At 41.6% G+C, this 51,455-nt stretch overlaps 1 protein-coding gene across 1 annotated transcript; it reads right to left on the reverse strand.

Annotated features, from left to right (window-relative positions):
• Positions 1-1,064: 1,064 nt before the first annotated feature.
• Positions 1,065-48,495, reverse strand: gramd4a (GRAM domain containing 4a). The gene is given in 21 exon segments (XM_030720223.1): positions 1,065-1,865; positions 3,689-3,757; positions 3,897-3,987; positions 4,276-4,369; positions 4,512-4,617; positions 4,619-4,657; positions 7,421-7,575; positions 10,897-10,947; positions 10,950-11,005; positions 11,144-11,186; positions 11,264-11,345; positions 11,439-11,487; positions 12,013-12,104; positions 13,211-13,302; positions 13,631-13,656; positions 14,021-14,159; positions 16,313-16,374; positions 17,836-17,956; positions 33,201-33,321; positions 40,024-40,237; positions 48,174-48,495. Coding segments are annotated over 21 exon segments (1,866 nt in total). The 5' UTR covers positions 48,203-48,495; the 3' UTR covers positions 1,065-1,730.
• Between the last annotated feature and the right edge of the window lie 2,960 nt (positions 48,496-51,455).

Here is a 51,455-nt window from a genome sequence, read left to right on the forward strand (position 1 = left end):
GATCAGCGACTACTGGTCAAATTCAAGGTCTCCCTTTCAACAGTGTTTGTAAGATTTAGCGAAGAAGTGTGGAGCACCTACTCTATTGTCTCAAATACAAACATCTAAAGAGAAACTGACCTCCAGCCCTGTATCCCCATCTCCGTTTGTCTCGCTAAACACGTTCAGTGTCTGATTGTAGTTTGGCATTGTACATTTCTACATGTACAGTCGCGGTGCACGAGCAAAGACCAGCTTCGTTCCTGTGAACGGCGTCTGAAGATAAACACAGACCTTTATCTGTGCACTGACTACCAATTTAAAAAAAACATCAGAGCTCACTTAGATGATGAGGAACACATGGAAGAACACTCACTGTGGCATTACAGAAAGAAGCCTGACCAGCTGAGCACTTACACACGAACAGTCATCCAATCAGAAGATTTTAGAAGGTTTGGATTTATACTTTAAAGTCTCAGATATAGTGAGACTTTTATAGCTGACTGGCCTTTATGGGCCCTTGTGTGAAAAATGTGCCAACGGTTTGATTTTCCAGTGAAAGTACCTTCTACTTTTATGGTCAGTTTGAAGGTTGTCTGGTACAGTGTGGCAGACATCAATCTGCTATTAATACAAAGTGCCCAGACTGTTATTTATGCTGCACTGAGGCCAGCTGAATGTGACCCGCACTGTCTCGAGAAGTCGGACAAGAAGAGAAAGGTGACGGGAGCGCAGTGATTTCTAATACTGACCAGCATTTAAAGTCTGTGCACTGCAACAAAAATGTCAGCAGGGAGAAGACCGGAGACGGGACAAAAAAATCTGTAGAGAGTTTAAACATCATCTCTGAACGGCAGTCAGTGTTGTGCTCTCAGCTCTCAGCTTCAGGACTGCCAGTTACTCATCCAGGGAAAAAAAAAAAAAAAAGGCTGTTTGTTACAAAGACCAAAAGACATTTTTTCAAAATAAAAGGCATTTAAAAATGAAGTGTTCACCGCACTGTTTCACATACACACAAACACGGAAGTGGAACACAGCGTGTATTTTCTGAAAACTAACAGAAAGGCTCTGCGTTAGTCATCTTCACAGCTAAAATACAAAAAAAAAAAGCAGCCATGGATCAGTCACGCATGTACATGAAGCACCGGTCAGCCTGTTTGTAGATTTTTACATTAACAGTTGTTTTTGCGGTGGGTGATTTGTAAAAGCTCGCATGTGTGGCAGTTAGAGAACAGCTTTTTTGTTTTTTTAACGATATTCATTGTACATCCAGGTTGAGTGGTTTCTGAAGTCTTCCTACCATGGGTACAGAAAAACAGCACTTAAGACGCAATTTAAGACCTTAAGACACACACGCGGCACACATGCAAACACAGAAACAACTAAGTCAGGAAAGCGGGCAGCTAGTCAGTAGGTGGGAGAGGAGAACCGGCCCCCCCTCACCAGCCTTCTGCTGATTGATAAAACACCACACTGATCCTCCTCCTCTCTTAGTAAATTGTGTCCGTAATCCAACACCCACAAAAAATGTGTCATGTGGCTAAACACCAGCTGCACCCACATATTCCCTCTAACATGGCCTAAACAGAAAAATCCACCAAATGGAGCTGGCCAAGATCGTCGATGAGGAGGAGGAAGCTCGCACACGGTTGAAGAGTGCGGTGTTAGAGCGTGTCTTCCAGTTCAGCTGAAACTCTAGGAGGCTCTCTGCATCAGACTTTAGCCCCAGCGGAGGAAGTGCCGAAGGCTCTTTAGAGCTCTGCGCTGGCCGGGGGTTTGCTGGTGGTCACGATCTTCATGTACTGAGTGAAGATGGCCTCGAAAGCCTCGTCCCTGTGGATCATGGCACCGAACACCAGTTGGCTGGAGGAGACAGAGATGCTCGGCTGTTAATGCGCATCTACATTTGTAAAGAGCTGTTGCCAAGTTAAAGCAGCACAAGGCAAAAAACAAACTAAACTAAACAAGAGGCCTGCTGGCCTTAGAGCTCCACTGTTTTACTTGTGCAATATGTGTTATATTGGAATGGAAAGTTATTTGGCTGTAGGTCAATCATTGAGTTGATACCATTTATTTTCTTACAAATTTCAAAAATTAATTTAAAAAGAAAAAAAAAAAAGGAGTAGCCAAGGTTTTCAAACAGTGATGTTCGTGCAGGGTTGGGCAATTAATCTTCCCACAGAGCGCCAATAAGTTTATAAAGCAATAAAATTAATATTGAGCAGAACTGAGTTGACCTTAGTGGTGTAGCCCTTCCTCAGTCCCAGAGCCACTTGAAAAAAATGTGGCCACTTGGGAAAATTAGTGTGCAAGTAATCTCTATGAGCAATAACTCAGCCTTCAAAACTGCCACTAAACATTCTGTTTAAGAGTTTTTCTTGGGCTCTTTATGATGTCACAGAGTGTATGGAGTCCCTCCTACACTCTGTGACCCCAAATCTTTAGTTGTGAGAGCCAGCCAATCAGTAGGAAAGTTGGACTAAAAGCAGGGTGGCCAGGCGTGAAAGGGAGACGAGGTGTAAAATGGGGTGGTGAAGAGGCGGCGCCAAGCAGAGAAAGGAGAAGACGGACGGGGAACCGGGGGGGGGCGAGAGGGGAGGGAGGGGATAGAGAGAAAAGAGAAAGAGAAAAGACGTAGAGAGGAGAGAGAGAAAGAGAAAAGAGAGAGAGATATAGAGAGAAATAAATGAGAGTATATATAGAGAAAGATAAAGAGAGAGAGAGAGAGAAAGAGAAAAAGAGAGAGATATAGATAGTAAATATAAAATATATATATATAATAAATATAAAATATAAAATAGATAGATAATATATATATATAAATATAGATATAAATATATAAATAATAGATATAGATATTATATATATATATATATATATATATATATATATAGATATTATATATATATATATATATATATATTATATATAGTGCACTAATGGTACACTTAATTTGCTCCTTTTATCTGGAAAAATTGCACTAAATTTAGTACAACATGAGTACTGACAGCAACACAGTCTCACTGATGATTCACAGCAAACAGTTGGTCTTTTTATAACATAAAAATAATAATAAAACAACAACTACTAACTGGTATGCTCGTCACCCATTAACAACAATTTAATTACTAAACAAATAATAATAAACAGAGCAAAAAACAATAGGGCCTTCGCACAGTTCGTGCTCGGGCCCTAATGAACACAGTTACACATCTGGGTCCTCAGGTTTTAAAATTACACTGTGTTTCCACTTGGGGCCGCCAAAGTCCAACTTTCAGATCATCAAAATCTGTGTCCATCTTTGATACACATTGTATAATATTTACTCTTAACTACTCTTTTAGTCATAATCTCACAAACCTCTTCCTCTGCCATCTGTAGGACAAATTAGTGATGCTGCATCTCTGTTACCAGGTAACATACTTCATGGTTAACTAATCACTCATAAATTTGAATGAAATGTCTGCAGAAAACCCAAAGCAGTTGACATCTGTGAAATTTCCCAAATGATTACATCTGTCATTATTAAAAAATACTGACACTGCTTGAGTTGACTGAGAAGAAACACAACACAAACACAAACAACAACACAAACACAACACAAAAGATGTTGAACTGAACTTAAGTTGAAATAAATATTTCCACATTATCATTGTCATTTTCCACATAAAAGTCGAACTACAAACACAAGAAAATAAACAGCCTGTACCTTCTGAGTGGAAGGTGTGGCTATTGAGATGCCCATCCCACTTCCTGGTAGGACTGAGAGCACTTTGTACTGTGAAGGAGAAAACAGGAGGTTTTGGTTTAAATGCACACCACCATAATTGTACATTAAATAACTACAAATAAAACCATTTAAATATCCAGCCTACAAAAGTCTGAGGCATTCCTTAAGCGCATTAAAGAGTGATTACCTTTTGTATGTCAGTGATGTCCACCAGCTTGATGACTTTATTCTTCTTGGAGGAGCTCGATCTGGAGCTGGAGCTCTCAAAGCACAGATAACTGAGAGAGACGGAACTTAGTTAAAGGGGGAAACAAAGGCAACAAAACAGGCAAACTGATTGGATTTATTACAAAGTCTCATAAGTCGAGTTTTCTCAGGAGGAAGGCGTTCCTGCTCGATGCACTATAGACTGACGCAGATACAGAGAGGAAGAGAGACGAGGCTGAGTGCAACCTAAAACTACATCTTCTCTGGGCTAATGAATCCCTGCTCCTCCAGCTGTAAATGTGGGAGCAGAGATGTGATGAGATTATGCACCTCTACTGAGACAAAGATGTTCCACTTACTTCTCTGTGACGTAAAGCATCCCATTCCTAATGTAGTCTGTGGGCATCTTCCTGTCTCGGTTTATTAGGCAACACCTCCAGCCATTTTCACAGACTGCGAACACACAACATGCAAAACATTGTTTTCTTGTGATGAATAATCCTTATTCACAGATGATGCATGATTTCTGCTTGTGACCATCTCAAATGGGTTGCAGAATCTTTTTTTTTTTTAAGCTGTAGTAAGCTCCCCTCACCCGGCAGAGGGCGCTCCGACTCCGGCAGGTTGAAGATCTCATGGAAGGCTCCCTTTTTGGTGCTGTGAGAGCGACCCGTCTCCTCCTCTCTGTTCACCCACATGGGTGGTGGTGGTGAGGCTGCTCCGAGAAACCACTGGCTGAACCTAGAGAGGCGAAAAGGGGGGGTGCCACAAAGGGGGGGGAAAGGAAGAAAATAAGGAAGATGAGGGGATGTGGTGATGAGTGAAAACATGAAAAGGAGGACAGAGATAGAGAGAGTTACATTAAACTTAGCAGATCCATCTTTAAAGCTGTGGGATGCTGTAGGTCAGACAGATGCATAGAGACAAGAGGCCCGAACTTCAAACAGCTCCTCAACTTTTGAGATTGCATCATGTGCTTTGCTGCACGTGCGCTCTTTTAACAGCAGGCTCAGGTGTGTGACGTGCAAAGCAGAGAGTGAGGCCAATCATTCAGTCAGCATCCGGAACAGTACAGACCAAAAATACCTACAATATTCATTGTTTTCCTAAAAATGTTCACAGATTCCACTGCTATTTAACACTGTGCAGAAAAAATAAATAAGCGGGTGCTTGGTTATCACAGTATAACACAACGTCAGCTAACACTCAGGAATGTCAGTCTGTCCAGTTAGGAAGCATAGATTATTGTGAATCCACTTCCACCTGTTGGTCACTTTGATTTGCGCTGCTTTGGTGCAAATCAAAGTGACACAGGTGCACTGGAGAGGAGAGCAAGACAAAAAAAAAGGAACAGTTTTGCAAGTGGTGGCTCAGACCACTGTTCTCTCCCGATGGCCCATTTATGCCCGCCGCACGGGGTCGCCTCAGACACAAACAGCAATGTTGCACCTGCTCTGTTTATACCAGCGCTGAGGATGCAAATACTCATTTGCATTCTCATGAACAACGTTGCTACTCAGACCTCCACCTCCACATCAGTGCTGGTATAGGAGGAGAAGTAGTCAAAGGTGGAAGTAAAGAAATTGCAGAGGTTTTTTGATGTTGCAACATCTTCCTCTGCATGATGTGAGACTCTCTGAGCTTCTATGCCAATATGTCATTAAACGGCAGTAAAAAACCCACACAATTGTACAATCGTGTCTTCAACCCAGTTGCAGTGGAGCCTCTTTAAAAAAAAAAAAAAAGGGGGGGGGGGGGGGGGGGGGGGGGGGGGGGGGGTGGGTGGGGGGGGGGGGGCATTATCCCTCCTGACTGATTTAGCTCTAGTTTTACTTTTGATTGTGTCCTTGTCACTGCTGGTTGCATGAGAAGGTACCTGCAGCCCAGCCAGGTTGCACAGGTAGTCCAGCTCCTCCAGGACGTCATATCATATCTACAGTATGTCTCATCACAAGGAGGAGGAAGAGTAGCTACCAGGGGAATGGGCCTTACATGAGGAGAGCTGGAAATGTGCTTCATTGTGTGAGGAAGAGGAGGAGCACTGCCAGAGACCTACAATCAGCGGGCTTCTCATTTGTATGTGTCTGATCAAACTGTCAGCATCAGACTTCAAGAGGTGGCATGAGGTCGTGGCATCCTTAAGTGGGACCTGTGCTCACAGACCAGCACTGACTGGCAAATGTCAGTCGAGCAAGACAGCTGCATGGTGCTGTTCTGTGAGCAGTGGACCACTAAAGGACATTTGGACCTTATGCACCCCTCTTGGAGTCCATTTCTGATCAAACTGTCGCATGAGTACCTCAGAGGTCACTCTGTAGGGCTCTGGCAGTGCTCCTCCTCACACAGAAGGAGCAAATACTGGTCCTGCTGCTCAGTTCATGCCCTTCTACAGCCTTGTCCAGGTTTACTTGTGTAACAGCCCAACTCCGGCTGTCTCCTCCACACTCTTGAGATTGCTATCCCTGAAGTTTAGCTGACTTTATGTTGTACTGTGCTGATCAAGTGTTCTAAATTTTTGGAGTAGGTAGTGTTATTTTGCAGACCTGTTTACATGAAAGTTTACAATAAAACAGTTAAAGCCAGTAAACTGACCACTGTTATAACTTGAATAAAGGAAACAGGAAGATCTTAATGAACTAACATGAAACTACACTGGCCAGAATCTGCTCGATGTGCAAGAACTACTCAGTAAACACACCACGAATTTTTACAAGCATCTATGTTAGTGGATCAAAAATGTCGCAGGTCTTCAAACTCCAACATTTAAAAAAAAAAAAAAAAAAAAAAAAAAAAAACACTGTAGCCTTAAAGAGCAAAAAGGAAATCACAGACTATTGACATTTTGATCCACTGCTTTCACTGACAGCCACTCTCAAGGTGTGTCACACACGCACACACACGCGCACTGTGGTGAACTGGCAGCACACCCAGGCAGAGTAAAGGAACCAAAGGGAGACACACCAGAGACCTACCTTCTCAGTGCCAGAGAGCTGAGAGAGAGAAATGACAGAAGACACCGTGACTGAGGCCACAGCAAAACACACTCTCAAACATTCATGTCAGAGGGGAACTTTGTGGCACACACATAGAAACAACGAAGGGCTGAGCTGTGATGTATTACTGAGCAGAGGGGTGATATTTTATTCATCTTATTTTTAACTTTTTCCACACAGAGGCAGTCAGTGGGAGGCAGACTATAGTGAGTGGACCCCTGACAACATGAAAGACTGAAGCTGGACCTGCTGCTGATGGATGATCCCTCTAAGTACTCCGTATGGGTGTGTCTGTTTTTATTTTTTAACTGAATTCACTAATACTTTAGCAGGGGTAAAAGTTTTGGAATAGAACCGCAAGCCTCTGTAGGTATATAACCTGGTTTAACTTCAGGTCTTTTTGTTAGAAATCAGGATGGCCTAAAGAAAGAAGATTTTTAAGCACCCTGAGAGAGGAGGCAGCGAGGGGAGGTAGGAAAGGTGTGTGGGTTAGGGCTTCTGTTTGTCTTACCCGTCGGGACACAGTGGCGTTTGTCCTCTCTTTGAGCTGGGGGTCGGTGGGAAGGCTGTTCCACACGATGTAAGGTGTGTCGTATTTGTCCCGAAGCTTGGACAAGCTCTTAAACATGAAGTCTATGATGAAGAACTTGATGCCGGCATACACGCCTACAGAGGGGGAAAATCAGACAGACACATTCATTAAAAATAAATAAATTTTAACCTCTTCGTTAATCTTATGTACAGCACGATGAGCTGATTAAGCTGCCTCTACCGTTTTCCTAGTCCTCGAGTAATCTTACTTTGTAAGGCCATTCATGTTCAGTTTGAACCCTTCCATCAGATTATAATCTCACATTTATGTGGTTTATGTGCCTTCTGACTGACAAAGGAGTGCACTAATTACATGTAAGTGAACTCTTGGGATTTGATCTAGCCAATGAGCTCTTGCAGCTGATCTTGAAGGCATTTTTCACTGTTGTCACCATTGTGTCCATACTTCCACTATGGTATGTCTGCCAATCATGCATACACTATACTGCCAAAAGTATTCACGCAGCCATCCAAATCATTGAATTCAGGTGTTCCAATCACTTCCATGGCCACAGGTGTACAGTTGTGTTCAAAAATAATAGCAGTCCAACATGAGTAACCAGATCAATCAATCTTTTTGGTAGAAATCATATTACTACATGGCAAACAATTTACCAGTAGGTGTAGTAGAGTCATAGAAAACAACAGACCCAACATTCATGATATGCATGCTCCTGAGTCTGTGTAATTGAATAATTAATTGAAAGGGGTGTGTTCAAAATAAGAGCAGTGTAGAGTCCAATCAGTGAGGTCATTCATTCATTCTGTGAAAAAAAAACAGGCATCAATCAGGTGGCCCTTATTTAAGGATGAAGCCAACACATGTTGTACCTGCATTTCTCACTGAAAACCTGAGAAAAATGGGCCGTTCCAGACATTGTTCAAAAGAACACCGTTCTTTAAAATGTTGATTGAAAAGGAGAAAACAATAAAGTGCAGAAAACGATAGGCTGCTCGGCTAAAATGATCTCCAATGCTCTAAAATGGAAAGAGAGAAATGGACGAAAACGGAAGACTACCATTCAAATGGATGGAAGAATACCCAGGATGGCAAAGACTCAGCCAATGATCAGCTCCAGGGTGATCAGAGACAGTCAGATGTTACCTGTGAGTACTGTGACAATTAGAAGACACCTGTGTGAAGCTAATCTGCCGGCAAGAAGCCCCCATAAAGTCCCACTGTGATAAAAAGACATGTGCTGAAGAGGCTACATTTGCCAAAGAACACATCGACTGACCTGTAGAGAAATGTAGAAACATTTTGTGGACTGATGAAATTAAGATTGGGGCCCTTGGACCCAAAAAGAACAGACAGTTTGTCAGATGACCCCCCAAGCACTGAATTCAAGCCACAGTATGCTCTGAAGACAGTGAAGCATGGTGGTGCAAGGATCATGATATTCGAATGTTTCTCTTACTATGGTGTCGGGCCTATTTATTGCATACCAGGGATCATGGCTCAGTTTGCATATATCAAAATCCTTGAAGAGGTCATGTTGCCTTATGCTGAAGAGGAAATGCCCTTGAAATGGGTGTTTCAACAAGAAAAAACGACCACAACCACACCAGTAAGTGAGCAGCATCTTGGTTCCAGACCAACAAAGTGGTCAGCCCAATCCCCGGACCTTAATCCAATAGAAAACGTGCGGGGGGGTGACATCAAAAATGCTGTTACTGAGGCAAAACCAAGAAATGCAGAGGAACTGTGGAAAGTTGTCACATCATCCTGGGCTGGAATAGCTGTTCACAGGTACCGGAAGTTGGTCGACTCCATGCAACACAGTTGTGAAGCAGTTCCCAAAAACAGTGGTTATACAACTAAATATTAGTTTAGTGATTCACAGGAATGCTAATTCCTAAAAAATTTTCAGCTCATCAAGTGAATATTTGAATTTATAAAGAAAAATGCAGACACTGCTACTTTTTTGAACAGCCCAACATTCATTTTTCTTCATTTCCTGTTAAGTAATTGGAAAAATTATATATTTTTCTTCATGTTTTGATTTAGAATATAATGTGCAGTGTTCCCAGTGCCTGGAAATAAAAACAATTTAAGGATTCTGAGCTTTACTCGTGCTTTTAAATGCAACTGCTATTATTTTGAACACAACTGCATAAAACCAAACACCTAGATTTTTTTTTTTTTATATAAGCACCAAATTGTGACAACTCAAGGCCACATTACATTTTCAGGTGAACACCCTACAATAATTACAGAGAAAACCCAACAGTCAAAACAATCCCCATGAGCAAGCACTTGGCAACAGTTGAAGGAAAAACTCTTAACAGGAAGAAAACCTCCGGCTCAGGATAGGGGCAGACATCTGCAGCTGCATCCAAAGCCTTACATCACCAAGTGCAACGCAAAGCATTGGATGCCGTAGTGTAAAGGACGTCGCCACTGGACTCTGGAGCAGGGGAGATGTGTTCTCTGGCATGATGAAGCATGCTTCTTCGTCTGGATGAGTCTGGGTTTGGTGGTTTTAGTAATATAAATTATTAATATTAGAATTAGTAATATTAAAAAATAATAAATACAATCTGCAAAAAGTGAACCGCAATATAGCGAGGGGACCACTGTATTTTCTGAAATTTTTAAAAACAAAAATTGTTCAATATATGAGTAAATGAATTTCCAATTAAATAAAAGTTTAAAAATATTACAATGTGGGGATTTTCCTTTGGTTTGTCAGTGAAAACAAAAACCCCTGATGATGTCACTGCTGGTGTCACTTTCTGCCAACATGGCCAAGTCTGCACTTTTCCCACTTTTCTGTTCCATTTTCACAATGTAACAATGCAGTTAGCTAGCTGAAAACCTCCTCAATCTTTCTGCTGCCTCCCTTTAGGGTCACCACAGAGGATCATCTGCCTCCATCTCACCCCCATCCCTACCATCCCACCAACCGTCTGCATATCCTCATTCACTCATCCAAGAATTTTCTCTGAGGTCTTCCTCTTTTCCTCCTGTCTGGCAGCTACATTCACCATACTTTGTCCAGTATATTCTCTCTCTCTCCTTTGCACATGTCCAGCCTTGCCCCTCTAATTTTGCCTCCAAATGTGGTTTGCTAACCAATAAATTGATTTTGATGCTTCATTTCTTTAAAATAGAGAAATGAAGTGCCAATGAATGTATAGCTCAATGAAAATAGTTCAATGCCAACAGTTATCTATGCTCCAAGTATCTTCCAAGAAAATCTGAGTGCACACCGTTTGGAAGACGTCACACTTCCACAAGAAAAAAGTAGTAATTATGTATAAGATCTATATACCAACAGCCTGCAGCTTCCCCCACACAAGCTGAGGGACAATGGCTCCACAGATTCTGCATTTGTTTGTGACTGAGTTCATGTGTGGCAGCATGACCAAAGATGCTTTGTGTACATCTCTCACCAATCATGAAGCCCAACAGTTTGTACGGCAGGACGCAGGAGGAGATGAAGCCACCCACAGGCAGATGTAAAGTTTCCGGGTGCTCTCTGGCTGCACCCACATGAACAGACTGAATATAAAATGCATAGAAACACACACAGACAGACAGCAGGAGGAGGAGAAAGAATACAGGTCAGTACATAAGTTACATGCAGTGCTTACATACTTGATTCTCAAAGTGAAATAAAATCCATTCTATACAACTCACTTCTTTATCTTCTCTAAAACATCAGCCATCTTCCCAAAAGATTCTGTGAAGAGATTTTAAAGCACCTCAGCACCAAGAGCTTTCTTATTTTAAGCACGGCGATCTGATGGTTAGATTAACCTTGTTATACCTGCGCTTTTTGTGCAACATCAAGTACAAGCTGGAACTTCTCAGACACAGTCAAGTCTTCCTTTGGAGGCTCCTTTAAAGAAAAACAGAGGCTGTATGTTGATCTCCAATGGTGGAAACATTTCCTTCTGACACACAGAACAACAAGAAAAGGAAGGAATCTTACCATGGGTTCAGAGACCTCAGGCACAATGCTCCACTGGATCCTCCAACCTCTGAAAAACAGGAAGGTGATGTAAATAACTTACATTTTTATAAGGTCCTTGGATGAAACTCCGCCTACAAACTATTACTGGACCACTTCAATACTTGAGGTGTTCAAAATTTCTAGTTTGAGTTATAATTAAACACCAGCTTTAAAAGGATTGTGATTTCCAGCCTTAACAGTTGTGACTGAACTCAGATTCTGCCCCTGTTTATTATCATGTATTGGTCTTTTGTAGCAACAATTATAATATATAAATATGCACAAATGTGCGCATGTTTTAAAAATCTGCCCGTCATAACCAACATTCGCCGTGTGGCCAGAGGGCCACAGTGTGCATCTGTTTATTACCGGCACAGCTGTGGCCTCAATAGTTGATGTTAATGTGGTTTTATTTTGCACCATTAATCACTCTAAAGCTGTAAATCTGATTGTAGCCTTTTATAAACAATCAAGCTCAACAGTGATGCAACAACTCAGTTAAAAAATTGTCACAATGGTTGCTCCTTGTATGAATAAATTGCCGTTTTTTTACCTGGCAATGAGGTAATTTAAGGACAAGCGCAGGATAGCCAGGAACAGCAACATGGGAATGGCCCAGCCGTGCCAAGCAGCATTCATGTAAATCTGGATTCAAAAGGAAACACAAAACAATATAACATGGTTTATTGATCTTTGTGGCTGCATTTCACAGCCTATATGCATTAAATTCAGCTCTTTATAGGACTGAGGATGGATTATTTCAGTCAATAATGGTAATGAATTGTCAGAATTTGTATTCAGTGTGTTGTTTCATCCAAGCAGCAGCTTATCCGTGCTGACAAAACTCGTGTGTGGGTGCAGCAGGTTCAGATTATAGTTTTATCACAACTGTTCCTTTATAGTCCTTCATTGCCCATAAAAGTTACAAAGACAAATTGATGACAACATGGACATAAAGATGAATCAGGGGGGCTTATTCTGAACCTGAAGCGCACACATTTGGGTGATATATCAGCAGTGTTAGTTGCCTGTCGGCACTAAGCCAGCATCATCTCTGGATACAGAGATGTTCGCAGGGCCGTAATCAGTGGGTTGAGGATGATTTAGCATAACCACTGAGTGGACATTAATGAAGACCTGATTAGACCTGCAGTCACTGGCAGAATCACTGCAACGCATCCCAGTGAAGCAGACATGACTTTAATATTCATTAATTTCCCAGCCATGAGCTGTAAGACCAAATTAGGTCAGAGTAAAACGACAGATATCCAGAGACCAAAATTAATATTTGACTCCTCTTCCAGTCTGGTAGATTTTACAGGCCAAAAAATAAAATTAAAAAAATACCTTTTTGTGTAAACAAAGTTTTAGTACATTTCACGAGGATATGGTATACACCAAACACAACAGCTTGTCATGAATTTCCTTTCTCTCAATCACAACTGCCCTCTCCTGCAGTCTGACCCTATTGGCTCATTGGGACAGAGGGACAGAGACAGAAGATGGCAGAAGCAGCACAGCTCTTAATGACACCAAAGTCCTGCAGAGGCTACCAGAATAGATTGACAGGAAGGCAGGTCACCCTTAAAAGATTTGTATTTTGAATCCTGTTTGTATCACTGCCAAGTAATTTCATCAAACCTCAAGTTGGAGAATATCTAAGAGAAATTATTAGAAACCACACAGTTAAAACATTCATTGATATATCAGAGGTGTGTTGGACATTTTGAGTATTAAAAGCGGACACTCACAATGAAGGCAATAGCTGAGGTGTACACGGAGTGCCAATTAGATAAGGCGGAGAGGTTCCTTAAGAAGTTGGTGACAGGTCTGGCTCCTCGCTCTGAAACAACAAGGGCACAGGTATTCACTGAGCAAGTGACGCCAAAGACAGAGCAGCACCATCTCTGTTTATGTCTGTTTCATTAGTGTTTATTTCTGCAAAAGGAGAGTTGGTTTCCTTTGAGAAACAAACTTTTACTGTGAAATTACACAAGATTTTCCAATTCAACTACACGTCTTAATGTTTAAAGGGAAAATCATACACATTTTTACAGAATTACAGTATTTCATAAAGGCTGACAGCTAATAATCTAACACCCTCTGCTTCTGTTACTGATTTCGCACGTGTGTGTGTGTGTGTGTGTGTGTGTGTGTGTGTGTGTACTCACTGAGTCGCCTCATGTTTTCTGTCAGCCTGGATGGAAAACAAAAGAAAGTGAAGGTCAGAATACACGTAGATGCTCACGTAGATGCACACGCAAAGAAAAAGTGTGAGAGGAGGTGTTGGCACTTTGGCCTTCGTCAGTCTGGCATGACTCACTCTTCTTTACAGAGGAGAGAAAATAAATGAGAAAACTTTCTCAGTGCAAAATCAAACCTGAGTCAGTTATAGTGTAAGGTACACAAAACAGTGTTGGATTTTTTTTTTTTAATTAAAAACACACATTCAAGGTCTAAAATATGCTCATTTTCCCCTTCAAATACATGACTAAACATACCAATTTCTGCCCACTGGGACCAAACCTAAGACACATCTTCTTGGACCACATCTCACCCACCTTTTAGCACTTAGTGGTTCCTCAGCTTCCACTGTGCTTTCCTCCGGCTGGAAGCGGAAGTCTTCGATGTAGACCCCGAAGCGCTCGTACAGCCACTTCTGCAGCCGTGAACTCCAGACTTCCTTCTGCTGTTTCTCTGCTAAAGAAAAACACAACAACAACTTTGATCGGGACCTCGTTTTGTAGTCCTCTGCACCACCAATCACGCATTGTTAAAAGAAAATGATTCATATGTGGTGGTCTTATCAAGAACTGTTATTCCAGGCCTGTTTCCTGCAGCAGTAAGACCCCCATACAGAACAAAGCACGGATCACTAACAATAGATATGACAGCAATTAAGTCACGCAGTAAGAAATGAGGGAGCTGGTATTGAGGGGAGCGCAAGTGCAAGTTTTAGAGCAACATATGCTCACATCCAGATGATGTCAATCAGGGAAGATCTTGCATATTTCAGCAAGACAATGCTAAACCGTATGCTGCATCTATTGCAACAGCATGGCTTCAGAGTAAAAGAGTTCAAGTGCTGAATCAGCCTGCCTGCAGTCCTGACATTTCACCAGCTGAAAAACATTTGGAACATCATGAAACAAAATATGACAAAGATGACCCAGGACTGCTGGGACAACAATGGGACAACATTCCTCTCCCCAAAGTCCAGCACCAGGTGGACTGTTGTTAGAGGGAGAGGGGATGCTACACAATGATACTGGTTTAGAACTGGAGTTATAATACAGCCAACTGTTTATATGGAAACTTATCAGCACTGAGATCAGCTGATCTGCTGTGACCGCACCTAAGCTTAACTTTGTGGCCTGTACAAACTGCTACATATATTAATCTCATTTTGCTACTATTGCATGAATAAATACATAATAAAGATTCTTTGCACTTTGTGTAATGAGTCTCCATGTCCATGACTTGCTGTAAATAACCAATTGGGTTATCTAACCTCCCTTTCCTGCACACACTGAGACAGTTTGGTGGTAAATGTTGGCCAGTTCTTATCATATCATCTTGCCAGTCAAAAACAAAAAGGCTTTTCACAAGACAAACAGTCAACTGCTAATGCTGAAGTGCCCCTGAGCAAAGACTAGAACACTGAGCTGCTGTGGTGTTTCAGCTGAACACTAATTTATTGGGGTTGTACCCCCAGGTAATTAACAGCCTGAGTGCTCAGACATTTATTTCCATGAGAGGATGAATATAGTTAATAAAAAGTAATCTCATTTATGGTGAAGTGACAGTTTAAACAGACAAAAATGCCCTCCTTGTGCTTTATCTCAATTTGATACTGGATCAGTAAAGCTGCTCCCCACATGCGCATTCAGTTCAAAAGAGCACAGAGGTACAAACACTGATGTGTGCATGGGAGCACAACCACACTATCACACACACGTTGGTTATACTGTAGATGCTGGTGTGAAACTATAGTGAGGCAGATTCAATTGGATACAACAGTGATAAAATTTAGTAATACATGATTGGGAAGACAAGCTAAAATTGCTTTGATTGGCAAGCTACTGTCACAGCTCCATGCTCTACCACAGTAAACTGTGGATAAATTAAATGGGCCGTAGTGCTCACAGGCTGCACGTGTTATTAAGACGGGCCTCACTTTTAAGAAACCCGGATCTACATAAGCCAGTCTAACACATTCTTATGTCTGCCCTAGATGAAGTGATCTACAATCATAACCCATTTTCCAAAATTAGCCTCACTGTCTCACCCTCCCTTTCTCCAACATCTCACACGCACACCAACCGGCCGCTGGGTCACTGAAAGTCAAATATGACAGAAACTGTTCAGCCCCAAAATAAAAGAAAGCACAATTCAGAAATGCCATCTGACTGTGTTTTCAAAATATTTGAGCGAGGGAGAGACGAGCTCATTAGTGCAATAACACTCATTCTCGACACTGCCGATCTGGACTAACGATAGATAAATCAGCCCTGGTGCATTAATGTGCTTTGTTGCGTAGCTTACTTGCTCTTGATAGCACAAAGTGCACACAGGAAATCACAGAGTGTATTTCAGCTGTCACGCACACTACATGCTGCCTCGTGTCCTACAATAACCCACAAACCCTTTCCGACGCACTCTGTTCCCATCAAGCGCTCCGCAGCGCACATCCTACATCCTCACCTCCTCTGCACACGTGCACACACGCGTAACAGGGCCTATTGATTTACTCCCACACTCAGAAGATGTCAAAGACCTCCTTCCCCGCTCATTTCCTCTCCCCAGACACCAACTCACCCTCCTCCCCATTTCTCATCCACTTGGGGTCTTACCTGTTCCATTGTTTGAGGGCGACTGCTGTTTTCTGGGAGGTTGTGGTGGAGAATCCTCTAGCCTGAAAGTAAGAGACAGAAGAAAAAAAAAAGCAGGGGAATGATTTGTCATGCTCCAGTCTCACTTCTGCATTGTCAGAACCGTAGTCTCACGTCTTAGGAAGTACACATGCCAGCACATGGAAAGCTGCTGCACTGAATGGATCGCCACAAGAAGGTAGAAAGTCATACACAGAGCCAGACTAATGCAATTCATTCTGCCTGTTCATACAGCCAATAAGGTCACTGTTAAAATCTCACAGCAGATGCTTGACAAAATGATCAGTACCAACAAAAATGGAAAAGGGTGGAAGAGAAAAGGCTAAACCCAAAAATGTGCAAACACTCTCCTTTAACTTCACACATTAGGCTTCATACAACATGTTGATTCAGCTGTGCATACCCTGCAAAAATTGAATGCAGAGTCCATCAGCTGCACTTACATAAATCATATTGATAATGTGAGAAATCACTGAGTGACCCTCTAGAGAGCCGCTACCCTCAAATGACTGTATCCCTACAGCTGTCCTACATCATCTATTCTATAAATTCTCCCTGATCAGATGCTGCAGCAGTAGTTACAAATGGATTAAACAACATTTAGAGCAGACTGGTGTTGGCAAACTTGTTGCCCCTTTATCTATAAGGCTTTAATTGCATTCATATTTCTTGGTAATGGGCAAAAAATTCTAGCTTATGGCTGAATTGATCTTCTCCCTTAATACAAACAAAATAACAGCCACCAAGTTCAGGCTTCAGCGTGTTAATGCTTTGTTTTACAGTTTATTTCAATCTTATGTCAGTAAAGGAGGACTGTTTGCTGTCTGTTAGGCTCATGTATCTCTCCAGCTAGATACTTCTGACAAAGTATTAACTGCGGGAATCTTGCAGGTCACAGTACATACCTTCACCTCTTAGAAACTCAAACTACCTCAGATATTCTTGAGGCTATATTTTAGCAATCACACCACCAGTAAAACACCAGAACTTCCCATTGGCATTGAAGAAAACATCATCTACACACACACACACACACACACACACACACACACACACACACGTTTAAACGGTGTCCCAGTAGGTGCAGGTTTTTCCCGGACACCAGCATAGCATCTGTGTCACAGCGAGGAGATTCAGACAGGCACGTGACTCCTTTCTGTTTATTTCCTCTCCCTTTTTCCATCTCCCTAATAACACACACACACAACAGACACACATACAAACACACCTCCTTGTGGAATTTCCTGCCTACCAAGCTGCTGATGCTTCTATTTATAACACAAACCTTGGGCAGCACTGATACAGACACACACACACTGACCATCCATGTTGACCCATGGTAAACTCTGCTGAGCTGAACTGTTACAAACTGCAGTGTCAACCACTTCCCTTTCATTTCATGACTATTACTTCCCGCTTTTCATACATTAAGCCCTTCATTTCCTGTCATATACTTGACTCTGCTCCCCGTCTTCTTGTCTTACCTAGTTTTGAGCAAATCATTCATCTTCTGCTCCAGGTCTATCCTTTTGCTCCGCTCCTTCTCGAGCTCTTGCCGCAGGGAGTCTACACTGGTCTCTTCTCGCAGCTTCCTCAGTTCCTCCTCTGGAAAAACATAATATCAACACTGGCGGTCAGCAACTTGAATTCTGTTATGAAAATTTAAATTCATGTTCATTGTCACGTTCACAAAAAAAATAAAATAAATCTAACTGGGGGAGACTGTTGTGTTGAAGACACTTTGCCCAAAAAACAGGCTCTGCTTAATTGTGAATTTCTCATTTTCTCCCTCACATCTACATCTATAACCTTCACCTCTCCCCCTTTGCTTCCTCTTTGTCAATATCCTCTTGGCTTCAACTGGTTTCAGGTATCTGGGCTTTCAAAGCCTGGGGTGCAACATCAGCAGCGTCTGTCTCAGTCTACTGTCCCTGAATAAAGGGACACATGAATATTGGAGAACAGACGGCAGGAAAAGTGTGTACACGTGCAGAAGCACCAATCAATCAATACCCGCCTGCATTAGATGCTCAAATAAAGAATCATAGAAAACAAAGGAACAGATTAGATCAGTGTCTCAATCAAAAGCATGAGAAAAATCACCTGAAACAGGTGTAGGATGTTCTTAAGGTAACAACAGGTCTGAAAGTAAAGAAAATGGTGAAGGCAGGGCTGTGTACCCACTAACCCCCAACTTCTCCCAGAACATCACACATGCAGGTTGAGGGTTCACATTACAAGAACATAGCTGCCGCTTTCTCATCACCCAAACTCATAGCTCACTCTTGTCCTTTATTTCATCCCATTAACACTACTAAAACATTCATTGGCAGAACCTCCTGCGGCTACAGCACTGGCTTCAACCTGCAGGGCTACTCCTGTTAGAGGACATATATCCCATATAAAAGTGTCTGCCTGATAGATTCTTCTCTGGCTTTTCTGGTTTAGTCAGAGCAGGTCAGGACAAGCTGGCTCTCTTTGAGGTTTTCCTTTTGAAAATCCTCAGCAGAGATGCATTAAAGAAAGAAAAAAAAAAAAAAAAAAAAAAAAAAAAAAAAACATGATTATTTTCTATCTTAATTCACAATAGCACAGCATTTAAATATGTAAAGTTTAAAAAAAAAAAAAACAAACAAAAAGCACCAGTATATATATATATATATATATATATATATATATATATATATATAAAAAAGAGTAAGCAAAAGCAAGGCCAAAGGTTGCAATGGGCTAAGCTGCTTAGTGGTTGCCCTGTGCCATAAGATCTGCAGCCAACTTTAAACCTATTAAATTAAAAGGTTAGCAGCAGCAGCACATTCCAATTGGGGTAGGCATAATAAACAGAGCATTGTATTTAGTATAACATAAGCACAGTCACTCTGTACAGAAAATACATTCAAAATGAAACATACTGAAAGCAGCAAGTAACCTGCATTAAGTGTTATTCAGGCTCTTTTGGAGGCGGTGCGGTGCAAGGAGGGGTGACAAGAGCACCGCTGAGCAGGTGCCAACACTTGGCTGTTCTGGATTCATAATGGGGTAAGGGGGAGGGTTGGGTCAAAGTGCTGTTACAGAAAAGTCACTAAACAAGTGCGTGAAGTTTGATGGGTCTAGCTTGAACAGCACGCATCTATGGTGTGAATTTGAACATCCCAGGTGAGGTCGTTCGAGTCATGTTCACAGGATTTTCAGAAAGCTTTAGCCCTGACCTTTAGCTTGAGGTCAAGGTCGCAGAGATTCAAACTTGTCTGAGTTTTTTTTTTTAGTAGATGCACACGCTCGAGTTATGGCCAGCATTAAAAGATTTTGTGGAACAAACATTTCTTCAAAATAACCGAGCTAAAAATGTTGGAAAACATTTGTGATAATCTAGAGCCTTCCCTCTGTCCAGCTGATTTAAACAAAACAAAACAAAACGAAAAAACAGTGCAATGTTAGGCTTGCTTTGATTTCTACCAAGATCTACCAAGATCTGCATTTTAGCAAATAAATCTTCCACTAAATAGTGCAAAACAAGTTGAAAGATGCTAAAACATCTTAGTAAAGCTAACAATGCCCCAATGATATTTCTGAAACAAATGCCTCCCGCAGCACTGAAAATATATACCGATGAGCAATTTTGAGGCTTGATCAAGGTTAACGTATGTAGCAGTAAATGATTTTAAATGAAACAGACATCCCCCCCCCAACAGAGAGTCATCCACAGCATCTCATTCTTAATATGATGACTCAGTGTTGTTGGGTGGTTTTCATATTTACCACTAATGGCTACTCATATGCTGTTATCACTCATTTTGCAATGACCCATACATTTCATACTCACCTTGTACGCTTTGTAACCTCACTGCAGTGCACTACAACTCTCTGCATCCCACCCCCAATTTCCTTCCAACCTGCTACCTGTGTATGTATTCCCTCCTTTCAAACACCAGAAATGGGATGCTGCAGAGTCCATAACACTGCATTGGAAGTGTGGCCACAAGTGTGTGATACAGCACAACAGGGCATAACACACTATGTATGTCAGAAGGAAAGATAGAGTACAATCCTTTTTTTCTGTTCCACAGAGGCACTATACATCAGATACCAAATTAATAATGCTGTCAACATGCCTGTTCTGCTCCTAAAATTGGAATGCTGTCTTCTATATATAAATCTTCATCCTAGGTTACCACATCACAGGGTCTCTCTGGCCATTATGAAAGCTAGTAACTAGACCATTTATCTGCAACACAGACAGGGGATTAGCTAAATGCCATGCCAAGAGATGTCACTTTTAAATCACGCTGACCTTCTGTTCTTTGCAGGCTTTCAATGAAACCATAACATCTTTGAAAAAGAGCTACAAAAATATCACGTTGAACTTTACACATATTAAATTATCTTATAAGAAAGGTTTAGATGTTGAGGGCAGATAATGGAAGTGATAGAGGCCAAGAGCCATACTGCTAAACAGTGTTTCGTTTGTACTAGGTTAAAGGGACTTTATTATGCACATTTTCAATTAGCAGCTCAGCATGATTCACAGTTCAAAATAATCCTTAATCATTTCATAATGGGCCTTGGTGCTGCCCTTCAAATCATGCTCTGTCTCAAACATGTCATTTTAGCTCCTCTTTAAGCCCACCCTCCCTTTAGGCCGGCTTTCTTCTAATAGGCTACCCCTCTTAAACAAAAGGTGGGCGGGACTTCTGTGCCTGTATCCAGATCTGTGTTATGCAGACTAGTTATCTTTCACAGCCGTTTTGTTATTGGTAATTGGAGCCCCCCCCCCCAAAAAAGAGGAATAAAAATGGAGAAGTGTTGGCATGCCTGGACGCCAAGAGAGTAACAAATAACATACACTGCGACTTTAGGTTTCATTTATAAAAATCATATCAGGGACAGTAATTTCCAAAAACAACATCATACAGGATACAAGTAGCCAACCTCATTACCTTAAGCTATTATTAGGACCCAAACTTATACAATTAATTTTTAATGGTCATGTTCTACTACTGTGGGAGATGTACTATATTTAGCTGGACAGAGATGAGTACTGGTTCACAACTTGCTAATGTTCACTGTGACAATAAAGACGTATCTCATCCGGATCACTCACATTTACTTAATTTAAGTTTTAAATGCCTCCATGAATTGATCAATTTTAAAAAATAAATAAAAGTTTAAAGCGAGGCTGGTTTGGCAGAACAGTTTCAAAAAGGGTGGTTGCTAAACCAGCTTGGCTAACGTGCTCATGTTAGTCATTGCTGGGTTATATTTTGAAGCTGGCACACTTACTGAGGCTGAGGTTACTTTTATGGCTTTTGAAATTATTGACAGCTCCGCTGTAAAGCAGCTCAAAGCTGTCAAAGGTGCTGTCCTCTGTCCTGCACAAGCCCATACGTCTCTGCAGTCGACCAGTCCCTGGGACGCTGCTGCAGAGGCGGGATGGCAGAGTGGCTGCTTTGGGTCGGTCTTGAAGTCCAGCCATGGTTGCAGGTTCCTTTAGTCCAGCCCTGGGAGTTTAACCCCGCTTGTGACCTCAAAACTCCTCCAAGGCCCATCAAAGTTTGGCTACATGTCCCATCCAGAGACAAGGCAGAGAGCAGGGGTTTCCCCAAACTAAGCTATCACAAGCAGCAGACTGTCGTGACAGGCCTCCACACAGCGTGATGATCAGTGATCAGAGCTGGTCTGCGTGTGTCAGGCTATGGGTGACAAGAGAAGGGGGGCAGTGGAGGTAGAGAGAGGTGGAGCTTTGCTCAGCGGCCAGCAGACTAAGAGGGCCTGGAATCTGAGATTTCTGAGCAGACTTGAGCTGTCAGACACACACAAACACACACACAAAAAAAAAATGCACGTTCATCTGTCAGTGCAGGTTTACATGACACATATGAATGAGGATGTGTTCTGTTTGTGTTTTTGGTTTGGACAGGTGTGTGAAGAAGCATGTGTGGGGATATGCGAGCGTGCAGGAGGACTGTACAGACTGGATATGAATCGCTAACTGTTTTTCATTTAAGCAGATAAAGTTTTTTAAGTCCTCAAAGGAAAAGTACTGTGTGAGTTTTTCAATCCAGGCCAGAGACAATAGCTCCTTTCATGAAAGGAAGGTGGGGGCATGGAGGGGTTCAGAGAATAAGAGACACAGAGCAGGAGAGGGGGGAGAGAAAATCAGCTGCTTCACACTGGCCTCTCACTGTTTTCATTCACCACCGTATTTGCCACAGCACTCTTTCATTTGAACATAAAGAAAGGCCGATTTTTGTGGCCTCTGGCCGATCTGCAGATGTTAACAGGCTATTCAAGCCTCTGACTAAGGAAAACGAGAAGGGGAAACCACGGCACACTAAACCAAAATGAAACTAGCAAAAGAAAGATTAGATCTATTCCCCATCTGTGTGAGAGAGACATAACATCACATTATCAAATATGTACAGGTTTAAAACACTTTGCTTTTAAAATTTATTTTCATTACATAGTGTGTAAGCTGTAGCAGGACTGAAGTACCCCCCCCCCCCCCCCCCCCCCCCCCTCTCTCTCCTTGGCTGTCTTCCACTCTGGCCTTGATATCTCTGGACAACCAAGATTGCACTTGCTTGGCGTCCTCACTTTAACCCCCTCTACAACACAGATCAACTTCATGACTAAATCTCAACACTTCAGTTCTTCGCGCTACATCAAAACAACCCCACTCTCTTTCTTGCCTCATGCCGTCTTCACCGACCTCTTGTTTACGTGATGCTCAGCCAAACTCCTTGACAGGCAGCGTGTGTGGGAGTTAAAGAGTGTCTGTATTCTTTCGAAGTAGATGCGTGTGCTACGGACCGTTTGCATGAGACTCATGTTTTTCCTTATGTAAATATGAGTGCGCAGTAAATAATCTAGATAAGCAATGTTCAATAATCCAATTCTGTGTCGGCAGGGAGGATACCATCTCCTGTTTAGGGAACACAAATCACATCACAGACTTCATTACATCAGATATCTGGTCAAGATTATGGTCTTCCTGTCAGCAGTGGAAACCAAGTGCTTTCGGGACATCCGTAAGCAGAACAATTCCCGAAGGTCTTGAGAAATTATATGCAATTGCCTCGGAGGATTGTGCAGAACCTTATTTTCTCTGTGCTAGTCGTTTAGCTACTGCACAGTTCAAATGTATCACTCAAAAGCACTGTAATAGGACACACACAGTACTCTGTGGTGACCATGCTGCTTTGACAAAGCAGTGAATCTGCTCAGTAGTGAACTTTCTACCCACATGGCCAACTGCTGCATTCTCACATGCTTGCATACAGCTATCAAATGATGACTAAACAAATTCTATCTAACCTGACAATGAGGGTACAACCCAGCTCAAATCTAACAACTGCAGGATAATGTCAAGTGTTATCTGTTCCAAACTCTGACACCAAGATTACAATTCAAAAGTCCATTCAACATGACGCTCCTCTACACAAAACTCCCAAATCTATAAACTTCTGCTTCTGCAATGTTAAGATCCCCTCTGTGCCAGTGGCTTTATTTCCTGTAAAGAGCTCATGTACAGTATGACGGAACCGACAGCCTGCTTAACAGGCCCTGTGAAAAATGTCTTCATTATCATGTAGCGTGTACTGAAGCCGCCTATTAGCAGGAGAATAAATCCTTGTCATGCAGTAGGTACTGTAGCTGCTTATTTAGCAAGAGAATGAATCATTGTCACAGCACAAGAAATGAGTGATGAAGCAAAGTCCTGCAGGATACTCAATCACTTGTATAATTATCCCAAAGAAGACTAAACTAAGACTTTTTAATAACTTCCATTTTTCTCTGTACAACAACTCTCTGCAACTGGAATTATTGAAATCCATTCCCTATATAATTTTCTTCACAATTAATACCTTAATAAGCTTGAAACAGATCTTATGACACAAACCCAGCCTCGGGGTTTGAGTCAAGCTAGTGTACTCCTCCTGCTGGTCCCACGCCCAGATAAATGGGAGGGTTGCATCAGGAAGGGCATCCGGTGTAAAATCTGTTCCAAATCAAACACGTGGATCCATCCACTGTGGTGACCCCTTGGGAAATAAGGGAGCAGCCAAAAGTTTGAGCAACACAGCCAACTCGTAACTTTTTTCCCTGCACTTCACACAAAACAACAACATGTGAACTGTAGTGTAAAGACGTGCTTCCAGCCCTTTAACATTTTTCCACCTCTGCTTATATTCATATCTGTCCAATATATGGCTACATCCTTGCCTTTCTTACTTGTTAAATGTCTGTCAGTAGCAACACTTCCTGTTATGCAGCTGGGATGTGCTTGTTATTCCAGTCGGTTTCCCCAGTATCTGTGGTTTTAGTGCTGAGAAAGGCCAACACTTACAGTTTAAATTCATCTCTGATTCCATTAGTGTTCATTTGTTCTGCTAGTGTGTGTTTGTGTGTTCCTCTGCCCAGTTAGAAGTAGGGCAGCAGCTAGGACACCGTATTGATCAACCAGTCACTGTAGAGCTCAAAGCATGGCCTGTTCCCCTGCGGTGACCTTCAATATGCGACCTCACAGGGGGTAACTACACACACACACACACACACACACACACACACACACACACACACACACACACACACACACACACACACACACTCCTTTACAACTGTATGGAACTAGCAGTGGTAAAACCAATACATCCCAATTAAGGGAAGGCCTGTCTATGACACAGTGCAATGTGAGAATATAGCTGTACACACTTTAGCCAACCAGTACAAGGGTCAATGTTATAAGATATCCAGCTCATTAATGTAATTATTGATTTGGCTCACAGATGATATTGCTACAAAAGGGGTTTAATTTGCCAATTCTTCTATTAGCTTCAAGTACAAATGAGGCCTTTTGTGATGCAAACCCTGTTAGGAAAAAAAAAAAAAGAAAGAAAGAACACTAGAAACATCAACAAGCCAAGAATAAAAAGCAGGGAAAGAGAAAAGCAGAAAGAAGGAACAAGTGCAAAGAAAGGCCAGTACGAGTGAAAGAACACGAATAATAGCGAGAGAGAACCAAGGGGAAAGCGAGAAAGGAAGCAGTGACAGCTTAGCAAATTAAGCCGGCTCACATAATGACATGAGGTGATTTCCACTGGCACCATCCTCTACCATTTATCACCTGTAGGAGGGTCAGTACAACTCAGTTCTTTTACCAACAGCACAGATTCTAACTGATATATCCCACTGCTTCCACATCCGTTCCTATGATAATCAACAACTATCACAGTGTTATGACTCAAACTGTTCTTTTTGTGCTTATTGTTAATCTTTGTGTCTGCAGACAGAAATGCACACATGCATATTTTCCTGCAGTGGTCACTCCAGAGATTAAGATACAATGTGGCTGAATGTCAAAATACTTGCACAACATAATTTTACTGTACTTGGTAAGAGTGTGTAAATAATTAAAAGGAAAAAAAGTGCTGCTATGTGACAGATTCTCCTAGCTCATAGCTGTGAGCCAACAAAACACCCCCCCCCCCCCCCCACACACACACACACAAAAAAATACCCAATGTGGTGCATCACCCTCCACCCCCAATGTGATTTGGCATTGTCTTGCTTATGTAAGCAAGCCATTCCTTTGGCCTCCTGCTTAAAAACCTTTCACAGATGTCACCACTGCCATGAGTGCTGATGCACACCCATACTATCAACTACGCAGTCTTTCAAACTGTGCAGGTGAAATCATCCATGCTTCCAAAACAAATTTCAATTTTTCTTAGTATGATAACTTTTACAGTATTTTCATGCCCACGTCCAGTCTCTTTTAAAAAGGTGCTGCTGGCACCAAATTCAGCCGTTTTCCTAATTACGTTGTGAATTACATCACAAAAAACACAGCACCTAATAACCACTTAACCCTAAGGCTTCATCCACACAGGCCTGGAGACTAGTTAAGAGTCCGCTAGGAAAAATGTGTATTTGCTGACCAGTTTAGCACCCACCCACAACCAATCGTGGAATGCTCATTTTTACCCTCGCGGTCAGCAATTACCAACTGGTCTCTAGGCCTTTTTTCCCCGACTGCTGCTCAACTGATATGATATTTACCCAGATTTTCACTTTTCAATCATTAGACTGTTGTATATGCAGACACAAATATGCAGGGAGCAGCAGTATTAACATGTCCTCCACTGTTATTCAGTACTGGTACAAGGAGGATGTGATGATGGGTCAAAGCAGCAAAAAACACTGATGGACACCCCCTCCGCCAATGCTAGCACAGTACTGAGAGCTTCAAAGCACAAACATTCAGTCACTATAGAAACCCGGTTTAACAGCAAACAGAAACACCTCTTCCTCCTGCCTACAAAGCTAATTGGAGACAGCGAATTATGAGCGAGCTGCAAATTTTACTACTTCTGTATCCTCTCTCATTTACACAAACACGCATCAGACAACAGCATTCATTAAATGATGAAAACATAAAAGAGTGCTGTCCCTTAAGACACATCAGAGGGACTTAGATGAGATGAAGGGAATAAATTGGGATCTATCTGAAGCCATAAAGCGAGGAAAACTGAAAAAAGCCCACTGTTATCAGAGCAGAAGGCCATACTGACGCTGTGCTGTTTGTGTGTATGTGCATGTTTGCCTTTTTCTACATGGTCTCATGTCCGCAAGCATCATTACAAATTAACCAACTTGGTGTCCTTGGAATAGCATGGGCCAATCACAATAAATGCCAACGGAAAAGGTAAGGGCCATTCTATACATGCACACAGCATCTGGAATGGAAACTTGTGCCACCTGTGAAGGAAGGAGACGATATACTAAAACGGTGTGTTTGTTTTAGTATACAGCGTGGGCCCCCCGTTTTATTTTTGGCAGGCAAGAGAAAGATATCACAGAGAGAGGGAGAGAGAGGAATAACACCCACACTCTGAATGCTAAAGAGACTCAAGGAGAGCAAATAATTTCTTGGGTTAAATGCAGATCCAACGTCAGCACAAAACCAACACACACTTCAAGGTCTGAAATGATGTCTGAGTCTCAGTTTCTTATCTTTCATTTTCCAATAGTGCATTACTAGCCGCTCCCTCTGGAACTGCAGTTTTATAAACGTCCAAAGCAAGAACATATTTTTTCCACAGTCAAAGAAACTACACTGAATTTAAAATAGAAATGGAAGCTGAAATTAGCTAAAAAGATAACATCTTATCTATACGTAGATGTTTAGATGATTGTCTCATCTACAGTAACTTGATGTGCTGGCTATGAGCAAATGGTGACCTTTCAAGAACAAAACCACAAGTGACAACTGAGTTTTAAAGCCACATTTTTCCACATTTGCTTTATTCTATTTTGTTTATCGTGGGCATTTTTTTTTTCTACAAACCCACTGAACCTCTCTAAATAACAGCTTTTATACTCTGCCAGTTCACTTTTCACATGCTGGATAAAATCTGTCCATTTGCTATAACCTGTGTCCACACTGGTAGGTGACGACACCAGGCTGTTGTGACTCGATGGATGGGTAGAAAGTGACAGTAATGAGCCTAAAGTTAAAAATGTTTTTGAATTGACAAAACATGGCACTCCCATTGCAAACAACTGAAAATATAACATCGGCCTCGGTCTGACGGTGATTACGCTTTTAAGTAACTTCATTTTTATTCATAAACAGTGACCAGCACATGGCACATTGGCCATTGCCTCCAGAAGCATGAGCCAACAGCACAACTGGGTTACAGATGATGCAAACTGAATAAATGAAACTGCTGCCTCATAAAAAGTAATCAAATGGTATAACATGGGTTTACTTTCATGGATTTTCTGCATTTTTGACAGCTAATCAGTTACTATAAATTATATGGACAAAAGTATTGAGCTACACTTTTTAATCTTTAAACATCAGGAGTCCAAGCACCTTGTCATGCAGTCTGCCTTTACAAGCATTTATCAGAGAAAGAGCTCGCCGAATATGAATGTGGTTCTGTGACAGGATGCCACCATTGCAACAAGTCATTGCATTACATTTCTGCAAGTGGTATTATTGCAGTTACTGAAGTGCAGAGTTCCAAACCTCCTCTGGCATTAGCATCAGCACAAAAACTGTGCATCAGGAGCTTCACAGCATTGGTTTCCATGGCCGACCAGCTCCTTGAGCTGTCTAAGTGCCCTAGTAGTTTTTACCCATATAATGCATATATGACTGTGACTAATAGAATAAGAAGCAGCAGCCATGCGAGATGGACTGGAGGCACAGCAATGGATGTGCCTGCAGTATTTAACTGCACTCACTGTAAATAATAATGGCATCATCAAATCAGCCAGAAGTGAAATATGAAGAATGCTCCAAGCTGGACTTTGTATTTCAGTGACCAAAATATGGCTCTTCACAGTACACCATGGTGTCTTTCTATAGAAACTATGCTCCAGAAAAAAGCCATTACACACACATAAAAAAACTATAATGTCCCACTACAAGGAGTCTTTTGTTTCACCCTACTAATCTTATTAGTCTTAACTAATGACAAAGTGTATCTCAATGTTCATCTGTGCTTAACACGCACTGAGAAAATCATGAATAACCACTTGTGTAGCAGGCTATATTGTGCAAGGCAACACATAAAGTCAGCAGTCTATTGTTTATCATACGACAACAGCATAGGAAGGCATAGGAGAGTGCAAAGGAGTAGTAGAAATAGAATGCACAATAACAAGAGCACAGTGCAGGGAGAGCAGGACTCCATTAGGGTGCTAATGGACTGTCATGCTTCAATGTTCCCAGAAGTACGATTACACCAGCCAAAGATGGAGTGAGAGATTGAGAGGTGTGAGAGAAATGAATAACCTGAGACCGAAAAAGGAATTGAAGATGAACCGAAAGCAACATGTATGAAGGTTTGTCAGGTGGCTCCCATATTAGCTGCAGCACCAGGTCTGCTCTGAGCTGTTACAGCTTTGGAATTACATAGGAATATCATAGTGCTATATCTAATAGAGAGAAAGCAGAAAAGGGAAAGGAAAATCAAAAGCATGATGAGAGGAAGAGGATACATTGAAAAAACTAAATAAATAAAAAACAGAACTGAGGCTCATCTAGAAATTGGAGAGCAGGGAATGGTGGGCAGAATCTGAAAGAGCAGCTCAGCTTTAGAAGATTTTTTTTTTTGAAGGATAGAAATTTTAAAAAATAGGCAGCAGGGAAAGGAAGTAAGAAATATTCATGAAAAAAAAAAAAGAAAAAAATCTAGCTAGCATCCTGACAGTATGACAATGAGTAAACCCTTTTAGCTCAGGCACAGCATTATGACAGAGGGCATAGCCTGAGGTATAATCTCACTCTCTCTCACACACACACACACACACACACACACACACACACACACACACACACACACACAAAGAGGAAACGGAAGGACTGTAGACCTGGCACGCCAGCCAGGTTAGACAAGGCTGTAACAGAAAAAAAATAAAATGTTCAGTTTCCTTTTTCCGCCCCCGAGTTAACCTGCTTTGCCACTTTTTCTCCAGCCTCTTCATAAATCACCCACTTTATAGGTATACAAAGAAATCTGCCACATTCCCAGCCTCACCTTACCTCTGCTATCAGTAGTACATTCCTTTTATCAGTAAGGACAACTGCAAAGACCTGCTGCTGCTGCGTAACCCCTGAGCCGAGTTTTGCTAGTGGATGCTGCACCCCAGGCAATAGTCATAATTCTGGCTTTGTCGTCATACAGACTCAGTTGTCTTAATCAGAGTACCTTCTTGACCTTCATAAGCAGATGGAGTTTGTTAAGATGACAAATTTGGACATGTTGTCAGTACTAGAGGCAGACATACAGTTGGGTGCAAAAGTTTGAAGGGCTGCAGCCCCAGCACAGGAAACACTGCCCAGACAAAGGAAAGACTGTCCACTTTGAATGCAAATGTTACGCAATCAGCCAGGAAACTGAAACTAAAATGAGGTTTGTCTTTACAAAAGCTGCAGATTAATGGATCCTTTTGCTTTTTTTAGGGGAATATACGGTGGAATAAATCTTACAGACTTGGGTTCAAGTTGCTACAATTATTACTCTTATTACTCCCCCTAGCATTTTATTGCACATATTGAGAAATGTATGTGGCATAACCTTTTGACTCTTTGTCCTGCCTTTAGGCTGATAAGATAATGGAGTACTACACCTGAGTCAACCAAGGAGAACTTCAATAAAGCAGTAGCTTATTCGACTCACGAGCCATCACAATTCACAGTTTATCACCTGTTAAACGACAAATGTTACCTTCACCTTGAGTGTAATTTCAGTGAAGACCCATTAAGTGTTCACTGTGTGCAAGCTTGATTACATTTTGACCAAAACCATAGGAGGTGTAGCAATTCTTGTGAATTGTGAACAGACAGATGGATGAATGGATAACGAATGCTTCGCCATGACATAAGTTCATCAGTCCTTTGGCCTGTGTGTATCCCGATGGCTACAGATGTGAATATGAGCTTGAATGGTGACGGGAATAAATTCTAGTCTCCCCAACACCCTGAACTGAATAAGCAGTGAAGAAAATGGATAGAAGGATGGATTAAAATCATTTTGAACACTCTAAACACATCTAGCTAGGTCCAATAAATGAATCGATAAAATGTTTTCTAAGATTATGGGGGCTTCACTAGCACTTCATAATGCCTCCTCACAGGCTGCTTCTCTGGTGGAGCATGGAGAATTGTTAAACACAAGTGCAGCAGCTGCTTGCTTCCATTATGCTTCCAGGGTAATTTCAGGGTTGCTAACATACAACTACCAAAACAAGATGCTACTGCCATTGTTATTGTCTATTCTAAATGTCAGATTACGTAGTCACCCTAGTTTGCTGAACGCCGTGTGCTTATTCATTTCCTCTTCATCATTTCAAATCAACTTGCTTCAGAGAAACTGGAGAAACCTTGCTTTACAGAGGGCTGAGCTGACCTAATGATAGGACATGACAGAACGCCTGAATCTGAGCACTTCATCGCTTTCATTCAAATTAATAACAGCAAAAATTAAAGTAAGCAGTGGAACTCCGATACTGTTTGAACTGAATATTTTCAATAACTGACAGAACATTGATGATTTAAATAATTTGAATACCACACTGTTAATAACGATGCTTGCAGTGTCAGCTGTCTGACTGAAAATACAACAAAACTCTTAAAAGACGACAAAATGAAAAGCCTCCTGTGACGGGCAAGGATGCAAAAACACTGATCAAGCAAGCACCCAGTTAAGGCACAATGTCTATGGCCTCCACTATCATCATGGCAACAACAACAAAAACAAAAATAACCATCTGCTTCGTGCTCACGTTAGAAATGATCACATGGTCAGTGTCTCTGTTTCTTTCCTCTCTATGCCCTCATGACTGCATATTCTGATCTGTATGTAAGTCATTAAAAATGACCACAAATCACAGGCAGTAACAGTTTCACAGAACTTTTACAATCCTGCACATCAAAATAACAATGACAAAATCTAATATGACCTTTGGTAAAACCCAAGTACTGCTTATTAGATAGACGACTTCAGCTTTTAAGTTGAGTTGAGCAACTCATCAGCCCTTCTTCTAACAGACTGGCAGTCCAGCGTAACCATGTTGGTGCACAACAACCACGAGCAGTGGACAAAACTAAGCTGACTGTCATCTGAAACAGTCAAACCACAAACTCAGTCATATCACAAGATGCTTACAGTTTAAAGCTGTTTTAAGTATCTGAAGTGTCAAAAATAGGTTAGATTTATTCTCATTAAGAAATGTTATCACCGAATCTCTCCTAGAACACAACTAAGTGGATGATGTGACTCCACAGTGCCAGACATCACTAAGTGCCAGCCTGAGTTCTTAAACAGATTTCTTTACAGCAACAAGCATCAAACCTGCTACATTTGCTATAGGCTTAGATAAGAACCTGGTAGGCAGTATCTCTACAACACAAAACCACAGGTGCAACACAATTCCACACACATTTACTTGCACTCTGTTGCTCTTCCCGTTACTGCTGCAAATAATCTTGCCACATAGCTTTCTGTAATAACCACTGGAATGAGGATGCACGGATCCGACATTTGAACTGGATATCGGTCCGATCCTGACTCAAATCTAAGTGGCTGATGTATTTAACTACTTCTTTGTTGTGCTGCATATGCCACATGTCAGCAGCAATGCACCAGCTGCTCCACACTAGTTTGTGACTTAACCACAGACTGTGGTCAATTGAGGTGACACGAATAAAAAATTACTTCTCTGATGCTGCTTTGTCCCCTTCTCTGTGTCTCATTAGGAGGCATCATATCTGCATCAGTGAGTGAAAAAGCTGAACTGGTGCATTGCTAATTCCAGGTAATGTAGGAAATCTGACGCAGGTTTCACACAGATATGTTGTTTCAGCGCTTGATGGTGAGTGTTCCGGATGTCTGTGTGGGTATTTTTGCTGGTGCGACTTCTGCAGCAACAGTAACCAATCACAAAGCAGCTGAGCTTCAATTAGAGGTTAACAGGCTGATTAGTCACCTCAGTGATCCACGTCTCCTATGTTTCAGTGTTGGACTATAACAGGCATATGCACAAGGCGATTGCATACTGGAGCATTTGAATAAACGGAAATTGATTGGCTGATGCCTACGCTGACACTTCAAAAATTTAATTTTTCTCAACTTTCAGCGCAAGCAGCACAAATGGAGGAACGGATCTACAACTCAGATCAGCAACACATGACATCCCCCCCCCCCCGCGCCCAAAGTGAAGGAGAAGCGAGGGTCCCCCCCCCCCAAAAAAAGATGACGGTAAACACAACCAGCTTAACCAACCATATTTAACTCTAAAATTATTGCCCAGAAAAGTGCTGGGTTTGCATACTCACGTAGGAAATGTTTCTCCAGTAAGGCAATTTCCAAGTGACCCTTGACTTCATTGAGTCGGTCCGACTCTGACCTCTGGAAGTCCTGGATGGCTGCAGCCATAGTGGGAGACCCCGAACCAGCCTGTGCACACAGACACAGACGCACAAGCACGCATGCACAGCACACACACACACACACACACACACACACACACACACACACACACACACACGCACACACACACAAAACAAAAGAAAAATAGGGTTGATTTCAGAATTCCATCCACGTGACACAAAATTCATACAAGAACGCACAAGCGGGGATATCCCATATGATCTAATACACACAGATTAGCATGGTGCAGTGACTCACACCAATGTTTCCTCTCCTGGTTTGAGTCCAGCAGGAGCGAGATAGGAGGAGGAAGGCGAAAAAGAGGAGAACCCCCCCCCCCCCCCTTCTGACTACAGCAACACTGATGACTCAAACACCACTGAGTGAGGGATACAGCCCTGACACACAGAGGGAGTAGATGGACGAAATGTACGACAATGACTGAGAGATGACTGTGTGAGAGAAGCAAGATGAGGGAGAAAGGGTGAGGGTAACGAACGGGTAATGAAGGAGGAGGACAGGATGAGAGAGACAGCTGTGCTAGTGGATGATGAGCACTGCAGGTTAAGCGTCGCTGCTCGACTATAGCGAGGGTCCTTTAAGAGACTCTTGCCACACAACGCAGACGCATAGACACATACACACACTGCAGTAGCTTCTCCGACAGCAACCAGTAAGGCTTGTGTGCCTGCATAGACACACTGTAACATCTCAAGCAAGACAGAGAAAGAGAGGTAGCACAAAACTGACGGTGACCTGGAAAAAAAAAAAAAAAAGGCTGGTGAGACAGCGGCACAGAGGGATAGAGCGTCCCTGAATACAGAAGCACTTCAAAGAAAACAAATGAGCGCCTCTTCTGGAAGTGTGTCACGAAGAAGAGGGATGTTGACTGAAAGAGGGAATGTGAAAGAGAAAGTGGGTATGAGAATTAAAAGGAGACAGGAGGATAAAAGAACCAAAAGAAGCAGGAAAGACAAAGATGTGGAGGAGATGTGAGGAGAGGACGGTGGGATGAACACAAGTTTTTGCTGCATTGCAAGCAGCTGGCAACAATTCTCTTTGGGCAGGATTTTGGCAGCTTGGTTTTATGTCCTAAGTTGATGCATGACTTAAACACACCGCTGATGGCAGCCGTCCACTGACAGCCATAATGTCCTTGTTATCAAAAGTAGGTCAAATACTGACGTCACCCTAGACGATTATTGGCTAATTAACTATTGCCCCCCCAAACATCTCTCTGTAGGTGTGTGCGCTGAGAAAATTTAACTAACATGTATGCAAACCACAGAAAAACACCCCCATCTAATTAAATTCTCTACGCATCAAGATTGTGATATAAAAACTGTACCAACTGCACTTTGCTTCACACCCACTCTCAGCCTTCAGTCATTTATCTGCAAGCTGCAAAAGTACACTTAAGGTCACGCCGTGGAATCTATTTGAAATGCAATATTAATGTACAGTAGTCTGTCTGGAATAAAATGGAACCCAAAAGATGCTGTGAAGACATTTACTGCATCAGTATTTTGAATTTAAAATGTAAGTAATTCACATTCTGTAATATCTGCTAGGAACAGTGATCTAGTTCCACTGAATAAAGTGTATCCTGAACATCTTTTGCCCATTTCATTTTTCTTTGTCTCACCATAGCCTGTATCTGACTGTATTAACTGTGTGTGTGTGTGTGTGTGTGTGTGTGTGTGTGTGTGTGGGGGGGGGGGGGGGGGGGGGGGGGGTTATCAAGGACCACATTTAACCCACTTCATCCTGCAGCTTTTTAGCGCTTTGCCTATTGTCCCATTTCATGAGTCACCCTAAACAATACAAACTCCTCCTCAGTTATCTGGGGCCAGTTGCTCCAATCAGTCCAGCTGGGTCCCAGCTGCTAGGTCAGTCTCTGTTGACACCAGTCTTCAGAAAAAAGTTTACACAGGCTGGGCCAAACTAGTCTTAACTCTTAGCGATGTATGCTCATGGGAATACACACACACACACACACACACACACACACACACACACACACACACACACACACACACACACACACACGGCATGTGCCGTGTTGCTCATTTTCAGCAACCATGGAGGATCAAACCAGAAGACAACACAACATCACAGAGGCTGAAATAAGAAAAAGCAATACAGCTGTATGGTCTCCACAAGAACACTGATTATCAAGTTAAACTGCTTGGCAGACAAAAAGGAGCAGTCAACTAGGACACACATATGTTCTGACCATGGTATTTTTGTCTTTACTTGTTTAGTAGGTGTGGAAAGAGGTGGTGCCTCCAGCTGTTGGGTAACAGTCCAAAATAAATTTTGGAGACAGTTCCCTCAAAATCCTACAAAAACTGAAACCTCTCAATCACTTCCTCAAAGACTGTTTCAGCCTCTCCTGTCTAAATGCCTGCTTTTAAACAACATATGACTTGATACATTTTCTTTTAGTGGTTCCTGCTGTACACACTTTATGCCTGCTCCTGACTAGATGTAGGATTGTTGTCCAGCCTTAAAGAGAAAAAGGCATAAGTCTAAATCAAGTCAGACTTAAAATGCCAATTTATGACTGACTTACAGCCAAGGCCCGATGCAACCGTTTCCTGACTTACATCACCTTTGTTCCCATTTTCTGCTGCTTCATCGTCATGAATAACAGGGTTACTTTAGTACAGAAGTAACACAGAGACATCCTGTTACCAACACAGTTTTCCTACAGAGAGGAAAGATTCGACCAGCTGCTAAGTGCTCCAGTACATTGTCAGGCAGGCTAATCTTAGCACTTTAATGTGAGGGCTGGACTGGGCTCCTGTAGTGGAGTGCCCCGGTGACAAAACCGGCCGTGCTTACAGTGTGCGGCCATCCCCAAAGTCATTCGAGAAGAGACCTCATGTGCCTTCTTCACTCTAAGCCTTCTAATGATAAACAGTTAAATGTATTTGGCCAGCAGCAAAAACACAACACAATGGACAATAACAGACACATGCAAGTATAGCAGCACTTGTTAATGAACGTGTGTGTAAAGACCACCACACAAATATAATATGGTTGCTCCTCTTCAAACAGAAACAGCTGAACTCAGTCACAGGTAAAACCCTTTCACAGTTTATACTATACAGACCTATACTGCATTATTCGTGCTGCCTGTTCTCAACTTCACTTTTGTTTTCCCACCAGTGAAACCACACACCCTGCCCCCTTCACAAGTCGATTTCCTGTTAACCATGTGATTTATAAAAATAAGATACCCGAGATGTTGCTTGAAAAGTCACTTTAAAATCCAACAAAACACCTTTAAAAAAAACAAAAAAACAACAACACAATATCAGCTTAAAAAGGTATACTGAGAAAACACACCTCTTGCCACAGAACAGAAATCAGAACCACCACAGTGATTTACAACAACCACAACTAGACCAACATCATCTGCTGTACTACAGCTCCTCATACTTCAAATTTGTGCTTACTCTTCTGTATTCTGCAATGGATACAAAACCATAGAAAAACACCTTCCGCTTTGGCTACTGTTGACATTTCAAAAGGATATCAGTAATCCAAACTGATTACAGTTTTGGATTTTTCTGCCATTATAAAACTGATCTTTGGACCTTAATATGAAAAACAGTGAGTGATAAGAGTCTTGAGTTTAAATCCTAATGGTATCATTACAGATTCAAGCATTCATGGCTAGTGAGAGCACAGAATTTGGCATCGAATGGAAGGTTCAAAACTGTTCAACGCTGACAGTTGGTCAAGTATTTTAAATGCATGACAATATTTGAAACTTAAAGGGAAAAAAATGCATCTAATTAAAATATACATATTCAGCTGGAAAAATACTATATTAGTGTTCTAGGTCTGAATGCTCAGTATTCTTCAATGTGTAGTAACACGCCAATGAAAATCATTTAAATCTTATTTTATACATTTCCCATTCGGTCTGTATGTGATCTATTAAAAGCATAAACTTCCCAAGCTTCAACTTAACATGGGTGGACTGTGAGTATAATTTGTGAATGTTTTTTAATCCATCCAAGAGAATGAGACTACAGCTGTCTTGGATCATCATGCTGAACTGTATCTGTATATGTAAGCATTCCTGCTCCCATATCTATTGTGACAAAGTATATATAGTATTACTTACTAATTAATAATTTAAGCAAGTGTGGGAGTTCCTCCCCCCATGAGAACTCCCACAACTGCACCGTTCTAACGCCACAAGTAGAATCTAATTTTAACTTTAGACTTCAGAGTTTAATTCTACCTAATAGTCTCCTCAGTTTGCTTACACTGACCTTTACGTTTGAATATTAACATTACATTTTGGCCATTGTCTTGGGTGAAAGAGGCCATTACTATAGATAATGGCTACACTGAAAGTCCAACATTTGCAGTAATAAAGCTGTTTGATCCAGCAGGTAAAGTAAGAGGCCAGTGAGGTTGCATGTGCTCGTCTGTTCAATGACTGAACACCATCTGCCCAATGACATTCTGACTATTTAATATGGATGACACAGGTTAGTTTGTCAAGAAGTATCAGTGTATGTATTCTGCAGCCCAAGGGTACACTCTGTCCTCTTTTTAACAGATGAGGTAATGAAGGTGAGGTTTCCACTTAGGTCATGTGACCCAATCCTGAAGGGTGGAGAGCAGATATCTGTGCCGCCATCTGGGTGGGCTCCAGTGTGACAGTAAGGCCCTATGAAGGGCACTATAAACTAAAGGTGAGATTTCCACCATGGTGCTTAGACTTTAAGCTATAGACTGCAATGTGGGAGAAAGTATATGCCTAGTGTGTGTCCCAGCAGGGATAAGAGCGAGCCTGGTCTATTTTAGGGCTTCAGAGTGTGACTCATCAGTGCTGTGATGTGGGTGATGCCTTCTCGGTGGGCTGGTATGCACACAGGCAAACACCAGTGCAAAAACAGAAATATATACACTAGTTCACAGACATGAAAACAGAAATGCATGAAAATACAAACACATGTTGCACATGCCTGCAGAGAATGCCTAAAAAGGGTCTTCAGCTACATCACCGATTTGCCTTGTGCAATTTTGTGCAGGAAAACCAACAGAAACACCCAAAAGGACTCCTGTGCAACAGTTACTTCAACTCTCTCTGAAGTAAAACAAAAAAAAAAAAAAAAAAAACAAATGAAAGGGGACAGCTCTCCTGAGCATTTATTCAGGAAATGACATGATCAAGTGACTAATCCGGTGCATTTAATTATCTGTCAGCGTGCACAGCGATGACGACAATACTGGTGTTTTTAGGCACTGCTGAGGACAGAAGAGAGCTTCAGATTTCATGAACAGCATCCAGCGTGGGAGGAGGAAATATCAGAAAATGTGATTTCTTTTTTGTGTTTTTTGTCACAGGGTTGTGTCTTCTTACAATTTCCTCTGGATCTTGCCCATGCCCTCCCTTCTAGACATCGTGGAGTCCAATCTTCTGAGGCCAACTTCCTGTCCTCTTGCCTCCTCCATCAGTTTCCTTGCTTTAATCTTTTCTCTCTCTCCTTCCATTTTTCATTCTCTTCTTCTCACAAATGCTTTCAGTATTTAGGCTCTTGTCTCCTGTTGATTGCTATCTGTATCTTATGTCCACTATTAGAAAAGCTTTACTGCTGCCATCTCCTCCATTTGTCTTTTCATGACCAGCCCTCCCTCTTTTCTCTTTTCCTCTTCAGATAAGCAGAAAGGCTTTAAAAAAGAAACATGGTTCTGCTTTTCAACTCTAACATTCATTAAGCTGGTGAGAAATGCAAACCAGCATCACAAAGGTAAAGCAAAGCCTACTGCATGGCTCCCTCCTTCATTTTTTTCTGTTGAGGAAACACTAACTTCAGTGTGATTTAGCATCATCCTTTTCTGGTGGAATAATTCATGAGCCCAAACAAAGAAAAAGAAAATCTCGCCATATGTGTAGGGCTGCAATGATTCATCCAGTAACTCGAATAATTCGATTATAAAAAAAAAATCCTCAACACAAATTTGTTGCTCCGATGCTTCGTTTAAACTCTGCAGCCATCAGCTGTCTCCATGTAAGTGGAGCATTTCACCCACATTGGCAGCATTAAAGTTCTCCAGACATCATTTGGAGAAATGACCCTTTAACACCTAGCGGATCATTGCTGACACATTTTTCCACACCTCCACTGCTCTTTACACCTGTGTGTGTGTTTTGTGCTTGCTGGGCTGAGAATTTCAGCTGTCAGCTTATGGAATGGATCGCTATCACCAGTTTGCTAGCAGGCGCTGTTGTTAGCACTAGCGATCGTTCGGTGACAACGGGAAACCCCTGGTCACCCATTCAGTGCCGAGGGGCTCCATCAAAATATTTTTTTAGCAGTTGATTAGCAACTAAAAATAGACCTGCAGTAGAAACATATTTAGGAGGATGCTAGTGAATACAAAGCATTACAACATTAAGCTCATGCAGTCCCCAGTTTTTCAACAAAAACACTGATAACAAAACAGCAGCAGCTGTTTTACGTGCAGTCTGTCTGCACACACGCGGCAAGTACAAAGAGAAGGCACTGTTACCCTACATATGGGTTCATCTTAGATGGTCATGTCTATCACAAGGCAAAAACAAAGAATTTTCGTTTCAGAAAGGATGAGAAACACAAACAGAGATCAAAATGGGCTCAACAGCAATGATAAAAAGATATCAGACACACACACACACACACACACACACACACACACACACACACGGTGAGCACTTACAGGGTCTCGCAGGACCTCGTCTGTGTCTCGCAGAGCTGTTCTCGGCTTCTGCTGCATGTCGTCACTACATTCGTTGTCGGAGGCGGGCGGCGACTCAGCCAGATCCGGGAAGTCGTCTCTCGTCCTGGGGCCTCGGAAGCGGATCTTGTCCAGGCGCTTTAGCATGGTCAACACCGCACACCTGGGCTTTACCTTAACATGGTGGACGGCAACCCTGTGGGCACAAAAGACAAGGGCTACTGTGGGGGGTTGTTTATGTAAACATGATAATGTTTTAAAAAATAAAAATCTTTAAGTTTAACTTATCCCTGATACATTTCAAAGAACTTCCCTTTGACATAAACCAGCACATTCAGTGATAACAGTGACAAATTAGAGTTCACATAACACACCGTTTTACAACAAAGTATTCATTTAGTGATTTATATTTTGTATCAGTTACTCAAACACAAATATATACTTTGCGTTTGCTAAAAAGTCATTAATTGTAAACATGCCGTATGTTGTTAATTAGATCTCCTTTACGAAAAAAAACAAAAAAAACCCAAAAAGAGCAGAAATCCAGACATCCAAAAAAAAAAAAAAATACTGATTAACTGACAGTCCATAAAACTCTGCATTAATTTTAATAATTTACATTTTATGGTTCTAACTTATTAACAGATTTTTCTGCTTTTCCTTGTTATATACAATGCGTTTGGTTTGTATATTACTGAACTATTATGAAACTGGAACAATAGATTAAATTAGTTGAAAAAAAATTTTGGGGAAAAAAAACAAAAAAACAAAAACAAAAACAAAATCCGTAATGGAAGTAACTGTAAGCTACAGTCCTAAATTAGTCTGTTAAAAAATGTGTTTAAGACACTTCTGGGGAGAAAAAAAAAAGTATTAGTAAAAGGTAAAAATCAATTAATATCCTACTATTTGCAAATGTTTTATTTTGAAAGCTCAGTTGCTGCCTACTAGTCCCAGCCATAACAATCTTATGCTCCCCTTCCTTGCTTGAAGTAACTCATCTGCCTCTCCAATGCATTTATCAGACACCGACTCTACAGTCTTGGACTGCATGTCCAAGCACTCCTTGCTCTGCTCTCTGTTGGACCCAGTATATACATATACTACTATAGTATGACATCGAGGGACACTACAACAGTGACCTGACCATCCTGTGGACCCACAGTCAGACACCATTAGACAACAATACAAACAAACAATCTTAATGAAAATTCATACCATTATCTTATGTATTCAGACAATATAAATCATCTGGCATTACTCAGCATTGACCCTTTCCCTCCTCTCAATTTAACTTCAATAATGACAATGAAGTTCCCAAAAAAAGTGAAGATGCAACTGCAAGGTGGCAAATAAATATGCACACCCTTTAAGCTCAATTTTACTGAAGCTCTAACCTTGCAAGTGTTTGGGTTTTGCTCCCCCATTTAGCCTACATGGGCCTATGGGGCCACCATATCCTGTCGCTCCTCCGGCAAACAGTTACCAGCAGCAGATATGCTGACCTCATTTATTGATTTCATTTCAATAGCTGGAGAGGTGCTGTTGGCTGAGAGGGGTTGTGGGAGGCTGTTAAAGGCTTAATGGTTGTGTTCTGGTGTCAAGGGTTGAGCTCTAATGAAGACAAGTAGGGGCTGTTTGAGTCATCATCCACTGCAATGAACTTGACCCCATGATAGTAACAAAATACAGACAGGATTTATGAAGTCATCTGCAGGCAATGTGCAAAACAGGCCATGATAGTTAAACAGGAACCAGCTTCAAAGCACAACAGGTGCTAAACTGTTTCTGGCACACGCATTACAGTGCTGTCAAGGCTACTATTTCACATCAACAGTGCCATCCAGAAGTATGTTATCGGGATACTTTGTTTCTAAATTTGTCCTTGTATAAAATGACAAACTGATGTGCATATTAATAGAAATACAAGCTTTTGTCTCATTGTATTCTTTTGATCTCAAGTAGCAAAAACAACAAATTTCTTTCAGCTGTTTCCATTGTTGAGCCTTCAGTTCCTTTATGCTCTGTGGAGAAGAAGTGCTAACTACTTTACTAGGAGGTGATTCTTGATTTGACCAAATATAGCGAGCACAGCCCGACAGGTCCTGAATTCTTGGAACCGGTACCGAGACAGACATTTAGGGAGTTACACTTTTATAACAGTTACTGAAAAGCCAAGTCATGTTTGTAAATGAGAACTGGAAAAACATTTTACCTGGTAAAAATAAAAGGGAGAATGATGAGATCATCTTTATTAATTTTCCAGCAATGTATTTCAAAGACCAGCTCACTTGAGTTGACTTGGCTACATGCTCTGCAATATCATCAGCTAAATTATATATCGGCCAGGCTCTAGTGGTGCCTCACTGTAACTATCTGAATTGGTGCGTCCATAAAAGTAGCATCTTAAAAATGCATATTTTTTAAAAATAAATAAATATAAATCTCCCACAAACTGGTGGAAACTCCATTCATTGTTTCCTGCAGCTGAGCACAGAGCCCCAGAATGTATAGTAAACATGCCTGTGATCGTTTTTCAGAGCTGGTAAAGGATTAAGAGTAGTTCTTGATGTAATCCTCCGAGACTTAATCAGCTTGACTGAATGGCTGCCTGCCATACAACAACATGACGCAGACGTCATCTGACTGGACTCCCGTCAGACTACTGCTTTGTGAATGGCTGGTTAACTGATAAGCTTTCTACTTTACTGACTTCTTGTCAGAACTAGGACTAGTCTTACTTTCTGTCTTACTCCATTTCTAAAGGCTCAGAGGAGTGGCGACCTCATCAACCAGCCTGCTTTTCTTAATGACTGTGCATTTGTTTGTTTATGCTTAATGAATGAAAGTTGTCCCAATCACTTATTTCTTATTGTACTTACAGACTCTTATTTGATCAATCCTCACTACTTTCTCACTGCAGAGGCCACAAATTGATCAGACCCGGCATCATAGAGAACATTCAAATGCCTTTTCACAGCCTGTTGACTTCCTGTTAGTGATTGTAATTTACTACAGTGGGTAACTCCTTCAATCTAATGAGCCTGTATAAACAGGGCTCATCTGAAGCTCATTAGATTGAAGCAAAAACTTCATAAAAGTCTAAACACTTCAGTGGAGAGGCGCACTAACAGACTAGACAAGTCCACGCAGCTCTTCTCGTGCCTAAGAGGAACATAGACACAGGGTAAAGATGCAATTGAAGAAATGAAAATTAGACTGGTGCTAAGGCAGCAATTCTGAAAATGAATTAAAGAGGAAAAACAGGCCACATGGGCACATGTGAGTGGAAATTACAAACATGACTGGTGGGTTTATCTCCCCCCGAGGGGGTGAGTGGAAACCTGAGTGGCAGGTTAATAAAACACTTCCCTCCACTTGACGAGACAGCTGTCACGCTAGAATCTGTTCTCGCAGTAACCACCTGATTCCACTCACAGCATGCTCGGTGAATCAGCTCAGTCAGTCCCACCAGTCAGCTCAACCAGCCTGTCGATTACCTACAATAAAATTAAATAAAAATAAATAAATAGTGCCTGCTGAAAAATAAAAAAATAAAAAATTTGAGGCACATTTGCAAATAACCCCAGAAACTGACATCCTCAATCAGAAAAATGTCAGTAACTGACACGGCATTCAGTCTCAAGGCAAACTCCTATTCAAGAGCACATTGCGTGTTCCCATGCTATTATTCAACTCCTTTAAATGGAGTGTTCTTCAGGCTACCTCCTGTTTACTTATTTCCTTTTTAAAGGCTCTTTTTCTCTGATCCAGAAGCAGCTTCAACCACAACAGCTTAAATAGCAGGATGAAAAGATGAAAAGGGAGGACAGAGAGGAGGAGGAGGAAGAAGTGGAGGAGGAGGAGGAGGAGGAAGGGGCTTTAGCTCAAGGTCTGATCACTGTGACTGTTACTGCAGGGGCACACACACACGACCCTCATGAGTCATTTGCTTGGCTATGTACGAACACAAAGACACCTCGGCCCACCTTTACCTAACCATAAGTCACTGCTAACACAGCAGCCAGGGGAGAGAGCCTGGTGCAGTCGTAAAACCTAACAACATAGCAGCAGAGAGATGCACACACACATATGCACATAAAACAAAATGACAATGGAGCAAACTGCTTATTACTGCATACATTAGTCAAGAGTGAGGAGCGTTACAAGCCTGTGTTGTGTGTATATCACCTATCATGACCTAATATACTGTATGAATGTGTGTGTGTACATGCCTGTGCCTCCCAGGGATATCGCCTGTTAATGACCTTTAGTAGCCTAAGGTTACTTGTGGTCATATGGGTCATGCTGACTACAACAGCCAGACACTGTCATGCTTTTGGAGGCAGTCTTATGGCCTTTGGCCTCCTTAAATGTTTCTCAAAGGTTATTTCTGCAAATGTAGTTTCCAGTGGAGGTGGAATGAGCAGCTGACTGACAGCTCATCAGCTATTTTAATAATCAAATTACTTACAGATTACGAAAACTGAGACACACACACACACACACACACACACACACACACACACACACACACACACCCACCACTTCTCACAAGCACTCAATCAAAACAGTCCAAGTTTAATTAAACCTAATAATGCTTAATATTTTCAATGATGTTTTATTTTTTGAAAAACTGTATTTTTTTTGGCAGTTTATTAATTGTATGTGCACTCATTTAATTTAAGCTCACTGCGAGTCCCAGCTGTGTTTTGCAGTTTGAAATCAAGCAAAAAGAGACATGTAACCATGAGAAACTGCCACTGTTGTTGACGACAACTTCCATCCATCCATCCATTCGCTTCCGCACATCCTGTTAAGGGTCGCGGGGGGGGGCTGGAGCCTATCCCAGCTGTCATAGGGCGAGAGGCAGGGTACACCCTGAACAGGTCGCCAGCCTGTTGCAGGGCCAACACGGAGTGACAGACAACCTTTCACACTCACATTCACGCACTCAGTCACACCTATGGGCAATTTAGATTAGCCAATTAACCTAACCCCAGTAAGTGCATGTCTTTGGAATGTGGGAGGAAACCGGAGTACCCGGAGGAAACCCACGCAAGCACGGGGAGAACAACTTGTTATGAAAAATTATTTGTTGGTAGGCATTTAGCTTTCAATATGGGGAACTGGATGCTCTTTTTTTTTGTTGTTGTCTGTTTTGTTACAACACGTGGGAATCTATGCACATCTGGCTGGTGAGCTACCCGATAAGGCAAAAGTAAACACCAAGTATGAGGGGCCAGGGCTAGCTGAATAGCACTAATAGAAATGAACGTTCAGTATAAACAGTGGGAGTGTTTAACAGTAAACTGCAGATGGCACAGTTCTCATAAATGGATGAAAAGAGAAACAATACAGTGAGTAGCAAAATATACTTGTTGTCTGTGTACCTGGGCAGCCTGCCAACGTGGAGCGTGGGGAACCAGCGCTGTCGCCCTCTGAAATTTTGCATATGCTCACAGATACACCTGTTCAACTGTTTGTTAACCCAAATAACCAATTAGCCAATCACATGGCAGCAACTCAATGCATTTACGCATGTAGATACGGTCAAGTTGACCTACTAAAGTTCAAACTGAGCTAAGAACAGGGAATGAAGGTGACTTAAGCGACTTTGAACTCGGGACTTCCTTTGAATCTCTTCTTCATACCCGTAAAGACCTTAAGTTACACAACTGTGAAAAACCTGCCAGACAGACAGACCTGCAGGAAGCACGCAAAAGCACCTTTCTAGTACCTGCTGCTACACAAAGTGTCATCAGAGCCGCATTCTGACAAGCTGACGCACATACATCTACAAGGTGAAAACCATAAGCGATATGCTATTGCAGCTGGCAATAAAACAGAATTCCCACTAAGATAAAAGTACAAAATAATCAAGTTATTCCTCTGGATTAATAACAACAGTTACCTCTTTAGGTACACATTTGTCTCTGTAACTACAGTAATGCATTATCATGAGTGCCATTACAGGGATTACACTGTTTTATATTTAAAAAAGCCTTCATTTGAATATCATTTTAATGGGTTTATAATGTGCACTCAATACTAAGCTATGTGACATCAGCTGAATGTACTATACAGTTTTATGCTTTTACTATCACCTGTTTACATCTGTAACAGGATATCAACATGCTTCAACCAAATGAGATGAGTAGCAGCTTCTTTTTTTTTTTTTTTTTTAAATCCATCAACTATACATGAAAGGGTGCTCAATATAGCTTGAGCACTAAGACAAAAAGGCCACTGTGTGTATATTTTCTGTGACATCAGGCAGTCAAATCTGATAATAAAGGGTCGTTACAAATAGCTGCCACAGTGTGGTGTTTGTGTTTCGGTGACTGATGCGGTAGAGCTAGTTTCCTTTTAAAAGGTGCCCTCAATGTGGTGCATAAACCCATGTAGGGACATCCTGTCGTCATCATCACCATCATCATCATCATCATCCGTGGTGCTTAGTTTCTGTAGAAACAAGGCTGGTTAAAGCAAGACACTTGCCTGTGGAGCTATTCTCAACTTGTATGAGTTTCATAAGACACTCAGAGAGACGGATTAGCATGACCTTTAAATAACTCATCCACAGGCAACAGGGAGAGTGTTCCAATAGGTACCTGCAACTTTTGTTCACTTTCCTGCATTAATAATCGAGTGAGGGGAGACAGATGGTCAAAAGAAACAAACAACGTCAGGCTACTGACATGCAGAATAATAACTCAAACAAATAGCCACACTGTAAGGGGGGAGAGAGATATTGCAAGTTTATCAGCCTACAGGCGTCACGTCTCTGATTAAACCCAAATTGTATCTGGACACATGTTGTTATTGCAAATGCTTCTATCGAGCCCAGTCTTTTCATTTAATGCCAGCCCTCCTGGGGGAGCAGGAAGGCAGGAGTAGAGCACAGATATGATGAACTTTAATGAGACCTATTAGACACATCCTGCTCTGTTTGTAGTTGGAGGCTGAACAAGGGTTTTAACCACAAGCACAGCCCCAGCCTCAAATCCTGACAGAAGAATAGTGGTAGGGACAAGAATACACTAGCTCTTATCTAACCCACTAATGCAACCCTTTAGGCAAAGTGTAGTTTTAGCTTTTTAATTTTTGTTCAGCTAATATCATGTCCGGGGTTTTTTTTTTTTTAAGCAGTGCAGCATCTGAATGCTGCCTGATGTACCACTGATATGCAAATTCAAACCAAAAACAAATGGCTCACGCGGAACTTTTTATTATGAACGCCTGCATTATTGAAAAAAAAAAAAACTGCTAAGGTGAGGTTTACTCTCTAGCACACAGAGACAGACACACAAACACACACAAAGTCACGAATAGCAAATGATGTAACAGGCAGCAGCATGGAAATTACACACTCCTTGTTACCCTCCAACCCTCTGGTCATGCAGCATCAGTCCTACTGCGCTGCTGTTATTTCACCTTGCAGTTGCATAATCAAGGATATAAACAATCAATTCTTCCTCAACAACTGGTCACATCATAAAATAGGATGTACAATGTGATTCGGATCAAAGAATAATCACATTTAAACTCAGTATGGGGACAGAAAACTAAACCGTGTACCAACTCATTTAATCAAACCCCTCCCGGGTAACATGCCCCCTTTAATCCAGTTTGACAGCACCTTTTAGAGGCCAGAGGTTCCGACTGTAAGTGAACACACCATATCAGCACTTTTTGGGGGCATTCATCTTCAAATATTAAACGCAGTAAAATATTACGCTAATGTTTGATGTTTTCAAGTGTCTTTGGCTGTTAAGGTCAAGTCTATAAGTTTATTTTGCATCCATTTTAAGATGAATTATTATACGGTGTCAGGAAATGAGAAGAGACGTGTTTTTGGCACAGTAGAGCCAAACTAACAAAGACAACACAACAAATGTGCCTGTTACACTTTATCTGTAAAGGCAGTGACTAATTTCAGCGCAGGGGTTTGAACTCGGGCCTCCGGTTAGCGGGCTCATGGAACCCCTAGCCGCAATATTAGGACATACAAAATAAAAACCAAAATAATCCGCATTCTCGGTGACCCCCGAAGAGACGCTGGGACAGCTAGGTGTTATAAAGAATAGCCATTTGTTGTGTTTCAGAGAGGAAAAATAAGCGTTTCTTACCCAGCACGGAAATCGTAGCAAAGTTTCATGAACACTGAAATTGCCCGTTAGCCTGCTTTATCTTTCTGTGCACCTGCTGCTCAGGACGTCAAATTAGCGCCAGTCTCACGGCGAAACCCGCTCACTCGGTCCATCCATCCCGATGATATATCCACTCGTTTCTGAACGCCGACTAAATGTCGTCTCCTGCTGTGCGCTGGACGGTCAAGGAGGGCGGACACCGACACAAGAGGGGTGAGAAAATACCAGTTGCGTCCCCGTGGCCCCCCTCCTCCTCCTCACTGGAGAGAGCTTTCCTGACCAGCGCCGTTGGCCCGGAGCTTGCAGATACCAGCGGTGCTCCGGTCTCTTGTTGATCTCACAGTAACGGGCAGAGAGCGCGGCCGAGGAAATTTCGTCAGTGTGCGGCGCTTCTTTCTTAAAGGGGCCGCCGGTGCTGAGGGATGCTCCGCAGACAGCGCGTGAGCGGAAACGCTGCGACTTCTCCTTACCACCGCCCTGTGGCTGCCGCCGTCACGTCCTGATAAATTATAGAACAGGTGGCTAAACAATGGCCTCGTTATTAATACACTTAATTACTGTAACACCACTGCAGTCGTATCCTTTTTTATTCATTATTATTATGTTATTTCTCATGTTTTTACAATAGTTCATTCTGTTATATTGTCTCAAAATCAACATCAATAACTAAACTGTAAGTGAAATAACTCAGCTGCCTCTTTTTTTCACCAAATTACATAGCTTTTTAATGCGCACTTAAAAAGAAATCACAAGCATATTACAGACCTTATTTGCTCAGGTCTGCTAGACATTAAAAAGCTCTGTCCATGAAAACAATTGTGATGAAGAAATACTGAAACACGGTGAAAAATACTGGATCTAAAACTGAATATTGTTAACTGTAGAATATGTTTCATTTCAGTTACAGTATTCACAATTTTTCCCACTTCGACATTATAACCCAATTCTTAAGGAATACTGTGCAAAGGTTATTATATATGATGATGGGAAAATGGGAAATAGGTGTAGCATTTTTAAAACATATCCAAACATACATGGAAATACAGCATATAAGGTATAAATAACACTTGGACAATTTTAACAAGCTTTAAAGTCAATATTTGATATGACCACCTTTATTCTTCAGCACAGTCTGAACTCTGTGAGGCAGCTTTCTTCTCGTTTCTTTAAGTGGTCTTCAGGAATAGTTCTCCAGGCTTCTTGAAGGACATCCAAAGCGTCTTTTGATGTTGCTGCCTTTTGTTCTGTTCTCTGTTAAAGATGATCCCACACTGCTTCAATAATGTTGAGGTCTGATAGTGTCCCACTGTGTGTTTTTCTATCCAGGTATGCATTTGCTGCACTGGCAGTGTGTTTGGGATCATTGTCATGCTGGAAAATGAAGCCGTTGCCAATCAGCAGCTTTCCAGATGGTATTGCATAGTGGATCAAAGTCTGATGGTACTTTTCTGCGTTCATTATTCCATCAATTTTGACAAGATCTCCAACACCACTGGCTGAAATGCAGCCCCAAACCATGACACAGCCTCCACCATGTTTTACAGATGGCTGTAGAGACTCACTGTTGTACCTCTTTGTTGACCTCCTCCGTACATACTGATGACAGTTTGATAGGTTAACAAACAAACAAAAAACATTCCTCTAAAAATAGTCAGGCACAAAGATTTAAGAAAGCCTGGAGAACTGTTGCTCAAGACCAATGTCTGGCTCCTTGGAAGCAAAATATAAAGATAAGAGTGGAGGCTCAAAACCTTTGCACAGTGCTGTATCAGTCTAAAAGGTTTAAAGGTAGGCTTTTTGGTAACCAAACATTGTTCTGTGTTTGGCCTCCTGTGAACCTGTAGTAAAGCTAATGTCTATATATTGGAAGGCTAAATGAATCAATGTGTAATATAAATAGGTACTTTCCACAAATCCTTAAAATGCAGTACAGAACACTAACCTCTGCATAGTCGTTTATGTCAGCCTTTGAGATTCTAGTCTTCTCCGAGTAACAGAATCCGAGAGGTCTCTTCATTGAAGTTATCCCACTGTTTGAGCAATTGTGTGATGAAGTGGTCTTGAGCCAACACACCGCTTTGACCGTCCTCTTTTCACTGTTTGAGTTCCAATGAGAAAAGAAGAAGAGGGCTTTGAAAGGAGCAAAGAGTGAAATGGATAGAAACTGAGAGAGAAACAGGAGTTAACTGACCTCTGGCCCCTTAGATGAGACCATAGATTACGGGGAAGTAATCACAAGTGCTTTCTATGCCTGCTGTCAGACTACAAATGAGCCCAGTGAGGATCACTGTAGCCCTGTCTTCAGTAGAGCTTTGGCCTGGTTGGCCTGTGGCTATGCTTGTGTGGTTTTAGCTCCATACACAAGACAAAGACAGTGCATGTTTAGATTACCTTCACATTTGTGTAGGCAAATGTGTGAGGCGCGGGGTTTTCCATATCTAGTTCTAGAGTATTTTATGCAGACTTTACATGAAAGGGTATATTTAGAATTTGAGATAGCTAGAGAGCTTCCTATAGTATTCTGTATAATTCATCAGATTATATGAAAAAAACAGCCTAATTAGCAAGACAGGCCTACTGATTAAACTGTTGCTCTGTGCCACTTGTCTGTCTGCTATGAAAAAAATTTAGATTGCCATTTGAACAAACTTATCGAAGCAGCAACCTCCAGGGTTGGAAAAGCCAGTATGGAAGTGCCTAAAACTGCAGTTTCTCAAAGGCCACTTGGAGCTGGCCATATATTCTACCATGTTAAAATGCTGAACTTTGGAGTAAACACGTTTACAGCCAGGCACAGGTACAAAAACAGATTTTGTCTCTGTAGTTAACAGCTGTAGACTAGAGTAATCCATTTAATTGCATTAGAGTTTATGCATTTCGTGGGGGTGTGGCCAATGCTTTTTATCTTGTTTGCTTTTTTTTGTACTAGAACACACTCAGGAGTTAGCTGTTTGATTTTTTTTAGTATGTAAATTGTGTTTTAAGTGTTTTTTGTAGTTGCTGGGTATTTTTGCTAGCCAAAGTCAGCATCCTATTTAATATAAAAGTGATTAATCAGAATCAGAATCAGAAGGTTTTTATTGCCATATGGGTGAACAGGTTCACAGCATTAGGAAATTGCTGCGGTACTTCGTGCTTACATAAAAACATTTAAGTATAAAAACTATGACAATATTACAAATATACAAATTACAAATATACAGAGATATTACAAAACTATAACTATAACACAATATTACAAAATATACAGTGCAGGGAATA

Source organism: Archocentrus centrarchus, chromosome 23 (assembly GCF_007364275.1).
Source record: "Archocentrus centrarchus isolate MPI-CPG fArcCen1 chromosome 23, fArcCen1, whole genome shotgun sequence".
Classification (NCBI taxonomy): Eukaryota; Metazoa; Chordata; class Actinopteri; order Cichliformes; family Cichlidae; genus Archocentrus; species Archocentrus centrarchus.